This window comes from Camellia sinensis, chromosome 5 (assembly GCF_055761805.1).
Source record: "Camellia sinensis isolate YWXY chromosome 5, ASM5576180v1, whole genome shotgun sequence".
In the NCBI taxonomy this organism is placed as follows: Eukaryota; Viridiplantae; Streptophyta; class Magnoliopsida; order Ericales; family Theaceae; genus Camellia; species Camellia sinensis.
Window position 1 is genome coordinate 127,046,469 of NC_138965.1, and position 72,089 is coordinate 127,118,557.

The following is a 72,089-nucleotide window of genomic DNA, read 5'->3' on the forward strand; positions in this document are numbered from 1 at the left end:
GTCGTCAATTTCATGATGCAAAATAACGTCATGCAGCCACCGTTCCCGCTACAGGACACGCCGATTCCAGCGGCCAATGCCCAGAAGGGAGGGTAGAAAACAATCCCCGTAGCCCCTCAACACAACGGAAGCGAAAGATACTCTCACCGACCTTCTAGGGAAGTTGGACGAAGAGAGTCAAGAAGAGAAGAATCACGGAGGACGCATCACACAAAGGAGGCAGACCCTAAAGGACATCGGCATGTTCAGGGGTAGGCACTGTGCTTCGACACAACTCATGGAGAAGGGTCGAAAAGGACTCACCACGAAGCTGAAAGTAGTGCACCAAAAAGACTGAAAGTAGGAGAAAGCCGAGCTCCTAGGCAGACAAAGGAGGACTTAAGAGATTACCTCAAGAGGAAGCAACAGAATGCCGACGCCGAGGTAACCTTCCCAGATAAGCCGAGGACACCATTCTTGGTAGAATTAGACAGGTTTGAGGAACCGAAGAGATTCAGTATGCCGAGGTTTCAAATATACGATGGTAAGTCAGACCCCAACTTCCACGTCAGACTATATTTGAACTCAATGGCATTGTATAGTGGGAACGAGCCGTTGCTCTGCAAAGTGTTCCCCTCATCTTTCGGAGAGATTGCATCAGATTGGTTCCATAAATTACCAAAGGGAAGCGTGAAGACTTGGGAAGGCCTGGCCGAGATGTTTGTGGCCAGGTTCGTGACAAACAAGCTACAGCCATTAAGGGTGGATGCATTGATGGCTCTGAAAATCAGTAAGGATGAAGGCCTTAGGGCCTATGCAAAAAGATACTATAAGGTGTTCAACCGAATACCCGAATGCAATCAAGAGGTGGCGATCGTATCTTTCAAGAACGGCTTGAAAGACAACTGTCCATTACGAAAGTCTTTGGCAAAGACATTGCCAAAAAGTATGAAAGAGCTCATGACGAGAATCGAGAAGTATGCCAGAGCCGAAGAAGACATGTCGGGGACTAAGGAGATAAAACAAGAGAAAGGAAACGGCTCGCCGAAGCGAGGCCGAGGTAACAATGGATCAAGCAAACAAGAAACAGAACTGAGGGCCACACAGGCAGTAACAACTGTGTTCCGAATCCCGATTCCCAAAGTCCTAGACCGGATTCGGAACCAACCCTATTTCAGAACACCAGCGAAGGCACCAGGAGTGTTTATGGGAAGGAACGTTGGCAGATATTGTGCTTACCACAATGAAGATGGGCACACGACTCAGGGTTATAGAGCCCTGAAAACACACTTAGAAGAACTAGTGAGGCAAGGCCATCTGAGAGACCTCGTCGATGAGGCCAAAACAAGGGAAGAACAAGCAAGATTGCCTCAGGCGCTAGTAGCTCCGCCTCCCCCAGCACCACAACCTCAGGCAGGAGGACCTTGGGTAGTCAATGTGATTCACTCAAAGGTCAACGAGAACGAAATTAGGGGGGAGACCCAAAAGGTGAAGCACCTGTAACATGTCTACCAAGTTGGGGAGAAGAGACATCAGGCAGAAGAGTGCCAAGGACCAGTAGTGTCCTTTTCGGAAGCCGACCTTGAGATGGTGCAGCATCCGCATAATGACGCCCTGGTAGTATCCCTCCAGGTTAGGGAGTGCCAAGTAAAACGCATCCTGATTGACCAAGGCAGCTCTTGTGACATCATGTACGTTCGATGTTACAAGGAGCTCGGCTTTCACCCAGACGACATAGAGCAATCCAATAGCCCAATGGTCGGGTTCAATGGAACGCCGACATGGCCACTGGGAACAACCAGCTTGGAGGTGCAGGCAGGCACCAGAAAGATAACAACAGAGTTCACCGTCATTGACACACCCTCCCCTTACAACATCATTTTGGGAAAGCCATGGTTACATGCAATGAGGGCTGTTCCCTCAACTTTGCATCAACTATTGCGGTTCCCAACAGAGTATGGGATTGAGGAAGTCAGAGGAGATCAGCTGCAGGCAAAAAATTATTCCATGGCAGCAATGAAATCCACCTGTAGCATTCGAGAACCAGAAAAGGCAGAGATCGAAGATGAGGATATGGAGGTCCTAAAAGATGTCAGCAAGAAGCCAGCCGAGAAGAGTGAAGAAGCACTGAAGAAAATCCTCGTCCAGGAAGGGGATGAAGAACGTTTCTTTCTTCTCGGCTCAGGCTTAGCCAAAGAAGAGAAAAAAGAATTGGAAGTTTTTTTAAGAGCAAACATTGAGGTGTTCGCGTGGACGCCTTACAAAATGCCAGGCATCGACCCCGAGGTCACTTGCCATAAGCTGAACGTTGACAGGTCGGCCAAACCTGTAATTCAACGAACAAGAAGACCGACGTTGGTACACGCCGAAGCAGTGGAAGAAGAAGTAGATAGACTTCTTGAGGCCAGGGCCATCCGAGAGGTAAATTACCCGACATGGCTATCAAACACAATAGTGGTGAAGAAGAAGAACGGTAAATGGAGGGTCTGTGTAAAATTTACCAGTTTAAACAAAGTCTGTCCCAAAGACAGCTTTCCTCTACCCAAGATTGACTAGCTGGTAGACGCCACTTCAGGGCATGGAAGGATGAGCTTCCTGGATGCCTACAGGGGGTACCATCAGATAACCATGTACCCCCCAGATGAAAAGAAGACTGCGTTTATTACCCCAAAAGGACTGTACTGCTACAGAGTGATGCCTTTTGGGTTGAAAAACGCAGGGGCGACTTACCAAAGGTTGGTAACCAAGATGTTCAAACATCTAATTGGCAGAACAGTGGAAGTCTACATCGACGACATGGTCGTGAAAATCAAGGAACCCGAAGGACATCTGGCCGACCTCAAAGAAGTATTTGAAATCCTTAAGACATATCGGCTCCGACTCAATGCCTCGAAATGTGCATTTGGAGTTGGATCTGGTAAGTTTTTGGGATACTTGGTGACCAGAAGGGGCATTGAGGCCAGCCTAGATCAGATCAAGGCCATTCTAGAACTGAAGAGCCCGGCATCGGCAAAACAGGTGCAGATGCTAACTGGAAGGGCCACAGCCCTGAATAAATTCATCAGCAGAAGCTCAGACAAATGTAGACCTTTCTTCAACTTAGTGAAGAAAGCCACAGACTTCCTGTGGACCGAAGAATGCGAGGCCGCCTTGGCTGACCTAAAGAAATATCTGACCACAGCTCTAGTCCTTTCAAATCCAGAACCTGGAGAGGAGCTATTTTTATACTTAGCCGTTTCAAAGCATGCGATAAGCGCAATAGTAGTCCGAGAAGACAAAGGGAAGCAAAGGGCTGTTTACTATGTAAGCAAAACCCTGGCCGATGTAGAAATGAGGTATCTACCCTTAGAAAAATTGGCATTGGCTTTCGTAATGGCTTCAAAGAAGTTGAACCATTACTTTTAGGCCCATAAAATTGTGGTGCTAACAGAACACCCCTTGAAGTCCTTACTGCAACAAGGAGACCTGACAGGAAGAATAGCTAGGTGGGCAGTCATCCTAGGCCAGTATGACATGGAGTACAGGCTAAGGACAGCAATCAAAGGCCAGGTTCTGGCCGACTCTGTGGCCGAGTTCACACCAGAATCCATCGAACATTGGGCTCCGTTGAGCCAGGGTGAACGATGTCTAAACAAACAAGGAGAAGCTCAGTCAAAGGCGAAAGAACAAAGAAAAGAGGAAAACTCAGACCCTGCAGTATTTACATCGGCGACTCCTTTTGACTGTTCGTTGATGGGAGTTCAAACCGACAGGGAGCGGGGGCAAGAGTAGTACTGATATCTCCAGATGGACAGATAGTGGAACATTCCATTCGTTTGGGGTTTAAAGCCTCAAACAATGAAGCAGAGTATGAAGCATTGATTGCAAGACTGAAGCTGGCAGTAGCAGCAAAGGCAGATGAGGTAATAGTCTTCTACGACTCCCAGCTCATTGTCAACCAGACAATAGGCGAGTTTGCTGCCCGAGATGAACGGACGTCGGCCTACGCAAAGGAGGTCATTAGGCTGGCAGCCTTGTTTCAGAACTGCCGACTACTTCAGGTTAGCCGAGATGATAACAGCCACGCCGATACGTTGGCCTACCTAGCTAGTGCAGTACAACCTAGAAAAGCAAGAACAATAATGATCGACTATTTGTCAGGCCCGAGCATCGAGCCACTATCCACAGAGCATGAAGCAATGTGCATAGACATGGGATCAAGCTGGATGGACGCAATTGTTGCATACCTGAAAGAAGGGAAGCTGCCAGACGATCACAAAGAGGCACACAAGATCAGATTGAAGTCAGCAAGATTCAGTCTGACAGCAGAGGGGCATCTCTACAGAAGGTCCTTCACTGGACCCCTTTTAAGGTGCGTACATTCTTTACAAGTTGAAGATTTTTTATATGAAATTCATGAAGGAATTTGTGGATGCCACGCTGGGGGTAGATCACTCGCCCATAGGGCCATCACCCAGGGGTATTGGTGGCCTTACATGCAGAAGGACGCAGAAGCATATGTGAAGAAATGTGAAAAGTGCCAGAGATTCGCACCACTGATACACCAACCAGCAGCAGACTTGAACCCTGTATCCAGTCCTTGGCCATTTGCCCAATGGGGTATGGATCTCGTTGGGCAACTACCCCAAGCAACTGGGCAAAGGAAGTACTTGCTGGTGGCAACTGATTACTTCACTAAGTGGATAGAAGCTGAACCCCTAGCCAAAATTCGAGGTGTGGATGTAAAGAAATTCATTTGGAAAAATATTATCACCAGATTTGGGATTCCAAGAGCAATAGTTGCAGACAATGGAACACAATTTGACAGTAAGCTAATTAAGAGCTTCTGTGTAAAGTTCAAGATTAAGAATTAGTTTTCAACACCAAGCTTTCCCCAAAGCAATGGACAAGCAGAAGCATCCAACAAAGTAATTCTGGATGGGATAAAAAAGAGGCTGCAGGCAGCAAAAGGAAAGTGGGTGGACGAGCTGCCCAACGTGTTCTGGGCATATCGGACTACGCCGAGAAGATCAACAGGGAAATCCCCCTTTGCCATGGTCCCCCTTTGCCATGGCTTATGACACAGAACCAGTTATTCCGTTGGAGGTCGACATCCCAAGAATCAAAACCTAGGGAGTAGAGAACGGAACTAATGATGTACTCTTAGCCCGAGATCTGGATCTTCTAGAAGAACGAAGGGAGAAAGCTGCGATTCAGCTCGCAGCGTACCAGCAGCAGCTTGCCCTAGCTTATAACAAGAGGGTTAACCCAAGGGAGTTCCAAGTCGGCAACCTGGTCTTGAGAAAAGTCGTCGGCAACAAAAAGGATCCCAGAGAGGGGAAGCTTGGCCCAAATTGGGAAGGACCCTACAGAATAATCTCGGTATTGGGTAATGGGGCTTATTGGCTTGAAGATAATGAGGGCAAAGAGTTGCCAAGGCCTTGGAACACTTGCAATTTGAAATTTTTCTATCATTAGAATTCTTTTGTTTTTTTTCTTGTCATTTACCGAAGTAAATAAATAAAGATTCAGCTTGGTTTTCTTTTCAAGATACTTGACATTGTCTCTAGAATACATGTATAATGAGAACCCAAGTAGAACTTAGGTTCACATAAGGGGGCAGAGAGAGGTGAAATCATTGTTTAACACTTGTTGAAATTTGTGAACAATTTACAAGTTGAAGTTAAACCGAAATCATTGTTTAACACTTGTTGAAATTTATGGACAATTTACAAGTTGAAGTTAAACCGAAATCATTGTTTAACACTTGTTGAAACTTGTGGACAATTTACAAGTTGAAGTTAAATCGAAATCATTGCTTAAACACTTGTTGAAATTTGTGGACAATTTACAAGTTAAAGTTAAGGCAAGGTTAAAACACTTGTTGAAATTTTATGAAAAAATTTACAAAATGAAACCAAGGTTATGCCAAGAAAAGTACTTGAGTACTTGCCGAGGTAAAACATCAGTTTGTATAACCGAGGTGTGTCACCCCGAGAAGATTGCACGAGGATTGAAGTATATATTAAAGATATGCAAAAATATTCCAAGTGTGGAGGCATACAAAGCAAGCATGCAAGCATTCAAAAGCAAAAGAGTTGTTGTATTAAAAACACATTGGCAATGTGAAGAAGTTTACAGTACTTCAAAAAAAAAAAAAAGAAAGAAAAACAAAGTACAGGAAAAGAAGGGAAAAACATAAGGCTAAGACTCCTCAGCAATAGCAGTTGGTTGAGTTTGAAGTTCAGACGATTGTTAGGAAGATATCTCAGCAGCCTTATCCGCCGCAAACTCGGCGTCAATTTCTGCAAGAGTTTCGTCCAGGCTCTTGTCGGCAAAGGGAACGACGACCGATGTCCTCTCAGCTGCAGCATCTTTTGGGACCTCTTTACCCTCCTCATCTTGAGTCAAGTCCAGGACTTGCTCATGCAGAGAAGGGGACTTGGTCCCAGTAGTCTCATTTGATCTCCTCACCAAAACTTCCTCCTCGACCTCATCCTCAGAATCAGATTTGCTGTCAGATTGACTGGGAGGTGGAGTTGGAGGGAATGGCAAGGGAATGGCATCGGCATTCCTCAAGGAGGAGTTCTCAGGGACATCAAGTTTCTTCAGCACAGTCATCCAACCAAGGGAGAAACCCTTGTTGCATGCTTGCTTGACTTGTTTTTCATAGGCCTCCGTGACATCGGCCATGCCCTGGGCATATGCCTTCTCGTCAGCGTCCTTGATTTCGGCCTCTTTGGTGGCTAATGCGTCTTGAAACTCTTTTTGGGCCTGGGCCACTTTATCCTCGGCCTCTTTCAGCTGGGCTTGAAGGACTTTGTTTATCGCCTCAGTAGCACCAACCTTCTCCTCAGCTTCATTTTTTGCTTTAATAGCAACCTCGGCCTGGTCCTCCAGGGTCTTTATCTTGGATTGCAAGCTTTTATTGGTTTTTTGAAGGCTGGAGACCTCCCTCTTCGTTTCGGCTAGCTTCTCACGGTTCTCAAAAGATTGAACTGAAAAAGAATGGGCGTGCTAGATGGCCTGAAAGTAAACAGAACAAAAGTTGTTAGAAAAAATTACAAGTATGGAAAGAACAAAACAAAAGAAGAAGTTGCCAGATAAAGATACTTACTTGAACGGAACGTTAAAGCATCAGAGTGTAATTTTCATACTCGCTCAACTCGGCGTTTCGATTAAGATCGCCGGGGAGAAGCAGAGTAGTACTGAGGGCTACGTCGACGTTGATGTCCTCAGCGTTATCGTTGGCCATGATAGGCTTATCTTCTAGAGTGATTGCGGGGGCCCAGGGGGCATTAGGCTTTTTAGACCCCGAGGTCGTTGTAGAAGATGACCTCGACCTTTTGGATTTGGTAGATTCGGATGGAAGTGTTTCAGCGGACCTCTTCGTAGGGACAGAGGCAGTTTTCTCACTCGGAGCCAGTTTGGAAATTGGCAAGGTATCCTCAGAATCGATCTGAGGCACCTTTGCCTTTGACTGAGCCTTTTTTATTCGTTTTGGCTTTGAAGGAGGCTGGGTTTGTGTTGGCTGAGCGTCAACATCAGAAGGAATGCTGGCTAAGAGATCTTTAGCAACCGGTTTTTGGCAGCCTATCTCAGCAGCAAGAACAAGTCGTCGACGACGTTTTCGTTGAGATGGTGGAATCAGGTATGGAGCCGAGGTTGAAGGTTGCTTAGCTGGATCAGAGGTTGATCCTTAGTCTGTCCGAGATGTGGACGCGGCTTATGGAGTTGTGGCAGATGGTAGAGAAAGGCTTTTCTTCTTCTTTTTTGGGACGTCGGGGAGAGCTGACTTGTAAGTGGGGATAAAGTTGAGAAACAGAGGGGCCTTCCGCTTGTGAACTAGTAAATTCAGTAGTTTTTTTAAGCCTTTGCTGGGAAAGAAATACTGACGGAAGCCCTTTGGTAACTGTAGAAGAACTGCAAAACAGAAAAAGCCATAGACATTAGAACAGAATGTTGAAAACTTTATACAAGAAAGTAAGAAAAATGTGTAAAGGGTGGCCCTTACCAGCTCCTTCCCCGAAAACTGTACGACTTAAAGGATAAAGATGGAGGTCATTATTTGGCTGAAACTCCTAGTTTCCCGAGACGATGAAGTAATCATCCCCCGCTCCCCTGTTGGAATCAGGGAGGTCGGCAATGATTTTGTATCTAGTGGGCCTCGGCTTAAGGTAATAAGTGTGACCTTTTTCCGATTTCAGGCGACACATGGTATAACAGTACTAGAAATCGGCAAGAGTTATCCTAGCACTCTCTTGTTTGGCTAAAGCTATGGTACCGTTAATAACTCGGTAAGAGTTGATGGCAAGTTGCATTGGGTTCAACTTATAGAAATGAAGGATTTGACAGAAAAAATGGTCAAGTGGAAACCTAAGTCCATACTCAATAAACGTAACCACTAGGAAAGGCATGACGTTTTCATCGGCATGATAGAGTCATCCTCCCCAGCCAACCTCAGATGAACGTCGGCTGAGATTTCGAACTCCTGCCTAAAGTACCCTAATTTTTCCGGGGTGTTTATCCTATGTTCCCACATACCCATGACGTCAGCTTAAATGGAGATATTGGATTTCAGGAAGAAGTATTTTTGGAGAGTTTAAAGGACCTCGGCTAAAAATCTACAAATATGCTATGATAAGGGTTTGTATGGATCTAGAAGGAATTCGTTTCAGTTTTTCTTAAAAATTGTGGGTTCTACAAACAAGTCCCAAACCTAAAGTTATGGAGATGAAGATTGAAAGAACGAATCTGGAAAACAGAAAAACAGGGATCCGTTTCAGAAACAAGAATGGTGATGAAGACATCAAGAAATCAAGACAAAAAGATTGCACAAGTTTATCAGGCCAAAAACAGTGGCAGAAAGCAATAGGCATGTGAACAGTGCAAGTGTTCAAGACATGGACAAAGAGCAAAATTATGAAATAAACATGTTCAGATACATGATTCGCAAATTGAATATTCGAGTAAAACAGCAAATGGCGACTAAATGATAAAACAGAATTTCATGGAACACAACAAGAACTGAAAATCAGGAGGAATGGTGACTTACCAGAGAAAAGAAGCCGATGCTTGAGATCGCCAAAGTCAGAAGAACGGCGGCGGTAGAACAGATTGGCAAGAACCATGCTGGAAGAAGTGAACGGTAGTGATGGCAGAGCTTCAGAGCTTGGAAAAATGGAGGATTAGAGGAAGCTAGAGAGAGAAAGAGTTTTGAATAAAGGCAATGTAAAGTAAAAAAAAAATGAAAGACGGAAACAAGTTTTGTCAAAAACTTGAAACGGCGGCAAAAGAGGGCAATTAATGCGCCTGGAACAGCAAATGCGTCAGACGGTACATGTAGGCGCGAAACAACTCATAAGCGCGTCCAGAGTACGATCCAATAAGGAGAAAACACGTGGCTAAACGGTTGAGTTGTTATGCATAACAGCTCATACGCGTGAAGAAGCTCTTGGAATTCTTGATCTCTGAAAAAGACATATCGCCTATGATGATGATCTCGGCTAGGCCGATATATTGGCAGGAAGGAATGATATAGGTTCCATCACCTCAAAATGCCGAGGTAATAGAACCTAGGGGGCAGTTGTGGGGATATATTTTTTGAGTACCAACACGCGACTAAGGTGACGCCGACGTATCAGCCGAGATGCCACGTATCCTGGTCATGATGCCGAGATTATCTCAGCGAGGTCGAGGTTACCTCCGAAGATATCGGAATCTGAGATAAGCGGATAAGGCACAAGAGTCCTAGAAAGGGGGAAGACTACAGTTGGGAAAGGATAAGACTCTTTGGGAGTTTATCCCAATCCTACTGGGAGTCCAAAATTAATAGTAATCCTAAGTCTATTAGAGCTAGGCTCCTGTTGGGACAAGGATTGAGTTAGCTATAAAAGAGAGGCACCCCCGTGGGTCTAAGGTATGCAATTTATGTTCTGAACAGTGAATTTAGCATTATCGATTATCTTTGAGAGATATACTGACTTGATCGTCGGAGTGCCCCCGGGTGGACGAGCCACCGCCGGAATCTCTTCTTTCTGTTGCAGGTTAGCCATGTGTCATCTATTCTGCCAGTGTTCTCCAGCTGAATACTAAGTTGGGCAGTGTGATCGGAAAATCACTCACACACTACCCAATAATCTTCCTTCAAATTTAGAGGAGTTTATTGTAATTACTATATATATTAGTGTAAATACTCATGAATATATATAAATTATTTTCAAAAATCATATAAATTCTTAGGTTGCATTTGGTAATATTTACATTTTTTGTTTATGTTTATAAAAATTTTATAAACTGATTTTTGTTTATTTTTAGAAAAACATAAATTACAAACGCGTTTGGTTTGAACAAAATGTTTGAAAATTTTTAAAAATATAAACTAAAAAATATGTCTGTTCAGGCCTAAAATATTTATACTTATTTTTTATTATTTATAACAATATAATCATACATATTATAATTGAAAAAAAAATTAATGAAAAAATATAATTGAAAAAAATTAATTAAAAAAATTTATTTGAAAAAAAAAATGAATTGAAAAAACAAAAATGTTACTTAAATTTTTAAATTTTTGTTTAAAAATTAATGTAAACTCATTTTTTAAGTTTATATTTTTTCTGAAATTTATAAATTGAGGAAATTATTTATAAATCAAAAAAATTATCAAAATTTTTTTTAGAATAACTTTTAAAAATTTTATAAATATAAACTAAAAATTAAAAATAAAATGATTACCGAACAGTCCCGATAAATTGTGATTTTTCAAATCATAGAAAATTACCGTTTACGGGTTTTAGTAAAGTTCTATAAAATTCATCAATCCTCAACCATCTTCGCTATCCCAAAGCAAGCTATTCCCTTCAAGTTGCAGAGTCTAGAGAGAGAAAAAAACACTTTCTAGAGAGAGAGAATGGAGGGGAAAGAGGAGGATGTGAAGCTAGGAGCGAACAAGTAGAATGAGAGACAACCACTGGGAACATCAGCGTAGACAAAGGACTACAAGGAGCCACCACCAGCACCATTGTTGGAGGCAGGTGAGCTCCATTCGTGGTCCTTTTGGAGAGCTGGGATTGCTGAGTTCATGGCCACTTTGCTCTTCCTCTACATCACCATCTTGACTGTAATGGGTGTTGTTAAATCTCCCAGTAAATGCTCTATTGTGGGTATTCATGGGATTGCTTGGGCTTTTGGGGGTATGATCTTTGCCCTTATTTATTGCACTGCCGGAATTTCAGGTATCATCATTTCTCTCTCTCTCTCTCTCTATAATGATCTATACGTATGTAAATCATATATATGTTTATACATGCTTGATTGGGTTGATCTTTATTAGGCTTGCTAAATTGAAATTTTTGGGTCCAGTTTTATGATGCTATAGTGTTTGTGGCTTTTTTATATATATATATATATATATATATATATATATATATCAGAAATGCTAGACTCAGAAGAAAAAAAAAACTAGGCCTTGTTTGGTTTCGATTTGAGAGAAAGATTTGTGAAATATGCTCTACAAACACATTTTTGGGAGTAATCCAACCAAACAGATTTTCCCAAAAAAAACTGTCAGAAATGTGTTTGGTTTGACTTTTTCCCGGATAAAGTTTTGAAACATGTTTGTAAATACATTTTCAAAAAAAAAAAATTAGAAATATGTTTGGTTTGATTTTTGTACAAAAATAAATAAAAAACAGCCCGAATAAGAAAAAAAAAACTTCGAAAATGCAAAAAAAAAAAAAAATATTACGTAATTGGATTTTGCCATTTGTATACATAGTTGGATTTTTTCATTTTTAATACATCATTTTCATCTTTTATATGTAATTAACAGATTTTCCCAAATGATTTACTGCCATATTTTATGTAATTAACATATTTTTCCAAATACAATATTCTTTCGATATTGGTAGGAAACCCCCCAAATTTAAAATATAAATCTGGGAAAATGAAAAAAAAGGGTTTTCCTATTTGTATACGTAATTGTTTTTTCCTTTTTGTAAATAATTTTCATATTCATTGTAAGCATATTTTATATGTAATTAACTTATTTTCCCAAATACAATACTGACCCATAAAATAAGTACCACATGGTTTATCAGGGAAAAATAAAAAAACTAGCAGATAAAAGGTACCTAACACAGTAGACATTCATATACAACCATTGTTTGCAACCATTACGATCGTCTTACTTAAGTGCAACCATAATGAAAAGTACCAATACAACGATGATAATAGTAAGGCAAAGAAATGCGTTGCATCCACAACAAACCCAAAACAACCACTTCCTGCCAATACGAGGCACTTGAGCAGGTCTGACATTCTGTACCCCACCATCATAGTCGTCTACCCACAAGAATGAGTCCCTATGATTATGCCAATTAGGACAACGAAAAAAGTAACGACTATTGTTTGCTTGGGTGCAAGCCATAATCACCAACATTGGACCAGCACCACATAAACAATTTGGTGTCACCTTCATCTACATATGAGTCAAATGAGCAATCCCATTTTCAAATTATCTAAAATCAAACAAATTATAATGTCAAATATAAATAGATAAAAAGTAATTATAAACAACCACATTGATTAAGTGAGTTTGTTTATTTTGTCCATTTTTTAAAATTAGCTAAAACCAATTACCCGGTTGTAATCTATCTATTATTGTATGCTTCCCACATAGATGTTGCAAGCTCATCTCTCTATTGTCCTATCTACAATAGTTGTTCACGTGAGATATTGACATGGTTTTGTTGTTGTGGTTCTGGTACTCCATCTTCATTTTCATTTACATTTTCAACTCCACCTTCACCTTCACCTTCACCTTCGTCTTCATCTTCTTCACTTGATTCTTGTGCGTCAACAAATTCATCTTGCTCTTGCACCGTACGGATCCAGTTGTGGAGAACACAACATGCCATAACAATTGGCCCTTGGCGTACCATGTCATACCTTGACATATGTTTCAATAATGGAAACCGTTGCTTCAAGACTCTAAAGGTTCTTTCAATTACATTCTTCAAAGAAGAATGTCTATGGTTGAACAACTCCTTAGGACCATGATAGCGATGCCGCCTATTGAACTCTAGCAAATGATACTTTTGTGCACGATATGGGGTTACGTATTCAGGCATATTTGTATATCCGGTGTCAACGAAATAATATTTATCTACAATAAAGCACTTTCAATAAGAAAAAATATGGCATATTGCTGTTGGACTCACAAAAAACAAGACTTACTAGGTGTTGGGTGTGGAAAGTTAACACTAGTTGTGGTACGTGCTTCTAAAAGAATTCTCGAATCATGCGGACTACCTTCCCAACCAGTGTATACAAATGTAAACTCCATGTCAAATGAACATGCAGCCATCACATTTTGAGTAGTATTGGCTTTTCTACCGCGATATGGCATTTGGTCAACTTCTCGTGCCACAATAGCAATATGTGTGCCATCTGTGGCCCCTACACTGTCCTACATCATTAACAAATTGAATGCTTTTAAGAAAAAAAACAAAAAAAATTAACTACAATGTTGTAGCCATTAAAAAAAATTCAAATGAAGTGTTATTTTAACTACAATTAATGTATATGGATAAAATAAATATGCTCATGCATTAAATGTAGTATAAATAATTTGAATTGTTATATTAGTGCATGAACATATTTATTTATTTTAAAATTTGAGTTGAATTAATTAAACTGAAAATAACACTATGGTAAGATGCAATTTTGTTTGACCCCCTAACCTATTTCCACATATATATATATATATTTAAAATCATTGCAGGAATTTAGCATATATTGTGTTAAAATAACACTATGGTACAAACAAATAAGATAAATTAAATATGGAGATAAAAATTATGGGTGTGTCTAGTTTGTGTTGTGGGATAAATTTGAAGTTAAAATAACGCTTCAAATGATTTTTAAAATTAGACACGAGGTAACATGCATGACACAAATATTGGTTTGTATTTATGTTTATATGAAGATATATTCAGCATTAGTCAGAACATAACTACAATTTTGTATCCATCAAAAAAAATTCAAATGAAGTGTCATGTATGTTACCTTAAACCATAGCCAGTAGCGTCTGTCATATCGAATTTCAGGAGGGATTATAGCCATGCTTGGTGGTTGGATTATAAATGTTGCAAGATTTCCAAGCGCTCACATCATAAGTACGAAATGCCGATGAATAGTCTCATTTGAGTGCTGAAATCGATCTCCAGCATTTCTTGTGCGTGAATTTTGACCACAAATTAATAAGAACATAACAAACGACGCTTCCAATGATAATCTCATGTTAGAACAATCTACTACATTTCTACGCACAATCTCTTTAACCAATTCCATAAATGTCGTGACTTCCATACGCAATTTATCACGTTTTGATTTTGGATTTCCACTCAGTAAGAATTGTACATATTGATTATCGGTGTAAGGACAACTATGTTGTGGTAGTTTCGTAGGATTGTAAGTTGTTAGTTGGCAAAGCATGTGGTAGTCCATCAGATCGTCTTCATCGTCACTATACGGGTTGTATGTTGGCTTACCCTCCATTTCTGCGTGACGACATCTAAATCACAGTGTAAAATAATAAAGGAAATATATTTAATAATATTAAATGTAGAAAGTAGGGTAATCAATACACTACTCGTAACAAACACATATAGAACATGTTCCGAATAATAGGATATAAGAAACATTGCCATACGCAATTCATGAAACCATAGCCAAAAAAAAAAAAAAAATTGTGGGATCACCACCATTAAACTCCTACCCGAAAGCAAGTAAAAAAATAGAGCAAAAAAATGCTTCGAGCACCCAACCTTGTTCATTTTTATCACCACCATGAAATTCCTACCCAAACTGTGGAATCACCAAACTTGTCACAAACTGAGGATTCAAAGGTACCTCATTTAGGGTTCTATTGTCACAAACATGGCTCGCCATTCTAACGTTGTAAACATGTTTATGGCCTTCAAGTACAAGTTTGGATCTTGGGCCATTGATTTTAGTATGTCTATGCAGGCAGAAACTGAGTACGCATCAGCTACCCTAGCATTTGCCTTAGCCCGAAGGTAAAACCTTTCATGTGCGTCGCATGATCGTTGCTATGATTCAAGTGCATCATCCATTCTCGGGTTCTTACTTGACTGATGCTGGCCACTATACTTCCACTTACCTTCAAAAGTGAAAGATTCATCTACTAATCCTTTCCATGAGGTATATGCGCGAAATCATTCATTGATTTCTCGCTCGTCATCAGATATAGGTGCACCCTGATGAGAAGAACAGGCAAATGCTCCAGTGGCAAATGACTTTGCAAAGATTTGTGACATTAGCTGATAATGTTCAAAGCCTTTATTTTGGAATTGTTTCGCATTTGGGTGTGCCTACAAGTTGTAAAAATAAAATAATAATTAAAGTAAGGATTCTTTGTACACATGCTTGTGGTAAGTGTCTGAAACCAAACAATTACCTAAACATAACTTTCTCAAACATCATCTGGGGCTATCACAGTTTGTGTTATTGGATCCCAGCCCAATCCGGTGTGGTTTTTAAAAGCAACGAACTCTTTGTAGTTTGCCTTCAGACGCGTGTTACCCTCCAATTTTCTTTGACCAAAATTTTTTCCAAGCTTCTTACTCATCTTCTCATCTATTGTTTGCCACTGCTTTGGATAAAAACTTCTGTCTTTCTTTGATATGCAGGTACCCTTTTTCTTTATTTCATCCAACAAGATTTGTAAAAATATCTTAACATTTTTGGTTCTCCACATCTTAAAGTCATCAACATCGTTAGCCATACTAGCCTAATACAAGTGTAAAAGATGTACGTTTAAAGTTAGGTGGCTTTAAGTTGTTCAATTCAGTAATAGGCAAATATCAATTGCAAGACAAATACTAACATAACAAATTAAAAGCACATCAATGTTCTAGCTTCAGTTAGTTCCACTTTGCAATCAGTTCGCTTGCCAGTAAGTATAATGAACTATTTGAATAAGAAAATACCAAAAATCTGTTACACTCCATTGTTTATCAACATCAAACCCAAAATTAATATCACAGTCGAAATTAACCAAAGCCCACAACTAATAAGCAACACAAATCTTCCATCTTCAATATTTAATTTGAGCTTGAACTGAAAAATGTTTACCTAATAACGACAGTCGTTTTTAGCAGTGGAGGAATGGACTGAGGGTTAAGGAGATCTCTTCCTCTTCTTTTTTGGTGTATTGAACAACGATTGAGGAATACAGATCTGGCCTGAAAATAGCAGACAAATACATCAAATAGGAAAAAAAAAAAACTTGGCTCCATTAATTTGAAAAAGAAACCGTTCAAAAAAATAATAATAATGATTTGCACCAAATAAATCAACACAATAAACATATCCTTTGAAAGGGAAACAGTCCAATACAAATTTCCAAAAAATTTGAGATTGGGAAATTTTAAAAAAATCTGACAAACAAAAAACAAGTGAAGAAAAGCTAAGGTTGGGAACTTTGTAAAGAAAAATCAGTTGCCAATAGTTCTACCTCTTGCTTGCCAGGTTTTGGTGGCCCGCAAATCTCACCGTCCACACCGAAGACCTGTGCACGGTCTCTCCGTTTTTTATGCGAAGGATGCCGTTGTGCTTCGTCTTGGTGGGGTTTGAAGTTGGGCACTTTGCATTTATAGAGCCCAAAACAAACAGATGATGGACATTGATGTTACTAGTCAAATTTTTTTGAAGATTTGACAAATCTGTTTGACTGATACAGATGTTAGGGCAATATTTGGGGAAATCTGTAAGGGAGATAAGTTCTGGTGAAAAGAGACGACCCCTACGGTGAGATGATCCCTATTGCCTTAACCCTTTGTGAGACAAAGATGAATTGAACACACCCGCAACCACAAATCTAAGACAGAGTGGTTGCATCTACGCAAAGATTTTTCAAATCTTCAATAGAGTCATAATGGAGGTGAGAGAAGTGGGTCTCTTGGAAGGCACTTGGAGGAGTACAGATCTTCGCCTACGGGTTTGAATCGTCTTCCTTGAGACACAGAGAGAGAGCCGTTGGACTGATGCAAGCTATTTTTGTAACAGAGAAATGGAGGTGAGAGAGAGAAGTGAATGACAAAAGACAAAAGTGCAAGGATTCTCTTGGGAACAAGAGATTGTCTTGTGCGTAGAGTGTGAGTATAGTCTTCAAAGAATATTTCAGAAAATTCATTACCAAACACGTTTTTGTACTATTTTTTTCTCAAAAAACACAAACCAAACACACCCTATATATATATGGTCTAAATTTGTTTTTGAGTGTAAATTTTTCTTGGCAAATTTTCTGGGTCTATAGGTTTATTGTTTTTCTCTGCATGTCTGTTTTTGATCTCTCTCTCTCTCTCTCTCTCTCTCTCTCTGGCTCTCTCGGTTTGATATGTTATGCAACATATTGGGCTTATTTGTAATTATTTTTATAGGATAAACTGCACTTTTTACCCTTGAATTTTTATTTAAATTTCACTTTTGATTCTTCATCTTTTAATGGTAACAATTAAGTTTTTAAAAGCTCAACCTGTGTTTCCATATGGTTCTTTTGTCATCCCACTGTTTAAAATTTGAGTGAAAGTTAGAATATGAGGGAACAAATGAAATTTAAGTGCAAGTTAAATGGAGAAAAATGTAGGGTGTGTTTGGCTTGTGTTACAAATTCATTTTTTGAGAAAAAAAGGTACAAAAGCGTGTTTGGTAATGAATTTTCTAGAATATTCTCTGAAGACTATACTCACACTCTATGCACAAGACAATCTCTTTGTTCCCAAGAGAATCCTTGCACCTTTATCTTCTGTCATTCACTTCCCTTTCTCATTTTTACCTTTCTCTCACCTCCATTTCTTTGTTTCAAAAATAGCTTGCACCAGTCCAACGGCTCTCTCTTTGTGTCTCAAGGAAGACGATTCAGACCCCGTAGGCGAAGATCTGTACTCCTCTAAGTGCCTTCCAAGAGACCCACTTCTCTCACCTCTATTATTACTCTATTGAAGATTTGAAAAATCTATTGCGTAGATACAACAACTCTGTCTCAAATTTGTGGTTGCAGGTGTGTTCAATTCATTTGTGTCTCACAGAGGGTTGAGGCAATAGGGGTCATCTCACCGCAGGGGTCGTCTCTTTTCACCAGAACTTGTCTCCCTCACAGATTTCCCCAAATGTTGCCCTAACTTTTGTATCAGTCAAACAAATTTATTAAATCTTCAAAAAATCTAGACTAGTAACATCAATGTCCATCATCTGTTTGTTTTGGGCTCTATAAAATGCAAAATGCCCAGCTTTAACCCCACCAAGACGAAGCACAATGGCGTCCTTTGCATAAAAAACAGAGAGACCGTGCATAAGTCTTTAGTGTGGATGGTGGGATTTGCGGGCCACCAAAACCTAGCCAGCAAGAGGTAGAACTATTGGCAACCGATTTTTCTTTACAAAGTTTCCAATCTTAGCTTTTCTTCACTTGATTTTTGTTTGTTAGATTTTTTTGAAATTTCTCAATCTCAAATTTTTTGGAAATTTGTATTGGACTGTTTCCCTTTCAAAGGATATGTTTGTTGTGTTGATTTATTTGGTGCAAATTATTATTATTTTTTTTTGGAATGGTTTCCTTTTCAAATTAATGGAGCTAAGTTTGTTTTTTTTTTTTTTTTTTTTTTGTTTCCTGTTTGATGTATTTGTCTGCTATTTTCTAGCCAAATCTAGAGTGTAACAGATTTATGATATTTTCTTATTCAAATAGTACTATGCACATGAAAGGCTTTACCTTCGAGTTGAGGCAAATGCTGGGGCAGCTGATGCGTACTCAGTTTCTGCCTACATGGACATACTAAAATCAATGGCCCTAGATCCAAACTTATACTTGAAGGCCATAAACATGTTCACAACGTTAGAATGGTGAACCATGTTTATGACAATGGAATTCGAAATGAGGTACCTTTGAATCTTCAGTTTGTGACAAGTTTGGTACAATTCAGGTAGGAATTTCATGGTGGTGATAAAAATGAATTAGGCTAGGTGCTCGAAGAATTTTTTCGCTTTATTTTTTTACTTGCTTTTAGATAGGAGTTTCCCACAGTTTTATTTTTTTGCTTTCTATTTTTTTTTTTTTTTTTTGTTGCTATGGTTTCATGAATTGCATGGCAATGTTTTTTATATCCTACTATTTGAAACATGATCTTCTATATGTGTTTGTTACGAGTAGTGTATTGGTTGACCTACTTTCTACGTTTAATATTATTAAATATATTTCCTTTATCATTTTACACTTTGTGATTTAGATGTCGTCGTTACGCCGAAATGCAGGGCAAGCCAACATATGCCCGTATAGTGACGATGAAGACGATCTAATGGACTACCACATGCTTTGCCAACTTACAATCCTACGAAACTACCACAACGTAATCGTCCTTACATCGGTGATCAATACATACAATTCTTACTGAGTAGAAATCCAAAATCAATATGTAATCAATTGTGTATGGAAGTCACAACATTTATCGAATTGGTTAAAGAGATTGTGCGTAGAAATGTAGTAGATTGGTATAACATGAGATTGTCATTGGAAGAGTCGTTGGCTATGTTCTTATTTATTTGTGGTCAAAGTTCACGCACAAGAAATGCTGGAGATCGATTTCAGCACTCAAATGAGACTATTCATCGGCATTTCGTACTTATGATGCGGGCGCTTAGAAATCTTGCGCCATTTATAATCCAACCACCAAACATGGCTCTGAAATTCGATATGACAAACGCTACTGGCCATGGTTTTAAGGTAACATACATGACAATTCATTTGAAATTTTTTTTAATGGATGGAAGATTGTTGTTATTTTCTGACTGATGCTGAATATATCTTCATATGAACATAAATACAAACCAATATTTGTGTCATCTATGTTACCTTATGTCTAATTTTAAAAATCATTTGAAGTGTTATTTTAACTTCAAATTTATCCCACAACACAAACCAGACACACCCATAATTTTTTTCTCCATATTTAATTTATCTTATTTGTTTGTACCATAGTGTTATTTTAACACAATATATATTAAATTCCTGCAATGATTTTGTATATATATATATATATGGAAATAGGTTAGAGGGTCAAACAAAATTGCATCTTACTACAGTGTTATTTTTCAATCTAATTAATTTAATTCAAATTTTAAAATATTTAAAATAAATAAATGTGTTCATGCGCTAATATAACAGTTCAATGCATGAACATATTTATTTTATCCATATACATTAATTGTAGTTAAAATAACACTTCATTTGAAATTTTTTTAATGGCTACAACATTGTAGTTAAATTTTTTTGTTTCTTTTTCTTAAAAGCATTCAATTTATTAATGATGTAGGACTGTGTAGGGGCCATAGATGGCACACCTATTGCTACTATGGCACTAGAAGGTGACCAAATGCCATATCGAGATAGAAAAGTCAAATACTACTCAAAATGTGATGGTTGCATGTTCATTTGACATGAAGTTTACATTTGTATACACTAGTTGGTAAGGTAGTGCGCATGATTCGAGAATTTTTTTTAGAAACACTTACCACAACTAGCGTTGACTTTCCACACCCAACACCTAGTAAGTGTTGTTTTTCGTGAGTGTGAACAGCAATTTGCCATATTTTTTCTTATTGAAAGTGCTTTACTGTAGATAAATATTATCTCGTCAACGCCGGGTATACAAATATGCCCGGATACGTAGCCCCATATTATGCGCAAAAGTATCATTTGCAGGAGTTCAATAGGCAGCATCGCTATCATGGTCCTATGGAGTTGTTCAACTATAGACATTCTTCTTTGAGGAATGTAATTGAAAGAACCTTTAGAATCTTGAAGCAACGGTTTCCATTATTGAAACATATGCCAAGGTAATGATATGGTACGCCAAGGGCCAATTGTTATGGAATGTTGTGTTCTCACAACTGCATCCGTATGGTGCAAGAGCAGGATGAATTTTTTAACGCACAAGAATCAAGTGAAGAAGGTGAAGGTGGAGTTGAAAATGTAAATGAAAATGAAGATGGAGTACCAGAACCACAACAACAAAACTATGTCAATATGTCACGTGAACAACTACTGTAGATGAGACAATAGAGAGATGAGCTTGCAGCATCTATGTGGGAAGCATACAATAGAGAGATGAGATTACAACCAGGTAATTGGTTTTAGCTAATTTAAAAAAATGGACAAAATAAACAAACTCACTTAATCAATGTGGTTGTTTATAATTACTTTTTATCTATTTATATTTGACATTATAATTTGTTTGATTTTAGATAATTTGAAAATGGGATTGCTCATTTGACTCATATGCAGATGAAGGTGACACCAAATTGTTCATGTGGCACTGGTCCAATGTTGGTGATTATGGCTCGCACCCAAGCATTATGGTCGTCATTTTTTTCGTTGTCCTAATTGGCATAATCATAGGGGCTTGTTCTTGTGGGTAGACGACTATGATGGTGGGGTACAGAATGTCAGACCTGCCCAAGTGCCTTTGTAAAATTTAATGTATACAGAGAAATAGAGAGAGAATAAATTGTATGTATTATTGATTGATATAATGTTGATTTATTACAATGATTCATGATTCCTATATATAGAAGAGGGTGAGTGTGTAGTAGGTAAGGAGTAGGTGAAGTGGAGGTGGTAGTGGTGTAGTGGGTTAGGTTTAGTGGAGTAGGTGAGGTGGTAGTGGTGTAGTGGGTTAGGTTTAGTGGAGTAGGTTTAAGTGGGTGAAGTAGATGATAGGTTTTAACAGCCCCCCGCAAACTCAAGGGGGATAGGAACTAACCAACTTGAGTTTGGAGAGAGTAACAAAACAAGAAAATACATAAAAATAAAAGAGGATAGAAGACACTGTATGGTCGTGTCAGATCATTGGTGAAGACACTGGATGGTAGTGTCATAACGTTGTAGAGGACACTGTATGGGGGGTGTCATAACGTTGTAGAGGACACTGTATGGTGGTGTCATAACGGTATAGAGGACACTGGATGGCGGTGTCAGACCGATGTAGAAGACAGTTTATGGGGTCATGTCGGACCGTTGTAGCAGACAATGTTGTGACAGTTGTTGTGACAGTTTACAGAGTCTTGCTGGACCCTTGTAGAAACTAACCGGAATCAATGTCGGGACAGTTTACAGAGTCTTGTCGGACCCATGAAGGAGCTAACCGGAATCAATGTCGGGACAGTTTACAGAGTCTTGTCGGACCCTTGTAGAAACTAATCGGAATCAATGTCGGGACAGTTTACAGAGTCTTGTCGGACCCATGAAGGAGCTAACCGGAATCAATGTCGGGACAGTTGACAGAGTCTTGTCGGACCCATAAAGGAGCTAACCGGAATCAATGTCGGGACAGTTTACAGAGTCTTGTCGGACCCCTAAAAAGTCGCACCCTCAAAAGGTGTGCCCAATCTATCAAAAGGCGTGCCATCAAAAGGCGTGCCCAAGCTATAAAAAGGCATGCCATCAAAAGACGTGCCATCAAAAGGCGCGCCCATGTTGTCGTCGAGCGCCGAGCGGCGCATGATGCGCGTGTCTGCCTCTTCGTCAGGGTCTTTATAAACTGAGGCGGAGGCTGTGCTTGAGACAGAAGCGAAGACAAAAAAACTTTGTGAAAAAACTTTTGAAAAAACTCTTCATTTTCTGAGAGAGATATTCGTTTTCTGAGAGATTGTCTCTAAGAGCTGCAAATCTTGAAACACTCTGTAATACTCGGTTGCCCAGAAAATGGCCTCTTCGTCCCGTAGTCTGCTCACTCTCTTTCCAGAACTGAACGAGTCCACAAGAGAAATAACTGGTGCGGTGGCCAGTGAACCTCAACCAAACACCTCTGGTTTTGCTCCGTTGAACTTTCCGATGCGGTTGGTGGAGCAAAAAATGGCGGTGCAAACTGATATTGAGGCCAATCAGTATACTCTGAAGTCATGTGTGGAAACCATGACTGCGGTCACAAACTTGTCGCACCGGCTGCAGAGTAGGGCAAATGAGGTGCAGCAGTTAAACTCCCAGCTGGCTCTGCTCCAACGCATGTATAAGGATGCGCGAGCAGAGATAAGTGTGCTAAAGGCGGAAAATAAGGAGCTGAAGCGGAAGGCCACCGTGATGTTCCGTTTTGGAGGTCCGCCATATGCTGTAGTGGAGGAGCAGGGAGTAGTGATCATGCCCAGTGGAGTGGGAAATACGGAGGCAACACCGGCAAGGGCCGCCCAGGACGGAGGCAAGAAGAAAAGACCGGCGGCAGAGTAGAGAAGAAAAATCCCACTGTGGGTGGGTGTTTGTTTGTTTGTTTGTTTTGTTTTGTTTTGTTTTGTTTTGTTTTTTTTTTTTTTTTTTTTTGTGTGTGTGTAAAATTGTGATCGGGGTTGATCCCTGAGATGAATAAAATATGGGTGTATTGTGCAAATCCGAATGGCTGGAAGCTACAAGACTCAGCAGAAAAAATGAGAGGGAATGAATATATATATATATATATTTTTAAAAGAAAAGATAAAAAGTTGAGGTTCAAGGAAAAGTTGGGCTGTGGAAAGAAGAAAAAGAAATATATATATATATATATAAGAAAAAGAATCAATTTGTGTTTCGTTTTCTTTTCAAAAGATGGAGTAAAATAATAAAAAAAGAAAAAGAAAAAGAAAGTTGAGTGGGGAACAGGAGTGTGTGGAAAGAAAAAAGAAAAAATATGGGTTGGAGAATCTGAGCATCGGAGAAGATGAGAGGAAAAGGAAGTGGAGTGGTATATGCCAAGTGGTACAGCAAAAACTACGTCCCAAACTTTGTTTCAGCGATGGAAAACATCAGTGTACAGATGAGAACATCTGGATTCGGAGTAGCTGTCACAGGAGAAACATAATCCCTCTTCTTAACAAACCGAGCAAAACCAAACAATCCCAATAGGAGCGTCCAGAAGGACAGCTCGGAGATGAAGTCTCTCACGGCTGCAAAACCGATTAAGCCAGCTACTGTAAGAAGGTATGGTTGGCTGTCTACAGAGTCTGGAACAGAAGCTTCAGCAATGGCAATTACGGAAGACACCAGCACGATGATCAGAGTCAGCTCTGGAATAGGAGTATATGCTATCACTGCTGAGTAGAAAGCTCGAATGGTGTAAAGTGTAGTTTCTATTCCTCTGATCAGAAAAGTTACTGGATCACCAATGAAATGGAAAATAAGGGCCAGTGCAAGTTTTAAGAGGTATCCCACGAACTGGGTAATACTTGATAAAACCTTTTTCCAATTGGACAACTCCCACAAGACTGTTCTCCAGGCATACAAAAGGAAAGCAAGAGCTATGAACCAAGGCCACCTAACAAGTGGGCTTGGGGCTTCCTTGGTCAAGGGCCTGAACCGGTCAGGCATGGTACTGTGCCCAGAGTGTACCCAGTAAAGGGTAGTAGAGAGGGATGATTGTGAAGAGGACGCTTTCGAAGCTGCCGTTGCCGACTTGGATGACGCCGATGAAGGTGGTGATGATATTATAGCGAAAGTGACTTTCGACATGAATGAAGTGCCTACAAGGGTTCCACCAGATAGCCCTTTGGCACCTCAATGGTATAGACTAGAGCATCGGAAAGGTGAGATCAAGGTGAAAGGAGAGGAGGTATGTGTTGAGGTCCGGCGGGCGGCCAAGGCGAGACTGCCGCCCGCCGGTGAAGCAGAATGACTAGGTTGTTAACCTTGCTCTGATACCATGTAAAATTTAATGTATAAAGAGAAATAGAGAGAGAATAAATTGTATGTATTATTGATTGATATAATGTTGATTTATTACAATGATTCATGATTCCTATATATAGAAGAGGGTGAGTGTGTAGTAGGTAAGGAGTAGGTGAAGTGGAGGTGGTAGTGGTGTAGTGGGTTAGGTTTAGTGGAGTAGGTGAGGTGGTAGTGGTGTAGTGGGTTAGGTTTAGTGGAGTAGGTTTAAGTGGGTGAAGTAGATGATAGGTTTTAACAGCCTTGTATTGGCGGGAAGTGATTGTTTTGGGCTTCTTGTGGATGCAATGCATTTCTTTACTTTACTATTATCATCCTTGTAGTGGTACTTTTCATTATGGTTGTACTTAGGTAAGACGATCGTAAGCGTAGTTGCAAACAATGGTTGTACATGAATGTCTACTGTGTTAGTTTATTGTATGGGTACCTTTTATCTACTAGTTTTTTTTTTCCCCCTGATAAATCGTGTGTTACTTGTTTTATGGGTTAGTATTATATTTGGGAAAATATGTTAATTACATATAAAATATGCTTACAATATATATGAAAATTATTTACAAAAAGGAAAAAACAATTACGTATATAAATGGAAAAACCTTTTTTTTCATTTTTCCAGATTTATATTTTAAATTTGGGGGGGGGGGACCAATATCGAACGAATATGTTAACATATTTGGAAAAATATGTTAATTACGTAAAATATGGCAATAAATCATTTGGAAAAATATGTTAATTACATATAAAAGATGAAAATGATGTATTAAAAATGAAAAAAATCCAACTATGTATACAGATGGCAAAATCCAATTACGTAATAAATTTTTTTTTTGGCATTTTTGAAGTTTTTTTTTTTTTAATTCGGGCTTTTTTTTTTTATTTTTGTACAAAAATCAAACCAAATAGATTTCTGAGATTTTTTTTGAAAATGTGTTTGCAAACATGTTTCAAAACTTATCCTGGAAAAAGCCAAACCAAACACATTTCTAAGAGTTTTTTTTTGGAAAATCTGTTTGGTTTGATTACTCTAAAAAATGTGTTTGTAGAGCATATTTCACAAAACTTTCTCTCAAATCCAAACCAAAACCAAATAAGGCCGTAATTTTTCATACAAATTTTAGGAAAAATAAATTTAAAAAAAGAATGATTGTAAAAAAGCGAGGCCATTGGATTTTCAACTTCTAACTTAAAAGAAAAAAAAAAACTTGCACTATACATCTTTTTCTTTGGCCTATATCCTTGCCTTTATGGTTTGAACAGGCTAAAATGAAGAAAATCCAGCTCACCTCAAATAGGCCTTGCAATAAAACAAATAGTTACATCCGAGTGAGTGAGGTTATTTCTTTATTTTATTTTCGATAAGAGAGGGAATAGGGAAAGGCAAAATTGCACCGTGTTGTAGTAAGACTCAAACCGATTTTTCACACCTGTAAGGGAGGTTATTGTTTTCCCCTCAAAGTCAGAAATATTTTATTTTCATTTCCTTGTATTTCTCCACAAACAAGCACGTGTTTAATGATCTTGTATTTTTTTCATTTTTCTTGTGTTGATCTTTGTACAATGTTGGCTTTGGTAAGGTGGACACGTAAACCCTGCTGTTACATTTGGCCTATTTCTAGCAAGGAAGTTCTCTCTGTCTCTCTCTCTCTCTCTCTCTCTCTCTCAGTGTAAGACAAGTCTCAAGTTAAATGATCAAAGTTTACTTATATTCAAACACATTTGAACATAATGTATACAAACAAATGAAGATAAAAAGGTAAGGAGTGAGGTTCCAGCTGCCACAGTCTCTTTGGGAGGAAAATTCTCTCCAAAACTTGATTTCATGTTAACTACTTAAAAGACCTAAATCTCATTTGGATGTATAATGTCCGACAAATTAGATATTTTAATTAAGTAATTAATTTGCACTAGTTGTCCTTGTATCTCACTAATCATTGTTAATTGGCACTAATACATGAATTAATCTAGCATACTCATTAATTACATTTTTTTTCATATTAAATTGAAATAAATTGCATGAACTAATTGATTGGACTTGGTAGGCCTACTTTAAATTTAGACACCCTTGAATGAATTGGACTTTGGAGACTAAGCCCATGAGTTAGTAGAGTGTATTTTGGACTATTCTTGACCTATGGGTATATATTTAATCAAATAGCCATGACCCACCCAATTGAGGTTTGGGTCTTTTAACTAGTCAATACGGAATCAAGTTTTAGGGGGATTTTTCTCTCCAAAAGAGCCCAAAGGCAGCCGGCATGTCCCCCTCTCCTATTGTCTTCATTTTATATATGTATTTCACTTGGTCAACATGTTTGACTTCTTGGTAGATTAACCATTCTGTTATGAGTAATGCTAGAATGACCATTTGTTTCTATCATGTGTGTCAATCTAGTTGTCACCATTATCTTGGAGACATACATTACTGGTTGGACCCATTGTAACATAATATGGTATAAATTATGGTGAAGTGTAGCATTATTGTTCTTTTTTTTTGGTTTTCAATGAAAGAGCTCAAGCTCTAGCATCCTCACACAATTACCCATCACCCCCTCTTCCTCCTTCAACATTCTTGAAGGTTTTGAAGGAGTTTTTGGTGTTCACAGTAAAAAATAAAAATATTTTTTTCTTAAAATCTTGACTCCATTAAGCATCCATGTTAATAATATAAGAAAAATAAGTAAAAAAAATTGAGCATGTAAATTTGCCAAGAACCTTATCCGGTGTAAGGTAACAATGCCGATCAGAATTGAATGGTCCACTTTTGTTAAAAACAATGGGGAATTCTGTATGATTACGTTGAAACTATGCATTGATGAGTTTGAAGGAAAAAAAGGTTTCTTAAACCTAGTATGCTTCTATGTCACTAAGACTTTTTGTTTTAAGATCTTTGTTTGTTTGTCCAAAAACTACAGATTTTGGCTCCTCTCCCTATTGGGTTTGCAGTGTTTTTGGTTATCTTGGCAACAATCCCTACTGCTGGAACTGGCATCAGCCCTGCCCGGAGCCTCGGTGCTGCTATCATATACAACAAGGATCATGCATGGGATGACCAGGTGAGTTTTTAGGTTATACAATTATCTAATCTTTTGAACAACACTATGGGTCACCACCCGTGTTAATGTCTTACTCTGCTTGTTTGGTAACACTTCTGTTTTCGTTTTGTTTTTCTTTTTTCATAACCTTTTTTGGAAACTGGAGATCTTTTTTTTTTGGAAATTAGAAATGAAAACTTGTTTGGTATACTGTTTTTGTTTTAAAAAAGTGAAATTGATTCCGAATTCACTTGTTCTCGCAACAAGTTCTTTTTCTCTCCTTGCTTTTCTCATTTGCAAATTGTTTCTGCTTTTAAATTCTCATTTCTATGACACATTACTTTTCTTTTCTTTTTTGTGTGTAATTTTTCAGTGGATTTTCTGGGTTGGACCCTTCATTGGAGCTGCACTAGCCGCGTTGTACTATCAGATAGTCATCAGAGCCATCCCATTCAAGAGCGGAGCCTGAAAAGTCATTTTCTTCTTTCATTTTCTATTTTCTATTTGTTATTTTTATTTTTTAAATCTCTAGTTGTGTTTTCATTCTCTAGCCATTTCAACTTTTAGAACCTTGATAACATTGCTGAAGATGACCATTAGACCCTTTTTTCTTGTTTTAAAAAAAAAGGGAGGGGGTCAACCATCCCTAGAAATACTACTAGGCCATGATGACCAAAGAGGAGCACCTATCCATTGCGGACCCTACAAAGCAAGGCAACCATAGACGCTTCTTCAAGACGGACTTGAGTCATAGTTTGATTCCAGTCTTACCAGGATCCTAGCAAGCAAAAATCAAGAACAAATGTGGATGAGGATTGCCTTGCCCTCACGGAGCCACTTACTCACCAAACCGAGTTGGATTGAGCTCCCACTCCCACTCCCACGGCTATCTCCCTTGGTGGTTGACAATTAAACCCTTACTGTAATTTGATGGTTTCTGGGCTTCTGTTGCCTGCTTAAACAATTAGGCAGATTTTGGTTTCGTATAGTAACATCGGAGATCTAAATTAGTTTTGGTAGCTGTCATGTTGGTAAAGAATCAAAACCCTAAGTTCTGAGATTGTGATTTGTGATTATGTCTAATTCCAATTACAAGCGTATGGATGGCAACACAACAACAATACTCAACAAGCTAAGAGTAATCTTAATCAATTCACACAAGGAAAAAAATCAATTTAGATCTAAGCTTAGCAATCAATAATCTGGACATAAATGATTTTAACGTGAAAAAAAATTCCTAGATGGAATACTTCAATTGTGATTATCAAAAAACTACGAGCCAAGAGGCTAAAGCAAATCCACTATGAGAAATAAAAAAGATTACAATAAGTCGTCTCACCAAATCTATCTCCTAGTGAATCCATGTTCGATTGACATTGAAACACTTATGAATCTTCATAGCCCATCCTTTACTTGAATTTGCCCCATCCTTGGTATTGAATCCACGACCACAAACTATGTCGAAAATCCACAGGAAGAATGTTTGAGAAGAAGTATCATTGAAACCCCCTTGATTAGCTCAATCAATAGCAAGAGATATATGAAAATATCTATGAATTATCCAGCAGAAATAAGGAATTCACTCATAGTTCTCTCACTCTGTTTTCTACACTTTTCGAGTAATTTTCCTATCTGCTAGGAATTCCACGTTGGTGATGTGTCCAACCAATAAGAAGGCACTAAATGAATACATGACCTAATAACAAGGAGAATGTAGATAAAATATAAGTAGATAATTTTCTTGACCTACTAGATAATTTTTGGCACTAACTAGAAGAATTAAATTCAGATATAAGGGAATAAAGCGTTGTAGCAAAATCTATTCAAAGTGACTGCTCAAGTGGTAAATCAAGGCTTGCAGCATTTCGAGGTCTCAAACAAAAGATCCTGTGAAGTCCCAATTTCCACTCAAGCACAACTTTGGTCACTCGAGTGGTGAATTCACCATTGCAGTATTTATGAGAATTAGGCTGAGATCCTAAGAACTTACATAGTTCGCTCGAGCGGTCAATATACACTTGAAGCCTTTCTAAAGCACAAACTAAACACTTACTGAGAACTAAATTATGTGGAAGATCAACCAAGATATGATTTGCTTTCTAAGCTCACTACAAAAAAACTTGTTTTTTGCGACGGTAAACGGCCGTCGCAAATGCCCCGAAAGCCGTCGCTAATGTCTTTTGCGACGGTAATGTGGCTTTTTGCGACGGTAAGGGGGGGTCGCGACAGACGGGGTTGCAAAAGACCTTTGGCGACGGTATGTACCGTCGCCATTAGTTTCTGCGACGGTATGCCAAGTTTTTTGCGACGGCATTTTTCCCGTCGCAAATAATGGTGGAAAAATCACTTTTCGCGACGGCACGTAATTCCCGTCGCTAAAAGTGATTTTTTGAGACGGGAAAATTACCGTCGTTAAAGGCTCTGGCATCATATAAGTATTGGCGACGGCACGGTTTACCGTCGCTAAAGGTGTCCTGTACATTCAATAAGGCAGCTTTTGCGACTGTGTTGGTACCGTCGCAAAAGCCTATTACTGGTTTTTGCGACGGGTTCTTCTCCCGTCTCAAAAAATAAAAAAAAAATAAAAAACCCTGCTGATAAATTAATAAAAAAATTAAAATAACCTGTATTAGATAAAAAATAAGTATAAAAAATTGAAAAATTACAGAATAATATAAATACGTACATAAACAAAAATTGACAAATAATGAAAATTAATAATATTGTTCAATTCATAGCAATACAGAAATAAAAATTCAGAACAATAAAAATTATGCCACTACATAACGTCGCATAATACATACATAATGTTGCTCCCAAATTTAAATAACATATATCAAAATCAAAATCAAAATCAAAAGTTTTCGTCTTCATTCGTTCGTGGGTTACAAAAACAAAAATTAGTCATAATCTTGATACGCCCGCATTCCAGAAAAAAGCCAACTGCTACTCAGGAAATATCTGAAAAAAACAAGATAAAAATAATTAAAAACCATATAATGTGTTAATATTTTAATTATAGAAAAATATAAAAAAAAATTGATTACTATATAATTAGAAAGATAGTTTAGTAAATAATTTTGACAAACCGAAATCCGGCTCTAACTCCCAAACCGGGAACTCGATTCGAGCCCCGTCTTCTCCCACAAGTCTCTCGTGCCTAGGCGGTCGTGTGTGCCAAGTTTCGTGCTAAACCGACGCCGTTTGGTGATTTTGGGGCGTTAACGCCTCGAATTCAAGTTTCTTAAGGAAGTTGTTTGCCTAAAGTGAAATCCGGCTCTAACTCCCAAACCGGGAACCCGATTCGAGCCCCGTCTTCTCCCACAAGTCTCTCGTGCCTAGGCGGTCGTGTGTGCCAAGTTTCGTGCTAAACCGACGCCGTTTGGTGATTTTGGGGCGTTAACGCCTCGAATTCAAGTTTCTTAAGGAAGTTGTTTACCTAAAGTGAAATCCGGCTCTAACTCCCAAACCGGGAACCCGATTCGAGCCCCGTCTTCTCCCACAAGTCTCTCGTGCCTAGGCGGTCGTGTGTGCCAAGTTTCGTGCTAAACCGACGCCGTTTGGTGATTTTGGGGCGTTAACGCCTCGAATTCAAGTTTTTTAAGGAAGTTGTTTGCCTAAAGTGAAATCCGACTCTAACTCCCAAACCGGGAACCCGATTCGAGCCCCGTCTTCTCCTACAAGTCTCTCGTGCCTAGGCGGTCGTGTGTGCCAAGTTTCGTGCTAAACCGACGCCGTTTGGTGATTTTGGGGCGTTAACGCCTCGAATTCAAGTTTCTTAAGGAAGTTGTTTGCCTAAAGTGAAATCCGACTCTAACTCCCAAACCGGGAACCTGATTCGAGCCCCGTCTTCTCCCACAAGTCTCTCGTGCCTAGGCGGTCGTGTGTGCCAAGTTTCGTACTAAACCGACGCCGTTTGGTGATTTTGGGGCGTTAACGCCTCGAATTCAAGTTTCTTAAGGATGTTGTTTTGCCTAAAGTGAAATCCGACTCTAACTCCCAAACCGGGAACCCGATTCGAGCCCCGTCTTCTCCCACAAGTCTCTCGTGCCTAGGCGGTCGTGTGTGCCAAGTTTCGTGCTAAACCGACGCCGTTTGGTGATTTTGGGGCGTTAATGCCTCGAATTCAAGTTTCTTAAGGAAGTTGTTTGCCTAAAGTGAAATCCGGCTCTAACTCCCAAACCGGGAACCCGATTCGAGCCCCGTCTTCTCCCACAAGTCTCTCGTGCCTAGGCGGTCGTGTGTGCCAAGTTTCGTGCTAAACCGACGCCGTTTGGTGATTTTGGGGCATTAACGCCTCGAATTCAAGTTTCTTAAGGAAGTTGTTTGCCTAAAGTGAAATCCGACTCTAACTCCCAAACCGGGAACCCGATTCGAGCCCCGTCTTCTCCCACAAGTCTCTCGTGCCTAGGCGGTCATGTGTGCCAAGTTTCGTGCTAAACCAACGCCGTTTGGTGATTTTGGGGCGTTAACGCCTCGAATTCAAGTTTCTTAAGGAAGTTGTTTGCCTAAAGTGAAATCCGGCTCTAACTCCCAAACCGGGAACCCGATTCGAGCCCCGTCTTCTCCCACAAGTCTCTCGTGCCTAGGCGGTCGTGTGTGCCAAGTTTCGTGCTAAACCGACGCCGTTTGCTGATTTTGGGGCGTTAACGCCTCGAATTCAAGTTTCTTAAGGAAGTTGTTTGCCTAAAGTGAAATCCGACTCTAACTCCCAAACCGGGAACCCGATTCGAGCCCCGTCTTCTCCCACAAGTCTCTCGTGCCTAGGCGGTCGTGTGTGCCAAGTTTTGTCCTAAACCGACGCCGTTTGCTGATTTTGGGGCGTTAACGCCTCGAATTCAAGTTTCTGAAACACAAAGATGTATTTTAGCTTAGAATGCAAAGATAAATTTTATACCTGATCTTCTGGTGGTGGTGTATATGGATTCTCGTCTTCTGCAGATTCCCTAAATGCCCGGTGGCCACTCGATGCATCAGGAACCTATGTTAGTCAGTGCATAATGTGTTAATCATATTCGAATTTCATACATAATCTTAAGTGAAAATTGAACTATCAAACAATTGTGATGTTTATATGGAACCTGTCTGTTGGGATCCACACTCGCCCCCTGTGACACAAGGGCCATCATCTCAGCTCTCATCTGCTGCAAATGTGTAGAGAACTCTGCTCGCAGCTCCTCCCTCAACTCATCCCTTAGCTCAGCACGAACCTGCTGCGTGATCTGATCAATAGTCGATGGATGGGGTGTTGACTGTGATGGCCCAGCACCATCCTTATACACCACTCTGCGAGGCACGATTCTCCCGTATGTGCGACAATATCCATGTCTGTCATGACCTATCAACTCATGGAAAATGGCATTCCTAGCCTCCAAAGTCCGACCATCCTCAGGTAGCATAGAGAGTTGACGATTAAACTCATCCTGTATTGAATAAGACACACAAGTATACGCGAAATTAAGATGGTTGACACACAAAAAATAAACTTTAAATACAATCAAAGGTGTTTGGAAACTACCAAGGTCTGGATAACCTCTGGGTCATCTACTCTACGTGTCATAAGCCAAACATTCATCTTATCAGTAGACTCCCCCTTACTGGTCATCTAAATTTTTTTTTAGAAATATGAAAATTAGAATCCAAATAATTTGCAAATATACAATGTTTATTTATATAGAAAAATAAAACAATAAAATGTAAACCTCATGCCGTATCTGAGAGAAAGTAGTACGCCCTGTGGTATGAGCTATGCCGTGAGCTCGCCGATTTTTAGCGTTCCTACTTGCAATTTTCTATAACAAGTTCAACAAATGTAAGTATGTAAATATGATTTGTATGTTTACATATCATAAATATAACGTAATTGTATACCTCAGCATCGGAAGTACGCCAATACTCTACAAGTTGTTCCCACTGGCTTGGCACAACGTTCATAGGAACATCATCCTTCAGATTAGGATCAGAGCTTCTAGGCTTGAAATACTTAGCCTTAAGCTTGTTCTTGTGATCCTTCCATATGCTGTTGCAGTTTTTCATGCAGATTGGCTTGTACTCCTCTGGACATATATTCAAATTGTCCTATAAAACACAAAGTTTAAGGCTAAGTATAACACAAATTTGGAATTCGAATTTGTGGACAAAAATATACTTTTACCTTCACATCCTTCCAGATAGCATCAACAATATCATCAGGCACACTGTTCCAGTCAACAAAAGTAAGAGGAACAATGTTACCATTCCGGACAATAATGCCAAGTTGAGTAGTTAACTTGGCCACGTTATCTCCTATTGGGCAGTAATTTCCATCAAATTGTATGTGCAGCTTTTTACCAGTACCCCACTCTTTAATGCCCTTGGCACATCCTCTACCACGCCTAGTCGAGGTCGATGAAGAACTAACATGACCTGCGATATACAATAATAATAAACAATATGCAATGGTAACAACCAAATGCAAATTTAAATAATGTGAATACAAATCATATCAAATAAACCTGATGTGGGCTGTGAAGAAGTCGAAGGGTCTGCAAAATACAATGAGAATAAACAAGTTATATATAATGAGCATAAATAAATGTATGTGTAAATAATTTTCATGCAACTCAAAGCAAATTTAAATACCTGCGGATGGCTCATAAGCTGATGATGATAGCTGCTGTGGTGCCATTGATGGTGGACGCACCGATGGTAGGCGTGGAGGCCGAGTACATGGTAGCTGCTGTGGTGCCACTGATGGTGGTCGATACGGTGGTAATGGCCCCTCAGATGCTGGTGGCACTAATGGCCCCTCCGATGCTGGCCGATGTGATGCCTCCTCTAATGGTGGTGCTACTGATGTCCTGTTATGTAGCACATCAGACATCATGCGCCGGGGATGATCAGGCTTCCTCTTCCTTCCCATAATAATCTTCAAGCAATATAACATTAATTGACATTAGAAACATAGACAATGGTTTGTCATCAACTATAATATGACATGATTTGAACTAATACAATTACAAAGACAAAGTAAATTAAGAAATTGATGATTAACTACAACCTTGGCCTTAATTGAATTACTAATGTTGATTACATATCAGCCTATTTGAACATCAACTGTTTCCCCTTCTGCGGCTTCCCTCACCCAACCAACTTCTTCATCACGAAGCATTATATTTTCTTCCACTTGTTGGCTCATGTATGGCTCGATTTGTGGATCAGTTGAACTCATATCAAATAAACCTCTTTGAGACATCTTCACCACGACTTGCCAGTCTGGTTGTAACGGGTCTGCAACATACCAAACTTGCTCTGCTTGGGACGCCAAGATGAAAGGTTCATTGGTAATTCGATCATCTCGGTACAACAAATGATTGAAGTTCACCAACGTGAAATTGAAGACATCTTCTTTCTTTCCGTGAATGTTGTCAATCCAATCACACTTAAACAACACATGTTTCTTCTCATTGGAATATCGAATCTCAACAATATCTGTCAATTGTCCATAATAGTACACAGACCCCAGACGAGGATTCTTGTCTTTTCGACTAGCATAACTTATGGTATCTGCCTTCAAAGCTACACCACAATTTTGTGTGGCTCGACGATCATCCATGGCCTTTACTCGATACCGAAACCCATTCAGTATATACCCGTTGAACCTCCTTGCCAGGTTATGAGGACCATTTGCCAATAGAATAAGCTCTTCAGAAAGTATGACATCAGTAGTCCTTCGCAAAGTTTGGACCTATTTAACACGAAATGTAAAATTTAAAATGTAGATCGACTTAAGTAACTAGAATCTATAGAGTTAAATACATACATGTTCCTTGAACCAAATGTGAAAAGTTTCAAAATGTTCACGCCGAAGTTGATGATCGTCGACACGAGGCATTTTGAGCTTAAGTACTTCAAGGTGTTTGCTGTGTAGATTGAAATTTTAGCCATACAAAAATTTTAGTTGAAAATTCAATAAACATAATAAAATATTGAGTGAGTGACTTAACCTACTTTATGAATGGTTGAACCGCGCTTGTATTGCATAAGATGTACCGATGAGCTTGTACCCAAGAAGTATTATCAAGATAAAAGCTTGTGTTTTCACCAGTAGCATGACCCAAATTATCAGCACCACTATAGTTCCTCACGGGTCGACTAGATTTGGTTTCCACATCACTGAGATATTGTGCACAAAAATTCATGCATTCTTCCATAAGATATCCTTTAGCAATTGATCCTTCAGGACGAGCTCTATTACGCACGTATTGCTTCAAAGTAAGAAGATACCTCTCAATTGGATACATCCATCGAAACTGAATCGCTCCACCCAATAACACTTCATCAGCTAGATGTATAGGCAAGTGCTCCATTATATCAAAAAAACTCGGAGGAAATATTTTCTCTAGATGACAAAGTGTTACAGCGATACGATCTTTAATATATTGCAAATCCGTCGCACGATTCACTTTCGAACACAATTGTCTAAAGAAATTGCTCAATTCAATCAAGGGTTCAATTACATTCTTCGGTAACGATCTGCGAATAGCCAATGGAATAAGTTGTTGCATCAGAATATGACTATCGTGGCTCTTAAGACCCCCAATGCTTCTATCATGTAAGCGCACACGACGTGATATATTGGATGAATACCCGTCGGGAACTCTTACTTCCTTCAACACTTTCAAGAACAAATCTTTCTCATCCTTGGTCATCGTGAATTGTGCTGGTGGTAAATAGGCTTTATTCGACCCTCTTAACTGCAAATGTAGGGGTTTTCTAATATTCATATCTTGTAAATCACGCCGAGCATTAACACCATCCTTCGATTTTCCTGCAACCCCTAATATTGTCCACAACACATTGTCACAAACATTCTTCTCTATATGCATCACATCGAGGTTGTGTCTTATTAGATTGTGCTCCCAATATGGCAATTCATAAAAGATACTCTTTTTCTTCCAACTATGGGTGCGATGTCCAGCTTTCTCCTTCTCTACCTGTCTCCTATGCCTCTCCTTAAGGTCATCCCTATTGTATTGGGTTAAAATACCCTCAGATTCTAATTGTAGCAACATCTCAGTTCCAGACAACAATTTTGGTTTGAGTCTGACTTCCCGACTACCATCAAATGATACTTTATCCTTCCGAAATTTATGGCCAGTAGGTAAAAATCTGCGATGACCCAAGTATGATTGTTTCCTACTATGCTTCAACCAACACGATGTAGTTTCCTTATTGCAACAAGGACATGCATATTCTCCTTTAGTGCTCCATCCTGACAAGTTTGCATATGCAGAAAAATCACTAATTGTCCACAGTAAAGCTGCATGCATTTGAAACATTTGATTTGTTGATGCATCAAATGTTGACACACCCTCATTCCATAGTTCTTTCAACTCCTCAATCAACGGTTGCATATAAACATCAATCTTGTCACCAGGTCCTTTCGGGCCGTCAATAAGCACAGATAAAATTAGAAATGGTTGCTTCATGCACATCCATGGCGGCAAGTTGTATGGAATGAGAACAACAGGCCAAGTGCTATGAACTATGTTCATCGTCCTGAATGGGTTAAAACCATCAGATGCTAAGCCAAGCCTTACACTTCGGCAATCATTACTAAAGTCAATATTCCGACGGTCAAAATCTTTCCATGCAAGGGAGTCAGCAGGATGCCTGAAGACACCATCATCAGTTCGTTCCTCTGCATGCCATCTCATTAACTTGGCCGTCTTGGATGACATAAACAACCTCTGCAACCTTGACTTTAAAGGAAAATACCTCATCTGTTTTGCAGCTACTTGTTTGCCACCTGTGTTAGGACCATTTGAACCACCATCACCATTTGATTTCCATCTAGAACTGTTGCATATGACACATTTATCAAGATTGGCGTCCTCGTTTCGAAACAACATGCAACTGTTGGGACATGCATCCCACGTCTCATACGTGAAGCCCAAATCTGTTGTGACCTTTTGAGCTTTATAATATGAGTCCGGGAGTTTCACACCCAACGGAAACGCCTCATTCAATAACTCAAGCAACATGTCAACAGACTTGTCCGTCCACTGATTAAGCACCTTCAAATGTAGAAGTCGAACAATGAATGACAAAGATGTGAACTTCTGACAACCCGGATACAATTCACTTTGTGCATCTTGAAGAAGTTTGAAATACTTTGCAGTCTCTGCATTTGGACCGAGCTGGGGTTCAGATGCACGGGGATCAGGCCCCTGTGGTTCATCACCCTCAACACTTGTACCGACATGTGGATTTCCCATAGCCCCTTGTATCATTCCAATCATATCATCTCCAATGTCTAAATTAGCTAATGTTTCATTCTCTCGATTACTATGCAGAGATATGTAAGATTCCCCATGATTAATCCAATGTTTGTATGTTTTAAAAAAACCATTCAAAATCAGATGCTCCCGTACACCATCTCGTACAAAATAGTATCGATTCTCACACTTCCTACACGGACAACTGATCATCGAACCTTCAACCCTATTGGTGTAGGCAAACACAAGGAATTCATCAATCCCATTAATGTATTCACTCGACATCCTATTTGGCAAATCAATCCAACTCTTATCCATCATCTGTACACATCCACAAGAATATCTCACCAAAGTAACTCTAAATATAATACCTACACATAAATATTCACTCGACATCCTATTTGGCAAATTAACGAAATGTCTAAAATTCCTATTTAAGAGCATATGATTTGGAAAAAATAAAAAAATAAAAAACTTGAAGGATTGAATGGTAAAATTGATAATTTATGGATGAAATAGAAAAAAAAAAATTGATAATTTAAACTTAAAGGATTAGAGCATATGATTAGAGCATATGATTTTGACAAACTATTTCTAATTAGAGCATATGATTTTGACAAACTATTTCTAATTAGACAAACTATATATATATGCATATAATTTTTACTGATTTTGACAAACTATTTCTAATTAGAGCATATGATTTGGAAAAAATAAAAAAATAAAAAACTTGAAGGATTGAATGGTAAAATTGATAATTTATGGATGAAATAGAAAAAAAAAATGATAATTTAAACTTAAAGGATTAGAGCATATGATTAGAGCATATGATTTTGACAAACTATTTCTAATTAGAGCATATGATTTTGACAAACTATTTCTAATTAGACAAACTATATATATATGCAAATAATTTTTACTGATTTTGACAAACTATTTCTAATTAGAGCATATGATTTGAAAAAAATAAAAAAATAAAAAACTTGAACGATTGAATGGTAAAATTGATAATTTATGGATGAAATAGAAGAAAAAAAATGATAATTTAAACTTAAAGGATTAGAGCATATGATTAGAGCATATGATTTTGACAAACTATTTCTAATTAGAGCATATGATTTTGACAAACTATTTCTAATTAGACAAACTATATATATATGCATATAATTTTTACTGATTTTGACAAACTATTTCTAATTAGAGCATATGATTTGGAAAAAATAAAAAAATAAAAAACTTGAACGATTGAATGGTAAAATTGATAATTTATGGATGAAATAGAAAAAAAAATGATAATAGTTGAAGAGATATAAATGAAAACAACCATAAAAATAATTAAAAAAACTTAAAAACACTAATTGATAATAATTGATAAATGTTGATAATAATTAAAAAATAAACAGTTTTATATATATATATATATATATATATACATATATATAGACAGATTTATTAATAACCATGAGACAAATCTGTTATATATAGACAGATTTCAGATTTATATACATATATATAGACAGATTTATTAATTAAAGTATGTTCTTAATTAAAGTATGTTATTAATAAACAGATTTATATACATATATATAGACAGATTTATATATATATATAGACAGATTTATATATATATATAACAGATTTATATATATAGATTTCAGATAAACAGATTTATATATATATATATAGACAGATTTCAGATTTATATATATATATATAGATTTATATACATTTCAGATTTATATATATATATAGATTTATATACATTTCAGATTTTATATATATATATATATATATAGATTTATATACATTTCAGATTTATATATATATATATAGATTTATATACATTGCATATATATATATAGACAGATTCATATATATATACACAGACCGAGAGAGAGAGAGAGAGAGAGCATACGCAGAGGGAGAGAGAGTCGTCGCCGGAGCACCACTCTTGTCGCCGGAGCCGTCGCCGCCGCACCACCGCTGTCTTCCTCGTAGGCCGTTTGGGAAATTTGGGGGTGAAGTTAGGGATTTGGTGAGGAGGATCGAGCGGGAGGCAGAAGGAAAAAGGAGGGTTTTTTTTTTGGACTTTTTGCGACGGTATGATGTACACCGTCGCAAATAGAACGAAAAACGGTGCCGTTTGCATTAATCCTTTTTTGCGACGGAAATTTGCCGTCGCAAATGATATATGCCGTCTCAAAAAAAAAGTTTTTTGCGACGGTTTTATTTACCGTCGCTAATACTTCCGCATTTCCGACGCCTCCGCTTAGTTTCATTACCGACGGGTCAGTACCGTCACTAAAGGCTATTATTTGCGACAGGTGAAGTTACCGTCGCAAAAAACGGTTTTTTGCGACGGGGGGCGCGGCGTCGCTAAAAACCCCGTCTTTTTTGCTATATTTTCCGGTAGTGGCTCTAAAATACTTCACAACAATACAATGGCAAAGAAAGAATACAACTCATATGTGTTTGTCACTTGGGATTGCCAAAATAAAGGACCTAATAAAGGAGATCAAAGAGAATTGGAACAGCAAGCAGAACCTTATGTACATTAATTACACACACAATTCTCTTTAAAAGAGCTATTGCATATTCACCCCATCATTTTTTAAGCACAAATTTCATTCACTTTTTTATTAATAGGGTTTATACTTTTTTTTATGAAATATCACATCTATTTGTAAGTTTGATTGTTGAAGGCATTTTTTGACACATCCAGCTTGTTCACTCAAAAAAACAATCATGAGGTGCTTTAGCTGTTGCATGGAAGATGAAATGCACAAGGTCGCTGATAATGGACCATTCATGACAAATACATAAGGTAAATTGTTTGTGCTGAGGTTGTAGTATTTAGAGAGTTGCAATGTTTGCTCTTTCATTATTTGAAATGGTAACTGAGGTCTTTCATCTTTGTTGGACTAATGTGGCAGGACATATTAATTTATTTATTGCAATTTGGATTTCGAAGTATGTATTCCATGCTTCTTGCATGAAATCAGACAGATTAAACTAAATTGTGTTGAAAGTGTGCTTTAAAAAATAAAAAATATATGTTAGACAGTGTGTTTTTGTAAACATGCTTTCTATAATAATAAAAAAATAATAATAATAAATTAAATACATACTAAAAGCGTGTTTTGTAAACATGCCTTCTTAATAGAAAGTCTTCGTACAGCATCTCCAATGGGCTCTTTAAAATAGACTTGTTAGTTATTATAGCTAGTTTTCATGATTTTTTATTTACTCCAACGGGCTAGCTAGTACAATAACTATTTTAGAGTAATGTTAGAGATTCCAAAAATTCTATCAAAAGTTCTACTAAATGTCTCACATGGGTCACGCCCATGTGAGACATTTGGTAGAATTTTTGAGATTTCTAACATTTTTGGCTGTTTTAACAAGATTATTGAATGCTAACTACATTTGGAGAGTATTGAGAGGCACTCTAAATTAGTTTGTGTGGATAAATATGTAAAACAAAGAATAGCGATGAAGCACATAAATGAAAACTAGTTAGGTAAAATAAAGAAGATACATTTTTCATATTTTAGTTAGTAAAAAATGAAGAGTAGCATTGGAGTTGCTCAAAACACCCTTTCTTAATTATTTATTAATTTTTATTTTTTTTGTTGAAATTCCAATAAAAAGGGTGTTTTATAAATACACTTTCATAACAACTGGATTACAAAACATATTTTAGCTTATTCTGAACATATTTTTTTTAAAAAAGTAGCCTAATTATTTAATTTGGAAATAAATTAAAGTCCATAGGGTTAATGACCCTACATAATTCAAACTAATTTTCTTATTATAATTCATGTTTATATTTTTTGAAATTTTTTTATTTTTTATTTTAAAATGGCACAATATATTAGTTTAGGATAGTCAAAAATAAATTATAAGCCAACTTCAAATTCTTTGAATTAAATTTGGGCTTGAATAAAAAATTTGAATTGAACAAAAGTTGAACTCGGGCTCGGGCTCGGGCTCGAACAAGTCCTTCTATACTTTGGGCTGAATTTGAACAAACCCAAAACTGCTCACTTGAGCCTCTCCATGTTTATTTCCTTTTAAATCAAAATATTAATCATTATGTCATAATTTTGTAAATTTTACTGCCACATCCTTTTTTTTTTATTATTTTTTTTTATGAGTTATTTTTATAAAACAATATTAGGTCAAAGCCATAATTTGAAGGGGGATGAGTATAATTGGTTGAAAGTTGGTGGGCCAGTTTATCCACCTAAAAAAAAGCTGGTGCATGTGGGTAGCTCTAAATTCCTCTCATTTAATGGACTGACTAACAATATAAGCATAAATATAAATATAATAACAACCCATCAATGTCTCTCTCTACCATCAAAGTTTGCTCAACAGCCCACACTGCCCACCTGTGCGCCTCACCATAATTCTTCTCAGTATTTTAATCTTACTTGCATAAAAATAAGGTAAAATTACCAATAAAAATTTTAAATTTCCTTTAAATTACCTTAAAGTCCTACAAACTTTGAATTTGCACAACTAACTCTTATTTTTCATTATTTTTTTCAAATATATATATATATATATATATTTTAATTCTATTGATAAGAGATTATTTACAAATATAAGGACAATATTACATCAAACTCAACAATCATATCTATCAGGCTAATAACTAATATAAGAAATTGTCTAAATTATCAATATTTATCTTTGACAAAGATTGCCTTCTAATTTCTGAGTTAGGAGTATATAAGAGTGGCCAATTAAGTTAGACAAATTAATTTTTCAAATTAGTTCAAGCGACAATGCTACGTAGCTCAAATTTTGTGGCTCAAAAGTGGCTCAAATGGCCAAACGACGTCGTTTTGAGAACAGAACAATATAAAAATGGCCTCAATTTTACATTTCAAATAAATTCTAACAAAGAAAAGAAAAGAAAAGCATTCTTTGAATTAAATAAAATAACAAAGATGTAGTCAACATTTATTATTTTAAAAAAAAAAGTCTGAGTATTAGTAGAATTCGTCTGATAGCAAACATGCTATTATGGAGTTTTGAAAAAATTATAAATAAATAAAAAATAGGACTTAATTGTCAAAATTAAAGGTTGAAAGTATTTAATGGTAAATGAGCATTTATTGCTTGTTTTTTGTTTATGTAAAATAGAAAACATTTTTTTATAATAAAAAAAATAGCAAAAACTTATTTGATGTATATGATTGTTTGAAAATAAATAAAAACAAAACAAAAATAAAGAAAAATATTTAGCGAGTCCTCACAAATCATAATTTAAAAAAAATAAATAAATAAATAAAGCCGATATGCTCAAATCCCTTCTATATTTGTACCATATTAAAGCCATATTTGCTAGAATGTTCTTCATAAATGATCGTTTTTTGGTTTGACCCTAAAATGATCTGGTGTGAGAAGTCTAACATCCAACGATGTTAATTAGAAAAATTTTATTGTAAAATTTTAATTTGTAATTTTGCAATTTGCAAATAAAAATTAAATTTAAATAAAAAAAATTCATTTCTAAAAATTTTGAAACTTTTAGAATCAATAATTTTACTTTTTGAAAAACAAAAATAATATACCAAACAAATTTTTGCTTTTAATTACTTTTTTTAAAATAAAAAATAAAAAACAAAAAAAATAAGAAATGAAAGGGTTACCAAAGGGCAGTATGGATGTGGTTGTGAGTTTGATGGTTGCCGACAAATGTGTAGATTCTGAAAAATGGTTGTAGCTTAGCCACCTGATCTTAATTAGTTGAGTCTCATTTCGATAATTTGATAATCATAATATTTTTATTTTATTATATTTGTTTATAAAAAAAAATTGATGATGTATTTTTAGAAATATATTTATTCATTTTTTCAAAATCAAATGCGATAAAATAAAATTGTATGATTATCCAATTGTACTAATTTTTTTCCCATATAATATATATTGAAAATTTTATAAAATGAACGATTTAAATTGTTGAAATAGAACATAGTGAATCTCACTAGACTCTCAAATTCTCATAAATTAAATTTAAATATGAAAGAAGTTCTTGATGTTGACCTGGGCAAGAAGTCCAAATAGTTCTTGGCAAGTCCACCTCATCATCATCCATCTGCTATCTACCTTCATAAATTTCCTACCCACATATCACAGCAAGTTTTAATTGGAATTCAATGTTAGCTTGTTTTTGGTAAGACTTTGATGAAAAAAAAAGTGTGTTGTGTGTGTGGGGTTGGGGGTAATTGTGGTTTGTACCCTTTGGTGGGCCAAAAGGAACACATGGTTTGCATACACAAAAACATGAAAAAGGATCATATTAGTCATTTTAAAGTTAATTATAAATTAGGTGTTCTAATTTCAACCCCCAATGTTTGGTTTAGCTTTGAGAGAGAAGTTTTGGAAAAAAAATTTCAAAAAATTGTTTGGTTTGAGATTTTTTTTTTCAAAATCACTTTTTCTCTATTACATATCAATCAGTCATTTTTTTTGTCTCCTCTCTCATTCTTAATCATTTTTTCTCTCACACACATTTACTCAATTATAACAAAATATCAAATCATCCCAAACTCCCAAACTCTAAAACTACTTTCAAAATATACAACCAAACAAACTAAAAAAATTTTTAAACTCTCCCTAAAACTTTTTTTGAAAATCACTCTTTCAAAAGCAAACCAAACACACCCTATGATTCTAGTTGAAAGTTAATTAAAAAGTTAGTTTATCATCTAAAAATATGACTACTGAAAGGTGAAGATTCTTTTAGTAAAATGAATTTTTTAAACTAATAAACAGACTTTTAAACCTCCCTCAAATGAAGTCTTAATGGTCCGTGTGATTCTTATAACATGTGAGATGAGGTGAATATAAAAAAAAAAAATTGAGCAATGTATTTAGTAACACTTAATTATTCCAATAATTTTATAAAGAACTACATTATATATATATATATAAGGAAAACTAACTTTGTTTTGTTTTTGTTAACTCTTATCATCTAATTTAACGAGACAAATTTATTTTATATATGTATATATATATATAGAAAAGGACGTGACTAGAAATATTTCTTTGAAGAATTTAATAAAGTAGAACTAATACTTTCTTGCAACAAATAAATTCACATACTAAAAACAGGGGGAGAACACAAGACATTTTTTATTAATTTAAAAAAAAAATTTGTTGACTGATTATAGGATGTTTAAAACATTTTTCATCATTTTTTAATAAAAAATTCAATATTAAATAATATTTTATCACTTTATATAATTTTATTTTCTTTATCTTTCCTTTTGCATCAATTAAATGCAACCTAAATAATTTAATCACCGACTTCACAATCTAAATATAAGTAGCTAATCTATTAAACCGTTAAACATAAAATAAGATATATATATATATATATATATATATCATTTTATAGACCTCATTACAATGATTCAATTTTAAAATTTTTAAGTTCTGTATAAATGATTTATTAAAAAATTCAAATTAATTTGATAATCATTATTTTTTAAAAAATAAATATAATTAAATCACGTGTCAACAATAATTGAATGAATGTAATATTTTCATGAATAATCTATATATCAAAATCTAAGAAGAGAGGCGAATTAAATTATTAAACTAAGATGTGTGATAGACAATCTATTCCTTTGAATTAGAGAAAACCCTTTTAAAAATTGAAATCTTTTTAAAATGGATTAGAAGTGCCAACTCTCTTACACTTGATAGGAGTCTTAAAAAAACAAGGCTTGGACTAGTGTCAATCTCACAAATTAAAAAATAAATAAAGGCAGTGACTTTGGTTCAGTTCAAGATCGGACTGGACTGTGCTGTTGGGCCTGTGGGGGTCCATCACAGGTCCCGTTTTGATAATCCGAACCATTCAATGTATAGAACTCATCGAGTACTATATGCCTGTAAAAAATCACGTTGATCGGATATCAATAGTTATGTGAATAAAACAGTTTTTTATCAACTATTAATTGTTTCACCATCCATTTTTTTTATACAAAACTGATTTGATCACATACCTATTGATATCCGATCAACGTGATTTTTTACAAATATATAGTACTCGACGAATTTTACACATTGAACAGTTCAGATTATCAAAACGGACCCAAAAAAAGATCTCATGGGCTGAACTAGACGGATCCAGTCTTGATCTCAACTTGAGACAAGCTGGACCCATAAATAAACCTGACAAATAACTATGTAAGCATATATGTACACAAACAAGTAAAGTAGGGTCACCAACACAAAGTGGAAAATCGGTGAACCCTTCAAGGCTTCAACTACTTCAACCACACTCCCAAGAAAATACGTATAACCCTATCCAACAATCAACTAACCTCCCCTACTCTGCATGCATTTAAAATTCTATTGTCACCTTTTTCCACAATTCCCCCCTAAGACCAAAGATAAACAAAGTAGGAAAAATTCACTTTGTCCCTCACAAATTATCAATTTAGTTCATGAACTATCAAATTTAAATAATTCTTTTTCAATAACCGATGACTGCTTGTAGAGAGGGCTTTGACCGCACCTTAAGAGCACAATACATGTGTTTAATTGAAAGCCTTGATTCAACATCCCATATCTCCATTTGAAAAGTTGGGTTTATAACTAAAAAATCAAAAAGTAATTACAAGTTATTATATTACTTTTTCTACTTTTTACATGTTCCTTCATGAAAAAATAAAAATAAAAATAATTAAAACAGTCAATTCCCAAACGGAGCCTAAAAGGGAGAAAAATAGACAAATATCTAAATACATGCAACAAAACAGAATCATTTTTTATAAATACTCAATAAAACAAAAAATTTAATCAATTTTAACAAACTATTGCCTTTAAATACAATCAAATTATGCAAATCACATACACCAATATTGTTTAAATATTAACTCTATTGACAATTTGGAAGTAAAGTAAACTAATGTTAATAATTTAAGAGAGTAATTAATTGAATTAATTTTTGCGAGAAAAAGTGACACAAGTATAACAGTACTGTAATATGAACACTTTATCTTAATATTATTTATTTTGTTGAAAAAAAAAATTGATGGGTTCCACTTCATTTCCGTCCAACCAAATTACAATTCATGTGATAGTTATTTTCTTTGTGAAAGTTGACTTTATGTGAATTTGAAGCTCTTTTGCTCTCATGGGAAATAACATCAAGTAGGTTTTTGTTGCATTAATGATGTACGAAATGCACACTGTTGTTATTTTCATGGTATATGTATCGGCAAATGCTATGTTGAAAAGTGTATATAAATGTTATGTTTGATTCATAAGATTAATAGGGAAGTGTTAATAATTTTATTAAATTAGTGTGGTATTCATTATCCAATTGATTAATATCTATTGGATTAATAATTACACCCCTACCCCATTACTGATAATCCTACAAATTTATTGGATTAATTATCCATTGGATTAATAATCCTAAATCAAAATGTTAAAACAAACATAGGATAATTGGGCCTACAGATTAATAATCTCAATCTCATACTCTAATCTACCCAATCAAACATGCCCAAAGGGTCTTAAAAATATATAAAAATGTTAAAAAAATATATTAATTTTAAGAAAAATGTATTGAATTTAGTAAAAAGTGTCTTATATTTTTTAAATTTTTTATCATTTAATTATGCTCTAGGGACACTTGTTAATAAGACCCTATGCATATGGTGACATTCATACTTAGAGATTGAATTAACTATATGACTTGTGTTATATATAAATAAACAAAATTTATAATTTTATTTACAAATAGATGTGGCACCTGTCAGGTTAATAAATTGGTTTATTTTACATTTTAAAATTTTAATATTATCTACATCAATTAGTAAGAAAAAATTATAAAACTTGATAATTTGTATAGTATTTTTCTAACAATTAATTCAACTTACCTTATTTGTAATTAGCTCATTCTCTTAAGTGACAACCTATGTAACACATTATATAAAGGGTAAATTACATTCACTTACAATTTTTTTTTATGAATTCAATTTATTTTACACATACATCTTACACTACACAAATTAATTTCCACCATATACAATTATCCACTTAGAATTTTTTGTATGGATTAATCTGGTCCCTAGCATATTTGTTTCTTTGAGCTCTTTAAATTTGAAAATTAAATAAATAATGTTATTATTATCTCTTTTATATTAAAATATATATTTTTACTTGTTTATTGTTCTAATTTCACATCATTTACATTAATTTCAATCTCTTTAACCATACTTAAAAAGAGATTGATATATTATGTTAGAATTGTAAGATTTGTTGTATTTTTTTCAAATTTCAAGGTAGGTCAATATAATTTATCCATTTATTTGTCAACAATTACACCTCTATTTTTTTTTTGTTGAGAAAATTGTGAAAAGTTTAATTTAAAGAGGGTATAAGATATTAAATCCAAAGTAAAATATTATTTGGTGATAAGGACATGCAAGAAAGTCACCGGTGCTCAAAAAAGTCACCAAAAATTTGGCCAAAAAATCACTAGAGGCAGCAACTGACGGCAACAAGTGGTGATGGTAGGGTTTTAAAATTAGGTTTTAAAACTTCAACTAGGAATTTAAGTAAAGACTAAGCTCATTTTAAGGACATTAAAATAAAAAGAAAAAAATCTAACAAATTACATTATACATTTCAATTTTTACTTAAATTCTATTTTGATTCCCTATATTTTAATTTTCACTCAAATTTTAAACAATTGGATGGCAAGATAACCACATTGTTCAAAATTGATGCCTTACTTATTGCCATTGTAATGTTAGGAATTAAAATAAAATTTGAGTAATCTTCTTTTCTTTTTTTTTGGGTCAATCAATAAGAAAATTTAAGTAATACTTACTTAAAAGGTCAAAAGAATAATTTGTCCCTATTAAAATTATAAATCACCATGATGTAGTTTTTTTTAAGGGTGAAGTACTAATAAATTTCAAAATGTAATCTTGTGAATTGTTTAATCCTCTATTCTTTCTAATGAACCGAAAAGTCTCATTAAAGTGAGAATTACATAAAAGGGTAGTCACTTACATGTTTGGATTTAATTTTTTAGAGATAAAAGTGAGTTTCTCCAAATGTAAAATTACACATTTGGGTAATCTGTACTATAGAAGTTTTGGATTTTTTTCTTATACTAGAACGAATTTCACATTATGAACAAAAACATAATATTCTAATGTAACACTTCAATAACACTCTAATGCAACATACTAAAAAACTCATTGGTGTACTTTTTCCAAACGTAATAACATAACACTCAAAAAAAAATTTTAGTGTACTTTTTCCAAACGTAACACTCTAATGTAAAATAAAATAAAATAAAATAAAATTAGTATACTTTTCCCAAACGTAACACTCCAATCAATATAATCTCAAATGTAACACTCCAATGTAACATACTCCAAAGTAACACCAAAAAAAAAATTAAAAACTTCTTAATGTACTTTTTTCAAACGTAGCACTCACAGTTTGAAATTATATATTTGTCCCAAAACTTACTAAGGAATTTTTATACTCCTTTTAGAATGGTTTGAAGAATTCCCCATTCTTAGTAAAAAAAAAAAGGCTCACTAAGGAGTTTTTTAGTTGTACTACTTACCAATGAGTTTTTTTAGAGTGTGACGTTTGAAAAAAGTAAATTAAAGAGTTTTTTTTGTGTTATATTAGAGTGTTACACTAAGGATTTTTTTTGTGTGTTACATTAGAGTGTTACACTAAGGAGTTTTTTTTTTAGTGTTAAATTTGAGTATTATGTTTGGAAAAAATACGCTATGATTTTTTTTGGGGGTATTACATTGGAGTATTACGTTTAAGTGTTACATTAGAGTGTTATAATTTAAAATTATACATTTGTCTAGGAGCAAGGATCCTCTAGAGTAATTTTTTCCTAAAGTTTCCTAGAGTGCTACATTGTGTGGTTGAAATTTACTGGCAAGTCACATCAATTTTTCTGATGTGACTTGCCAGTTAATCTCAACCACACAATGTAGCACTCTAGGAAACTTTAGAGAAATTTCACTTTAGAGGATCCTTGGTGTTTGTCTAGAACTTACTAAGGAGTTTTTTTACTTCTTTTGAAATGTTTAAAGAATCACATATCCTTTTTAAATGTTTGAAGAATCTCATATTTCAAATCATTTTTGTATTCTTTTTGAAATGTTTTCCAAATAAAAAGATTCTTATACAAAAATTCATCCTAAATTTGATTCTCATAGATTTTATACCTTACCTTTTTAGCATAAAAGAAAAAAAGAGAATGAAACATAATAAAAACAAGAGTATAATCGTAAATTCAATTTTTAAATAATATATTAAATCTACCTTTCAAAAATTAATAAGACTAATTAGTCTATAAAAAAAATTCTTGAAACTAAATAAATCACCATTTCTCAGAATGAGATTTATAGGTAAATTTTCTTTTTTTTTAAATGAAAAATACCACACAAAAAATCAAGGCTTAAATTGAATTTTTTAAAAAATATTAGGGTTTGATTTGTCACAAAGATTGAACTTTGTTTTTTTTGTTTTTTTTAATATTTTATTTTATAATTTCCCCAAACTTTTGTCCAGATAGCATTGCTCAAACAAAATTATGACCATTTACAAATGTAATTTAGTGGGCTGTGCCAAATAAGGCATGAGGGTCTCTAACATGCACATTGTTTGGTGTCATGAAAAATTAATATTATCTATAAAAAAAAAACGTTTGTTCATGTCAAGTTGACAAGTTGTCATCTTAACTTATTTGGGCTTATAGGCCTATTTTGGAACCGATTTTAATCTGAACTATTCACTTCTTAATAATCGTTAAGTATAATATTCATGGAAACAAAAAAAGATGATTGGACATTGGTAACAATAGGTTTGAATCATATTTATTTTTAAAAAAAAATAGATGATAAATATAATTTTAAGAATAGTCATTTATTTTTTATAATAAAAATTTGATTCAAATATATAGCTACCAATATCCGATCGTCTTGATTTTTTACATGAGTATTCTACTCAATGAATCCTAAACAGTGAACAGTTTAGATCACAAAAATGTGTCTCAAAATGGGCCTATCAAATCCAAACGTTCTCTCACGTTGAGATGACCAACTAAAGATAAGCTAAATTCAAAAAGAATACACAAATTTCAAAAAAAAAAAAAAGAAAGAAAAAAGAAGAAGGATGAGGAGGAGGAGGAGGAGAAGGAGGAGAACGCTAGTTTAAAAAGCAATTCCCAAATTACCCATTTTTTGCTTTACTTTGAAATATATACACTATCCAATTAAATGCTATGGTCTCATCTCATCTACTTACCACTTGTCTAGGGTATATTGCCCTGCTTGGTGAAACTTTTTTAAAGTTAAAAAGTTGATAACAAAAAAATAAAAGTTAAAATTATTCTTTCTTTAGTTTTTAAATAATCAATTTTTTCAATTTATTTAAGTTATTTTCGCTTAAAAAGCTATAAACAGAAACTGTATCAAATAGTTTAGTATAGACTCCCAAATTAAAATAAACTATAATCACTTCCTAAAAATTGTACCAAATAACTCCATTATTGGGATTAATTTTTTAATGGTGGGAGTTTGTTTTGTTTTTTTTTTGTTTTTTTTTTTTTAAAGTTAGATTCAGAGATAATGAGACTGTTTGATGTAATTTATATGAACTACTTTTAATTTTTTTTGGAGTATATGTTAGATTATTTGGTATATTTTCTGCTTACAACATATTAGATAAAAATAATTTAAATAAACAAAAAAAATTAATTATTTAAAAGTTAGGGAGAATATGTTTTTGACTTTTATTGTTTTTATTATCAAATTTTAGACAAGATAATGTTTGCTTTTCAAAAAGCACATAAGAACTTATAAAGAAATTGATTTCACATTCAAATTTAAACTTTTTCATAAATAGGAATATTACCTATATAAAAAGTGTTCATAACTTAAAATGTGTGAATTAAATTTGTTATAAGTACAAGTTACATCATACTAAATTTAAATATATACTACAAATCAAATTTTAAATATTTTTCTAAGTACTTTCTTACTGCATAACATTTTTGTATCATAAAAGCAAAGCAATTCCTATACACAATTCCATTTGCCATAAACTGCAAGAGAAACCATTCCCATTGTTCAATTCTTTAAAAGCTTTGCAAGGTCATTGTGATGCTTTCCATTGAATTTATTATTATACAAAAAAATTTCACAAAAAGTATATAATGTTCATATTTTGTAGTTAAAACCATTTTAATGAACATTTATTTTAGACTATAAAATTTTAATTTAATCACATTATTCTATACAAAATTTTTTGCATATCATCATTTACTAATGTTTGGTTTCCATTCCTACCTGTTGTTGTGTAATCCAACTTTCTTGCCCTTATTTATCTTACTAGTGTTTCACTACACAGGTAAGAGTGTAAAAATGGCCCGCGACACCATTTTAATGAACATTTATTTTAAACTATAAAATTTTAATTTAATCACATTATTCTATATATACAAAAATTTTGCATATCATCATTTGTTGATGTTTGGTTTCCATTCCTACCTATTGTTGTGTAATCTAACTTTCTTCCCCTTATTTATCTTACTTTTGTTCTGCACGTGCTATGCATGGGTAGGAGTGTAAAAATGACCCACGGCTCGTGGGTGGTCCGAAGCCTGCTCGCGGCCCGGGGCCCCGAGCCCAGCCCGAGACCTTGGTTCAGGGCCTAGGCCATCATTTTAAAGCCCAATTGGACCCATCGACCCACCCAAGGCCCGGCCCGCCTGAGGCCCAATAATAAAATTTTGGTAGAAAATTTTTTTTAAAAAAAAAAAAAAAATTTGTTCAGGCTCGCCTAAGCTCAGGCCCAAGGCCCGGCCCACCCAAGGCCCAAATACCCCCTGGGCTTGGGCCTAATTTTTTGGCCCATAGGCCAGTCCAGTCTGAAATTTTGGCGGGAGCCTACGAGACCCAACATGGGCAGGGCCAAATTTACACTCCTATGCACAGGTTGTATTTACAATTATATATATGTGAATTGAAAATTTTAATTTTTAATTTTTTTTTTGCATATAGAAAAAAATATAACAAATGCAGCATATTTTCAATCAATTATTTTATATTTGCTTTTCTTCAAAATTTAAAAATAATGTATGGGTAAATTTTATAACTAAATTAAGGAAAAATTTATTTCTTACAACATTTTTTTTATTTCTATATAAATACTTAAAAAAAAATAAACCTAAAAAAAGTAGTCAATATAAATATTATACATTAAGTAAAAAAATGTGGTTAGCAATTATGCTTACATAAATTTACTATAGTTTTAATTTCAATTTTTTACAAAAAAAATAAAATAAAAACTATTTTAAAAACATTTTATTTAGCTAGTACCAAATAGAATTTTTTTAGCAAAAATGACAGTTATAAAATTTTGTTGCAAATTTTCAAATGTCTATTGTTATCCTACTTGCTTATTTATTTATTTGCTTACTTTGGGAGTTTTGATCTTTGATCTTTACTCCACATTTGTCGTATTGTTTTATTTGTTTTTCTTCTTTTTGCTTGATTATCGTATAATACTTCTTTCATAGTGCATTTTCGAGTGTATTAGTGAAAATATCACACTAAAAATGTACAAAATTACAATATATAGAAAAAAATAATAATAATTTCCCAAAACTAAAATTATGTTAAGAAAAAATAAAAAATAAAAACAAAAATGAAATTGTTTGAAATAGAAAATGATTTATTTATTAACTTTTAAAAATGAACTTTTAAAGAAAACAAAGAAAACAATATAAAAAAAAAGTACAGAAACTAAACATAAAACATAATACAAAAAATAAATAAATTATAGAATTTTCAAGAAGTGAGACTCACAACAAATTTTATAAAATTTTGTCTATTCATATATTTTTTGTGTATGTTTTGTACTTTTAATCCCGATAATAACATTAAAATAGTTTGCACTTATTGCATTAGCTCCATCTAATAACTTTAGTAAATATAGATGTAATAAATTTCATAACACAAAACATAAACAATTGTGAGACAAAGTATCTAAAAAAAATGAAAGCAACGTTCAATGATGATGTAAAAACACACCTGATATTTTAATTGGAGGTATAACCAAATAAATCTCTATAGAAGAGGAAGACAACCTTTATTTTTTATCACAATAATTATATAACTCAATATATAATTTTAATATCTCTCACTCTTCCACACGTCCAATTCTCTATCAATATTAAAATGAATGCATGAACTAAAAAAAAGAAATATTTGAGAAAACAAAGAGATGTGGTTTGAGATATTTCAATTGCTGAATTCTATTAATTAATAGTTATTAGGCTTCAATGGTTGGGCTTCCAATATTTGTTAGTCATTCAAGCTGAGTTCTTTGATTTCATCTATATTCACTTGATAATTTGAGAGTACAAACGTGTCAAGTTTTTACACAAATACTTGGCACATTTTTTTAGCATTATTAATGAAATGCATAGCGTAATTTTTTTTTTTTTTTTTGCAATTGTAACATGTTATTTTTACATAAGAATTAATATTTGTTTTAGATATTTTTTTAATGTACAAAATATTTTTTACAATGTAATTTTTTTCTCTTTTTTTTTTTGGTAATTGTAACATGTTATTTTTTTAATAAGAATTTATATTTTTCTTAAATATTTTTTTAATATAGAAACTATTTTTTTTAGATTTTAATGAAATGTATGGTTTAATTTTCTTGCTTTTTTTTTTCCCCACAATTGCAACTTGTTATTTTTTTAATAAGAATTATATTTGTTTTAGATATTTTCTTATAAATATCTATATCTATATATTATATAAGAAAAATGAGATTTCTAATGAAAACCTCCTAAGAGCTCCAAATTCTCATTCTAAAATTATTGATTTTTCAATTTATAAAATAGATTAAAAAAAGCCTATTGGCTGATTTATTTATTTAATTATTTTAGAAATAATAATGGGAATATAACAAAAATATTTCATAATTTTCAAAAAAAAATTTAACTTGCATTCCTTTTCTCTCCTCCAAAAAATCAGATAATATTTTTTATGAAAGTTATGGGTATCTATCTATATCTTATATATTATATTATAACATAATAATAAAAAAATCAGACATAGAAACAAATAAAATTAATAAATTAAATTTTTATTTATTTAATTAAAATATATTTTTTTGCCTCTCAATATCCAATTTTAAATTTTAAAAATCTATAAAGTCTATCTAAACAAATCTAATTTGAAAATATCTCCCATTATCATACTTTAAATCAATAAAACTCACATATTTAACTCGCATCATAACTTGCCTATATAATAATAATTAAAAACAAATAGAAACCACAAATAAATTAGTCAATAGTTTTTTTTTTTTTTAAAAATCTATTTTATAAATTGAAAAAATCAACAATTTTAGAAAATTGATTAATTTGTCCTATTAAGTGATTTAAAATTTTGATAGATATACATAAAAAAAAAAGATAATTATATTATTAAATCATAATTCAAATTTAGATATTGTTATATCTTTTTTAGATCCATATCTAAATTCTTATCTTCTTTATTTTTGTGTGGTTTCTATTTGTTTTTTTTTTCAATTTATTTTAGATGGAGTTATGGGTTTTTATTTTTTTTAAATTTAATTTATTTGTGATTTCTATTTGTTTTTAAGTATTATTATTATTTAGGTAAGGTATGATGCGAGTTAAATATGTGATAAATATGTGAGTTTTATTGATTTAAAGTATGATAATGGGAGATATTTTCAAATTAGATTTGTTTAGATTGATTTTATAGATTTTTAAATTTTAAAATTGGATATTAAGAGGCAAAAAAAATATTTTAACTGAATAGATAAAAATTTAATTTATTAATTTTATTTGTTTGTATATCTGATTTTGTTTTTGTTATGTTATAACATAATATATAAGATGTAGACAGATACCCATAACTTTCATGAAAAATATTATCTGATTTTTTGGAGGAGAGAAATGGAATGCAAGTTTTAATTGTTTTTTTTTTTTGAAAATTATGAAATATTTTTGTTATATTCCCATTATTATTTCTAAAATAATTAAATAAATAAATTAGCCAATAGGTTTTTTCAATCTATTTTATAAATTGAAAAATCAATAATTTTAGAATGAGAATTTGGAACTCTTAGGAGGTTCTCATTAGAAATCTCATTTTTCTCATATAATACATAGATATAGATATTTATATTTGTTTTAGATATTTTTTTAATATAAAAATTATTTTTTTTAGATTTTTTATTAAAATAATTTAACAATCTCATCGCTAATCATAGTGTATAGGAGAGTTGAAAAGGGTGCTATAATAATTACGAAAGAAGTCAAAAAGGTTTGTGGGTTGGAAGAAATCAATAAATATTGAGGTTATTTGTTTTTTTTTTCAAAGCTTTAGAAACCCCCTTTTCCTTATATATATACTAACATATCACCCGTGCTATGCACGGGTTGTATTTCACCACTTTCTCTTTCTTTCTTTTTTTCTCATAATAAAAAAATAATTGAAAAAAAGAACCATTGAAATAGTAAAGAAAAGATTATTTAGAAGCATTGAACAAACTACAATCATATTTTTCTTTTTGTGAGTATTTATGTTTATCTAACTTCAATCATATTAAAAAATCCAATTATAAACAAAAGGAGATAACTTCAATCATACAAATCACATTTTTTTTTTAATGCTATCTAACTACCATCACATTTTTCTCATAATAAAAAAAAAATCATTGAAAAAAAATTCATTAAAATAGTAAATAAAAAGATTATTTAGAAGTATTGAACAAACTACAATCACATTTTTCTTTTTTGTGAGTGTTTATGTTTATCTAACTTCAACCATATTAAAAAAATCAAATTACAAACAAAAGGAGATAACTTCAATCATACAAATCACAAATTTTTTAATGCTATCTAACTACAATCATATTTTTCTCATAATAAAAAAAATAATTGAAAAAAAGAACCATTAAAATAGTAAATAAAAATATTATTTAGAGCCGTTGAACAAATTACAATCACATTTTTCTTTTTGTGAGTTAACTTCAATCATATTAAAAAATCAAATTATAAACAAAAGGAGATAACTTCAATCATACAAATCACAATTTTTTTAATGCTATCTAACTACAATGACATTTTTCTCATAATAAAAAAAACAATTGAAAAAAAAAATCATTAAAATAGTAAATAAAAAAGATTATTTAGAACCATTGAACAAACTACAATCACATTTTTCTTTTTGTGAGTGTTTATGTTTATCCAATTTCAATCATATTAAAAAATCAAATTATAAACAAAATGAGATAACTTCAATCATACAAATCACAATTTTTTTAATGCTATCTAATTATCATCAATAATTAAAAAAACCAATCACAAATTAAGTCAATTGATAATTAAAAAACACAATAATTTATTTTTGAAAAAACATAGTGAGTTAAAAAGATCAATTACAATTTTTTTTGGGTGAAAATATAATCTAATCATCATCAATAATTGGTACATTATGTGACCCTAATGAGTACATTCTATTTTGTTTTTCAAAAAACATAGTGAGTTAAAAATCAAATCTATACTATATATTAAGCAAAAGGGGTTTTTAACCCCAAGCCTTGTGTGAGTTCTAATCTTCCAATCTAAATTTCCTGATTTTTTAATTTTTAAAAAAAAATCTTAGCATTTATTAACTTCTCCCAACTCCCAAGTCTCACCATCATAATAACACTTTAATGTATTAAGATTAACCATAAAAAAAATTCTTTGAAATCCAACACACATTAATTCTATGAAAACTCCCAACACATATGATTATTATCCATCATAATAACACTTTAATGCATTAAAAAAAAGCATAAAAAAATTTTCTTAAAAAGTCCAACACATATGATTGTTATCAAAATATTAAACTCTAATATAATATAATAAAAAAAATATTTAATTTCTTGAAAAGTCCAACACATATGATTATTATCAAAATATTAAACTTTAATATAATATAAAAATGGAAAAAAAGAAGACATTTAAAAAAAAATTAAAAATCACAATTCACATATATAGATAATTGTAAACGCAATCCGTGCATAGCACGGGTGATATGCTAGTCTATACTATATATTAAGCAAAAGGAGGTTTCTAACCCTCAAGGCCTGTGGAAGGTCCAATATGCCAATCCTAATTTTCTAATTTTTTGTCTTTTTTTAAAAAAAATTAACCTCAACATTTATTAATTTCTCTCAACCCACAAGACTTTTTGACTTCTCTCATAATTACTATAGTAGCTTTTCCAAAACAAATAATTTGTATATTAAAAAAAATTAAAAATAAATATAAATATCTATATCTATATCTATCTATTTATTGTATCTATCTCTAACCCACAAGTTTTGTGGGAGTTCCAATATCTGAACCTTAATTTCTTAACTTTTTTGATTTTTTTTGAAAAAAAAACACTTAACACTTATTAAATTCATCCAAGTCTTTTTAACTTCTCCAATACACACACTCTTTTTAACTTTTCATATACCTATTGCAAACAGTGAGTTTCCTTTTTGTTTTCTCCTTCTTGACTTCTCACTTCTATACTTTCAACTTCAGTGACCACGTATGCAAACAATAAGTCTTCTTTTTGTTTTCTCTTTCTTGGCTTTTCCTTTGTTTACTGTTTTAGTATTGTAGTTAGATAGCACATAAAAATATTTGTGATTTGTCTAGCGAATAAAAAATTATAATTTGATTTTTTAATATGATTGAAGTTAGATAAATATAAACCCTCACAAAGAGAAAAATTGGATTATAATTAGTTGAATGATTCTTTTTTTTTAATGTGATTGTACTTAGTTTAATAGTTCTTTTTTTCATTTATTTATTTTATTATAGGAAAAATGTGATGTTATTGTAGTTTGTTCAATGGCTCTTTTTAAGCAAATGAGAGTTTTTAACCCCAATGCCTGTGGGAGTTTCAATATCCTAATCTGAATTTTCTAAATTTTTTATTATATAAAAAAAAAAACTCAGCATTTATTGATTTGGTCAAAATCGTCTGATCAACATTTATTAACTTTTTTCAATCCACATACCTGCATTTATTGATTTGGTCAAAATCTCCTAATCAACATTTAAAATCTCCTCATACAAATAATTATAGATATAATCTGTGTATAGTTACTGCAGTACCATTTTCAACTTCTCTCATATACTATGGTTAGTGATAAGATTGTTAAATTATTTTTATAAAAAATCTTAAAAAACATATTTTATATATTAAAAAAATCTAAAACAAATATAAATATCTATAATTATCTCGTGCATAGCACGGGTGATAAGCTAGTCACAAATTAAGTGAATTGACAGTTAAAAAACACAATAATTTTTTTTTTCAAAAAACACAGTGAGTTAAAAAAATCAATTACAATTTTTTTTTTTTCAAAATACAATCTAATCATTATCAATAATTGGTACTTTAAAAATAAAATCAGGAAAAAAATCAAATCAAATAACAAATATTTTTTTGCTATCTAACTACAATCATATTCTTTTCATAAATAATTGTAAAGAAAAACCATTAAAACAATAAATAAAAGATTAAATATAGCGATCCTGATTCTTTTTTCTTTGATTGTTGTATCTGGACTTAGGTTCTGTGGAGTTGGTTGTTGTTTATGTCTTGTTGTCATTCTTTAATTCCTTATATTTGAGTTTTAGGATGTGTTGGGCATGTTTCGAACAGGTGGGTTGAGTTTTGGTCTCAAGTGTTGTTGCCCAAGTTTTTGTTGATCCGCTCGAGCGGGTCCCTTTGCGCTCGAGCGGAGTTTGCACACCTTCAGTAGTTGTCCGTCTGCAAAAGTACTGCAGATGTGTTTTTTACGCTCGAGCGGATTTTCTTACGCTCGAGGGGTCGCGCTCGAGCGGGTATCCTTGCGCTCGAGCGGGTGTTCAATGTCCGTAAAAAAATACTGGAAGAGTGTAATCTACGCTCGAGCGGGTTTCCCTTTGCGCTCGAGCGGGTGTTTTTTGATTTTGTGTCATGGCGCTCGAGCGGGTATTTTTGCGCTCGAGCGGATCCAGTTTTTGTGTTTGACGCTCGAGCGCCCCATTCTCCGCTCAAGCGGGATAGTTGTATATCAGATGGCAGCTGGGTGATTTTGAATCACTTTTCACATTTCCTTTCTCTCTCTTACTTTTCTAAACTCTCTTTTGAGAGCTCCTCTCTCTAGAATATACCTTCTCTCTAGGGATTGATCTAGCTTGAGTGATCTACTCCCTTAGTGTCTTTGCAAAGAGTGTAGAGCTTGGCTTGGGCTTCCTATCAATCCGAAAATCTTGGGTTTTGAAGCATTTCAGGATTTTTTCATCATCTCCTTTGAGTTTCATCTCTTGAGGTAGGGATAACTACTCATTTTTATGAGTTTTAACCTAAATGTTGAGCTTTTTGTATAGATATAGATATAGATATTTATATTTGTTTTAATATACAAATCATTTATTTTAAAAAATGTACTGCAGTAATTATGAGAGAAGTTAAAAAGTCTTGTGGGTTGAGAGAAATTAATAAATACTAAGGTTAATTTTTTTTTTAAAAAAAAAAGCAAAAAATTAGAAAATTAGGATTAGGATATTGAAGCTCCCACAGGGCTTGGGGGTTGAAAATCCCCTTTACTTAATATATAGTACTAGCCTATCACCCGTACTATGCACGGGATAATTATAGATATTTATATTTGTTTTAGATTTTTTTTAATATATAAATTATGTTTTTTAAGATTTTTTATAAAAATAATTTAACAATCTTATCGCTAACCATAGTGTATGGGAGAAGTTGAAAAGGGTACTACAGTAATTATGCACGGGTTGTATCTATAATTATTTGTATGAGAGGATTTCAAATGCTGATCAATAAATTTTGACCAAATCAATAAATGCAGCCATGTGGAAAGACATGTGGATTGGAAAAAGTTAATAAATGTTGATCAGAGGATTTTGACCAAATCAATAAATGCTTAGTTTTTTTTTTTGAATAAAAAATTTAGAAAATTCAGATTGGGAGATTGGAGCTTCCATGCACGGATTGTGTTTACAATTATCTATATATGTGAATTATCTATCACTCGTCCTATGCACGGAATAATTATAAATATTTATATTTGTTTTAGATTTTTTTTAAAATGTGAATTATGTTTTCTAAGATTTTTTATAAAAATAATTTAACAATCTTATCACTAACCATAGTGTATGAGAGAAGTTGAAAAGGGTACTGAAGTAACTATGTACGGATTGTATCTATAATTATTTGTTTGAGGGGATTTTAAATGCTGATCTGGGAATTTTGACCAAATCAATAAATGCAGGCATGTGGAAAGATATGTAGATTGAAAAAAGTTAATAAATGCTGATCAGGGGAGTTTGACCAAATCAATAAATGCTGAGATTTTTTTTAAAAAAAATTAAAAATTTAGAAAATTCAGATTGGGATATTGGAGCTCCCACAGGCCTGGAGGTTAAAAATCTCATTTTGCTTAATATATTGTACAGATAGATTGTGATTTTTAAATATTTTTATTATTATTATTATTATTTTAAATGTCTTCTTTTTTTCCTTTTTTTATATTATATTAAAGTTTAATATTTTGATAATAATCATATGTGTTGGACTTTTCAAGAAATTAAATGTCTTTTTTTTATTATATTATATTAAAGTTTAATATTTTGATAATAATCATATGTGTTGGACTTTTTAAGAAATTTTTTTTATGCTTGTTCTTAATACATTAAAGTGTTATTATGAGGGATAATAATCATATGTGTTAGGACTTTTCAAGGAATTCATATGTGTTGGATTTCAAAGAATTTTTTTCATACTTGTTCTTAAAGCATTAAAGTGTTATTATGAGGATAAGACTTGGGAGTTGAGAGAAGTTAATAAATGCTTAGATTTTTTTTTTATAATGAAAAAATCAAGAAATTTAGATTGGGAGATTGGAGCTCCCATAAGGCTTGGGTTTTGAAAACCTCCTTTTGCTTAATATATAGTATAGATAGCATATCACCCTACTATGCACGGATTGTGTTTACAATTATCTATATATGTGAATTGTGATTTTTAAATGTTTTCTTTTCTTTTTTTTAAATGTCTTCTTTTTTTTCTTTTTTATATTATATTAAATTTTAATATTTTGATAATAATCATATGTGTTGGACTTTTCAATGAATTAAATGTCTTTTTTTTTATTATATTATATTAAAGTTTAATATTTTGATAATAATCATATGTGTTGGATTTTTCAAGAATTTTTTTTTACGCTTATTCTTAATGCATTAAAGTATTATTATGAGGGATAACAATCATATGTGTTGGAACTTTTTAAGGAATTCATATGTGTTGGATTTCAAAGAATTTTTTTTATGCTTGTTCTTAATGCATTAAAGTATTATTATGATAGTAAGACTTGGGAGTTGGGAGAAGTTAATAAATGCTAAGATTTTTTTTTTTAAATCAAAAAATCAGAAAATTTAGATTGGGAGATTAGAGCTCCCACAAGGCTTGGGGTTAAAAACCCCCTTTTGCTTAATATATAGTACTAGCGGTAACCCGTGCGATGCACAGAAAAATAGATTATATAAATTTTGTGTGATAAATAAATCATCTTAATCTTAAATTATATCTTAATAGTGACAACCCATAATATTAAGCCATCTAGGTAGATGTTAACAATAATTAACCCACAAAATTTTACAATAAAATTTGATATGCATAAGAAATTATTAATTATAAAAATTGTTGAGAATAATAGTATCACAATCACTTGATAACATAATTAACTTGTATCAAACTAAACAAAACATTAAAAGAGAGAAATTCTATAAGCTCAGAGAAGTTATCATAAATTTACTTGGACTTTTAAATCAATGGTGTATATTATTATTGTGGGATCAAATTATGAATAAATATCAACTTTTAATTATAATTTATAAGTAGTTTTTAAAAGAAATTAATCTAAGTTTGTTGCCTTGCTTATAAAAAGAACTTCTCAAACAAATCATTAATTGATTATATTAGCAACTCTCTATTTTTGATTTCCTCTATCAATGACACACTCATATCATATCAAAGTATAAATCATTCTCCATAGTTTGAATAATACTTGCATAGTTCCTACGTCATTTTAAAAAAATTAATCAAGATAAGAATGTCATAGTATTATAAAAATTATATAAGAGAATAGTTTTAATCCATTTTATTTATAAAAAAATGATAAAAAATTATTTGAATTATACTTGAAAAAATATAACAAATGATAGCTTTAATCATTATATACCAAAAAAAAAAAATTATATCGGTTACTCAACGAAAAAATGGTCAAATACAAATAGAGTCATGAACATTGAATTAAATCATATGGGCTCTAAATTGATAGTATAATCTAGCAAATCAACTAATAATAACATAGAGATATTTACAAATATGTAGTACTTCCCTATCATCTTTGTATTATATTCATTAATTTCATATATTATATGAAAGTTTTATTTGTCTCGATCCTTCAATAAAATAAGGATCAAGAAAACAAATTTGATAAGAAATTGATTCTAAACTTAATTATTGAAAAAGCAAAAATTTCAAAGAGAGAATATGGAGATGGGATTGAAGAAATATTATAACGAATGACAGCCTTATAAAAAAAAATAAATAAATAATAATGATCTAATGCAAATTATTTTTAATAACTAATAGAAAGAATCTCAAATTATTACCTTTTATAAATATAGTGAAGAAAATTAATTTTGTGAGATTTTTGTGCTACCTTCTCCTATGTAGCCTTTATCATTTCATTATTAATACTATTCTCATTCAGAGCGATAATTTTTTTTTTTTTTATAATCTTTATCATTTGGTAGATAATAACGAATAATAAAAATTATCAAGAGAAGGTTAAGAATTTAATAGAAGATAAGAAGTTATAGATAAGATCATTTTATAAGATAAAAAATTTAAAATAAAAAAAGATAATATGTGATAGGAGAAAAAAAATGAGTAAATCAAAATAAAGATTTAGATATATATGTTTTTGATAGATATATAGATTAACAAATCATATCTTTATCTAAATTTTATTATTTTAATTTTTTGAAAATAAATTATTTAATCTTTATCTTTATCCGTAGGTCATGAAATTAATCTTTATAAATTATTTATCAATTTTTATATGTTTATTTATCTATAAGTCATGAAATTATTTTTTTTAAACAATTTTAAAAATTTTTATCTTTATCTATAGGTCATGAAATAAATTTTTATAAATTATTTATGAATTTTTATATGTTTATCTACAATGAAATTAATTAAAGTATGAAATGAGGAGGGGGGAAAGAGAGTAATTTTGTTTTTTAAAAAAAAAAATTAATTATTTAATCTTTATCTTTATTTGTAAGCCATGAAATTAATTTTTATAAGTTGTTTATCAAATTTTATTTGTTTATTTATGGGAAGAAATTTTAAATTATCTATAAGTTATGAAATTATTATTTTTTAATTAATTGTTTATTTTTTATCTTTATCTGTAGATTATAAAATTAATTTTCAGTTTTTATATGTTTATCTATATGGACGAATTTTGAAATTCAAATCTTTATCCATAAATAATGAAATTAATTTTAATTTTAATTAATCAAACAAATAAAAAATGAAGAAAAATAGAAAACATGAAAGGCAATCAAAGAAGGTTGCCATGTAGGAAAGAGAGTGTTTTAAAATTATGAGAATTTAAGAATAAATATTTGGAAGCTTTTGACAAAACAACTACATTTGGTTATATATATAGTATAGATAGATAGATAGATAGATAGATAGATAGATAGATAGATATATAAATATAAATAAATAAATAGATATAGATAGATAGATAGATATAGATTATATTAGTGGGATTTTATAAATTTTTTAAAAAATATTGTAAATATGTTGAAATAATTCAATATTTTGTCTTGATACATGAAATTTATAAGTTAATTTTTATGTTTATAACTTTTTAAATTATTAGTTTAAAAAATTAAAAAATATATATATAGTACAATTTTGATAATTTGTAATTAAAAAAAAATTAGACCTAATTGAATGAGGTTACATGAGTTTAGATATAACTGTTCTTGTTATGAAAATATACAAATTTAAAAGTTTGATTTAAGATAAATATACAATTTTATTATTAAATGTGAAGTGAAGTGATATTTAACAATAATTGATATGATATTTCTGTTACTAATCCAATAATTTAAGTTACATTTCTTTTGGTTTTAATTTTACTAGCATATCACCCGTGCTATGCACGGATTGTGTTTACAATTATCTATTTATGTGAATTGTGATTTTAAATTTTTTTTTTTAAATATCTTCTTTTTTTTCCTTTTTTATATTATATTAAAGTTTAATATTTTGATAATAATCATATGTGTTGGACTTTTCAAAAAATTAAATGTCTTTTTTTTTAATTATATTATATTAAAGTTTAATATTTTGATAATAATTATATGTGTTGGACTTTTCAAGAAATTTTTTTTTATGCTTGTTCTTAATGCATTAAAGTGTTATTATCTTTTCAAGGAATTAAATGTCTTTTTTTTTTTATACTATATTAAAATTTAATATTTTGATTGTAATCACAGCAATGCTAGGGACCTCCAGTGGGGGTGACCCCCAGTGACCCCCTCAGTGCCACGTGTCGGCTTGGGGTTAGCTGAAATAAAAAATAAAAAATAAAATAAAAATTTATTTTTTGGGCCAATCACAGCAGACCCCCCAGCACCCCCACTGGGGGTCCGAAGCTTTATTCTAGTAATCATATGTGTTGGACTTTTCAAGAAATTTTTTTTTATGCTTGTTCTTAATGCATTAAAGTGTTGTTGTAGGCACCCCATTTTTGACCGACTTTAAGACTCATATGTCATCGATTGAGTGCTCGGTGATTGTGCATGTTGTGCTCGTTCTGAGATTGCAAAGTCTCGGCTGAGAGCCTTGCCTCCGGACTTCGGGGCTCCTTTGTGCTTTGCCTCGGTTTTCAAACCAGGTCCTATTTTCTCTGTTTTTCTCTTCCCGAAGGGAGGGAGAGGTCTCGTAGACCATCTCTCAGTGGCCGTAGGCTACGTTTCGTGGTCGTAGACCACTTTTCCCGTTTGGAGACCAGTTTCTGGTTTTCCGAGCCGTCGGCCGCGCACTTCGGTTCGGGACCGCTTAACTACCTCCGTTTGCTCCGGTTTTTGGCACACACCTTGTTTCCTCTCCCTAGAGGGACACTGTGGCCCGAGAGATCACCTTTGGGGTCGCGTGCCACTTCCAGCGCTTAACAGTCAGTTTTCGAGGCTCCTAGCTATGCGTTTTGGCCCACAAACCCTCGTTTTGCATCGGTTAGGGTTCATTTTTGGCATGGACCCTAGTTTCATTGTTAAAAAGGTGGTAGTATGATGGGAGACCACCTTTCCCCGGTCGCCCAATTTTTCTTGTTAGAGAGCTGGTCTCCCTCACTTTTGGGCCACAATTTCTGGTCTCCCATACCACCACTGAGTTGTATTCACCTGGGAGACCACCAATATGGATAGGCCGACCACCTTTGATGATTGACCCTTTTGACCCCTTGGTCTCCCTCACCTTTGAGCCACAATTTCTGGTCTCCCACCATACCACTGAGTTGCATTCACCTAGGAGGCCACCAATATGGGTAGGCCGACCACCTTTTCTTTTTGACCCTTTTGACCCCTGGTCGGCCGATCAGGGGGAGTGGTCGGCCGACCACCTAGACTAGTCGGCCAGCTTTCTACTTTTTTTGTCTCATTAAGTTGAAGCCAGCTGTGCCAGCTGGAAGCCTCAGAATGCATCCTCCATACGTTTGAGCTTGGTTTTAAGCTTCTTGGAGAAGCTTTAGACCTTCTCCTCTATAAAAAGAAGGGCCCTCTTCCATTTCTAGGGTTGAGAATTTTGTTTAAGGCTCATGCATACACATCTCTTTGTATCTCTCTCATTTAGCTTCAAAGGTTGAAGTTCTTGGCCCCATTGCCCTACACCTCCAAGCACAACACCTCCACTACCACTCTAAACACCTTGGAGCTGATTTTCAGAGGTTGAAAGCTTGCTACATTGGTCCAAAAGCTGCTGGCCCTCTTCTCTACGAGGGTAACACTCCATTTCCCTCTTCTTGACATTATTTTGCTTCATATCTTAGCTCTATTTGAAAGCATTTCTGGGTTTTGTCATAAACTAAAAAAAGTTTTGTTTTGAGCTTATAAACATGTTTTTTTAAGACATTTTTTCTGTTTGGGGTCATCTTCCCCTTTGCATGCTTCATTTCCTCATGTTTAGGGCTATGCATTAGAGCATTTGTATTGGCCTTGGTTTGGCCTTTTAGCCACTAAAATCCGGTAGATTTTCAGTGGCTAACATGTGTTTTTGAGCCCTAAAATCAGAGACGGGTGACCCTCTCACCCCTTGTTTAGTTTACTAGCTTTGTTGGCCTTCCAAAGGGGCTCCTACTTGCATGTTTCAAAGCCATATTTTAGGCCCTATTTGGTGAGTTTTAAGGTCTGCATAGGCTCTTTCCAGAGCCCATTTTGCCATATAAAGTGTCTATTATGCATGTGTAGAACAATCCTATTCAAGGCCTTTCAAAGGGGATTTCACTTGAATGCTTCCTAGACTAATTTCAGGACCTTTTTGGTGGGTTTTAGGACCCTCATAACCTCTTTCCAGAGGTGGTTTTGCTATTTTGTGTGTCCATCATACATGTGTAGAATAACCCCTTGCATGGCCTTCCAAAGGAGCCTATCATTCTTGCATGCATTGACTGAGTTTCAGTGGGTTTTTAGGCATATTTTGGCATGGCATACTTCTGTTTTTGGCTGGTTTGGTGAGCTCTCATATGCTTCATATAGTTGTAGTACAACTCATGGTTCACTAGCTTTCTTTGCATGCTTTGTTGACCCTTGATTTTAGCACTTTTTGGCCATGCCTTAAATTGATTTTGTGCATATTTTGGACTACCTTAGCTCTATTTTTGGGTCTCATGGTCGAATGATGCTTGTTTTGCATGCTTGTAGTTCAATGTCCATGCTTAGCTTTGAGTTTTGAGGTCCACTACATGCATTTACTGAGATGTTTTCTTGTTTTGGGGTCATTTTACATCATATTTCAGAGCTTGTGTGAATGCCATATTCCCATATTTTGTACTTTTTAAATGCGTTTTAGAGTCGGGCTTGTATGCCTCATTTATTGACCATTGAATGAGCTCCATTTCTTTGCATTCTGAGCCATCATTTTAGTCCATTCCCCCATTGTTTCAGACCTGCCTAGGGTCTGTTTGGGGTTGGTTTTGCCATTTGTGCATTACTTTGTGTACCTCTAGTGTAACGCACTTCACTAGTTTCGGTATTCGGGTCATTTAGCATGCGTCGTGTGAAGTGTTTGCATGGTTCGGGACCATTGTGTATCATATTTCAGAGCTGGATCATGTGCCATTCTATGCCATATTTCATCATTTTCCATGCTTTGTTAGAGTTGCATGTTGTGCCTTATGATCAGTCCTTTGCATCCGTGCATGTTTGCATGTATCTCGGTTGTCTCATTTTCATCATATATCCACTGATGTGAGTGTAGCTGAGGTCCACTCATATTGGTGTAAGTCCATCTTGCATTGTGTATGTCATTTTAGTCCATAGCATTGCATATGCTAGATTGCATGTTAGTGCATTGTGTATGCCATGTTACGTCACGCGCATTGTGTATGCCATCTTAGTCCATAGCATTGCGTATGCTAGGTTGCATGCTAGTCGCATTGTGTATGCCATCTCATTGCATTGTGTTTGGAATAGGAGTTAGCCCAAACACGAAAAACGAGAGACGTTTCGTACTCAAAGTGACGAAACGTGTCTCAATTCCCGGTCGCCGACACTCCGAATTACACATGATGGAGTCTAGGCCTTATTGCGTTTTTATGTGCATTCATTTCACATTGAGTCGTGCAATTCAATTCCTCAGCCATCATGCATCAAGATGCATGATTGGTGACACGAGGATCGAAATGTACATACATATGTGAAAATATTTTGCCATGCCCCTTTCTTGCTCTCTGTTGCAGCAAACTAGAAATCAACAGCCTTCTAGAGCTTTGCACAGCATTCCGGGATTAATTGCAAACAGAGGTAAATCGGGGCATCGCGAGGAATTTCCCGACGAGGCGACTTGAGCATGCATGCATCTTTCATCATTCAGAGCAGAGTTGAGGCGGTCCATAGACTTGCATGCTAATTTATTTGCTTTCCTAGTTAATTTGTTAATTAATTAGGGTTTTGTAATATTTAATTATTTATTCGGACTGTAATTATTTATTCGGATCCTCCGAGCGAGAGCACAATTGTAATAAGTGTGCGTATGTGTGATGTATGTCTTCCAACCCCACGTCTTTCTCCCTTTTATTTATCAGCTTATGATGGTTAGATTATGGCATGTTTCGATTAGCATACTTATGCTTGCATGTTTGCATCATTCATCTGTATTGCATGCACCGAGCTCGACGCATCATACTAACTGCATTGTATTTCAATTCCAAGTTGAATACATGTTAGCTGTAGCATCTCATATGCCATTCTTAGGATAGCTGAGCCCATTTCTAGTTGCATTTTGTATGTGTTGCATTAGCCATCTTAACATGAACTAGGATCATATATATGATTACTAACTAGTTTCTGTTTCGGCTCGAAGTACTCAGTGAGTGTTTATGCTTTAGCATCCTTGCATGTGTGTGAGTGACTGCCATGATAGCATGCTTGCCATGACGCAAACTGCTTATGTGATATAACTACCTGAATGCCTGTGGGTGAAGGTTGGATTATCTAGATTGGAACAATTCATCAATTGTGAGTTTTAAGCCCACTTGAGAGTGGCAAATCATCATGTTTTCTAAGCCCACCTGAGGGTGGCAAATCCACATTTTAGCCTACTTGCGAGTAGCAAACTATTTTCAAAACAAACATGAGATGTTTTGTTCCAATTCAGGCGACCCAGTCTATACTTGTATGCTGTGCGCATCACATAGTAATTCTAGGCTAATAAACCGGAATAAAAGCACATAATGTTTTCAAAGCTCGATATCATGGTTAGTAGAGACCGATCTTTGATCGGGCGAGCGAGGGTGCTCACGAAGTGACCTTCCCTAATCGTACCCAAGTTTCTGAGCCGAGGCAACTTTGGTGACGACGGACACGTGGCCTTAGGCAATTAAGTCAGGGTTTCCTAAATTCCCCAAAATAAAATATTTAGGTGGCGATTCTGTATCTGGCAAAGCAGTCCATGTTTGGCACTTCTTTCAAAAATCTGTTTTCAAAAACGATTTGCCGGATTTGGACTCTTTGATGATTCATCGGTCTTGCATTGCACTCTGTAAGATTAGATACAGAACCGTGACTTCTGAGTCCTGAACTGTAGTAAGCCCAAATGAACAAAACGGGATTTCCCTCCCAGAACGTTCGGGGACGTCTACAGTTATTATGAGGGATAATAATCATATGCGTTGGGATATTTCAAGAAATTCATATGTGTTGGATTTCAAAGAATTTTTTTTATGCTTGTTCTTAATGCATTAAAGTGTTATTATGAGTGTAAGACTTGGAAGTTGTGAGAAGTTAATAAATGTTAAGATTTTTTTTTTAAATAAAAAAATCAGAAAATTTAGATTGGGAGATTAGAGCTTCCACAAGGCTTGGGGTTAAAAATCCCCTTCCTATAGTATAGATAGACTAGCATATCACCCGTGCTATGCACGGATTGTGTTTACAATTATCTATATATGTGAATTGTGATTTTTAAATATATTTTTTTATTTTTTAAAATGTCTTCTTTTTTTCCTTTTTTATATTATATTAAGATTTAATATTTGGATAATAATCATATGTGTTGGACTTTTCAAAAAATTAAATGTCTTTTTATTTATTTATTATATTATATTAAAGTTTAATATTTTGATAATAATCATATGTGTTGGACTTTTCAAGAAATTTTTTTTATATTTGTTCTTAATGCATTAAAGTGTTATTATGAGGGATAATAATCATATGTGTTAGGACTTTTTAAATAATTCATGTGTTAGATTTCAAAGAATTTTTTTTATGCTTGTTCTTAATGCATTAAAGTATTATTATGAGGGTAAGACTTGGAAGTTGGGAGAAGTTAATAAATGCTAAGATTTTATTTTTTTTTAAAATAAAAAAATAAGAAAATTTAGATTGGGAAATTGGAGCTCCCACAAGGCTTGGGGTTAAAAACCCCCTTTTGCTTAATATATAGTGTAGATTAGCCTATCACCCGTGCTATGCACGGAATAATTATAGATATTTATATTTGTTTTAAATTTTTTTTAATAAACAAATTATATTTTTAAAGATTTTTTATAAAAATAATTTAACAATCTTATTCAGTGTGTTTGGTTTGAGTTTTCTGGATTAAGTTTTTTGAAAACTGACTTTTTTTATTTTTGTATTTTTTTATTTTTAGTGAATATTTTTTAAATTTTAAACATTTTTTTTACTTTTTTAGATGCACCTTACTTAGATGTATTTAAAAAGTAAAAAATTTATGAAAAAATATTTTAAAAAATTAATAAATACATAAAAATATAAAAAATGTACTGAATTCTTGTATTTTTTTTTTGTATTTTTGGTATTTAGTGAATTTTTAGAAGATTTTTTTTACAATTTTTTTACTTTTTAGGTGTATTTATGTTAGGTGTGTCTAAAAAGTAAAAAAAAATGTTTAAAATATTAAAAAAAATCAGTAAAAATAAAAAAACATGAAAAATAAGAAAGTAGAATTTTCTGAAAAGTGTTTTTTGAAAAGTGGAAACAAGTAAGGTGATTACTAATTACAATCACATTAAAAAAAAAAGAATTGTTGAACAAATTACAATCACATTTTACTTTTTGTTAGTGTTTATGTTTATCTAATTTCAATCATATTAAAAAATTAAATTATAAAC

General features: G+C 33.9%; 3 protein-coding genes and 1 long non-coding RNA gene across 4 annotated transcripts; 1 reads left to right on the forward strand and 3 right to left on the reverse strand.

The window, feature by feature from the left end:
- Positions 1-10,764: 10,764 nt before the first annotated feature.
- Positions 10,765-28,264, forward strand: LOC114283144 (uncharacterized). The gene is made up of 3 exons (XR_014330117.1): positions 10,765-11,195; positions 27,640-27,780; positions 28,133-28,264. It is a non-coding gene; the product is annotated as an uncharacterized LOC114283144 (long non-coding RNA).
- LOC145790856 (uncharacterized) lies at positions 23,290-24,961 on the reverse strand. Its single transcript, XM_082869771.1, has one exon. The coding sequence runs from the start codon at positions 24,512-24,514 to the stop codon at positions 23,777-23,779; it is 738 nt and encodes a 245-aa protein (XP_082725897.1). The 5' UTR covers positions 24,515-24,961; the 3' UTR covers positions 23,290-23,776.
- A 2,331-nt stretch (positions 28,265-30,595) lies between the features above and the next one.
- On the reverse strand, positions 30,596-40,053 carry LOC145790853 (uncharacterized). The gene is made up of 10 exons (XM_082869755.1): positions 39,934-40,053; positions 34,381-34,666; positions 34,254-34,283; positions 33,914-34,164; positions 33,631-33,837; positions 33,462-33,551; positions 33,278-33,364; positions 32,841-33,182; positions 32,657-32,740; positions 30,596-30,720 (listed from the first exon to the last, which is right to left on the reverse strand). Exons 2-10 carry the CDS (start codon positions 34,658-34,660, stop codon positions 30,706-30,708), a joined length of 1,386 nt encoding a protein of 461 aa, XP_082725881.1. The 5' UTR covers positions 34,661-34,666; positions 39,934-40,053; the 3' UTR covers positions 30,596-30,705.
- LOC145790372 (uncharacterized) lies at positions 34,879-35,884 on the reverse strand. Its single transcript, XM_082868106.1, has 3 exons — positions 35,561-35,884; positions 34,925-35,485; positions 34,879-34,893 (listed from the first exon to the last, which is right to left on the reverse strand). Exons 1-3 carry the CDS (start codon positions 35,630-35,632, stop codon positions 34,879-34,881), a joined length of 648 nt encoding a protein of 215 aa, XP_082724232.1. The 5' UTR covers positions 35,633-35,884.
- Positions 40,054-72,089: the final 32,036 nt, after the last annotated feature.

Coding starts and splice junctions, on each gene's coding strand:
- LOC145790856 (XM_082869771.1), bottom strand. CDS start 24,514: ATGTCGAAAGTCACTTTCGCTATAATATCATCACCACCTTCATCGGCG.
- LOC145790372 (XM_082868106.1), bottom strand. CDS start 35,632: ATGCCTCGTGTCGACGATCATCAACTTCGGCGTGAACATTTTGAAACT. Junction 35,486..35,560: donor ACATTTGGTTCAAGGAACAT/GTATGTATTTAA, acceptor CGTGTTAAATAG/GTCCAAACTTTGCGAAGGAC.
- LOC145790853 (XM_082869755.1), bottom strand. CDS start 34,660: ATGGGAAGGAAGAGGAAGCCTGATCATCCCCGGCGCATGATGTCTGAT. Junction 33,552..33,630: donor GGCGTACTTCCGATGCTGAG/GTATACAATTAC, acceptor AACTTGTTATAG/AAAATTGCAAGTAGGAACGC. Junction 33,183..33,277: donor CAGAGGTTATCCAGACCTTG/GTAGTTTCCAAA, acceptor TATTCAATACAG/GATGAGTTTAATCGTCAACT.